Here is a 72,089-nt window from a genome sequence, read left to right as displayed (position 1 = left end):
GAGGAGCCCGTCGCCTATGCAATATTCCCCTGCTGGACATCGCGGTGAGAAGTCTACTCAGGAGGTTTGATAAATTAACTTACCTGTAGCTTATTAGCGTTTTTCTCCAACAGAGTATACTGTTATTGATGAGGTGGAGTCCTCACTTTCCGAGGATGAGGAACCAGACCCGGGCAGATGTTATTTTCCGGTAGAGAAGTTCCCTTGGCTCGTTAGAGTCGTGAAGATTCAAAATCATCCGGATGATGGGGAGAGGCCGTCTACGTCCAAGAAAGCCTTTGAGGTCAGTGAGGAGTTACTGAACTCAATGAAGGCCGAGTGGCTGAAACCAGAGAAAGCCCCGGTTCTTAGTCGGAGATTTAAGACCCTCTATACACTCTCTGAAGAAAAAGTAAAGTAATGGAAGGCACCTCCAAAGGTTGACGTGGCGGTAGCCAAGCTCTCCAGAAGAACACTTGTTCCGTCGGATGATGGCAACAGCCTAAAAGATCCTATGGATCGCCGTATGGAAACATCACTCAAGAGAACATATTCTTCTGCCTCGGCTCAGGCTGCGGTTTCCATAGCGGCAGCGGAGGTTAGCGTGGCACTTAGGAAGTGGTTAATGACCCTTCAAGAAGATGTCGAATCAGGAGTGAGGCGAGAAAATATTCTTTCCTCTTTCAGGTATATCAATATGGGGGTTGATTACCTGTGTGATGCTGCTCGCCAACAGGTACGCCTATCTGCTAGATCCATGTCTCTTGCCACTGCGAGCCGTAGAGCTCTGTGGCTTAGAGCTTGGAATGGAGATAATTATTCCAAAAACTTTTTAAGTAGTATAGAATATATACCTGGACGTCTCTTTGGATCCGAACTCGATAAGCTGATGCTAGATCTCTCAGATAAGAAAGGGAAATCATTGCCCCAGCAACAAAGATCCTTTCGGAGGCCCTTTCGTAGAGAGAGAACCCCCAAAGAATGCGCCAGTATCGATACTCCACCAGAGGAAGAGGAGCATACTCATCTAGAAGAGGCTCTAATAGACAACCCCCCAAGACCCCAACTAAAGCCCGATTTCTGACTATGCCAGCCTACCCGTGGGGGGTCGTCTAAGTTTTTTTGCAGACGCATGGGATTCCAAAGTCAAGGATCCCTGGGTCAAGAATTTGGTTCGGGAGGGTTACTCCCTTTCCATGGATCCCCTACCTCCGGAGAGATTTCTAATCTCCAAACCTCCCAGGGCTCCCAAAGACAGAATACTTCAGGTAGAGATCCAGACATTAATTTCAAAAGGGGCATTGGAGGAAGTGCCGTTCAAGGACCAGGGAAGAGGTGTGTATTCTCCTGTGTTCCTTGTACCAAAGCCGTCCGCAAAGTGGAGGCTTATCATAGACTTAAGATTTCTGAATCGCTTTATAATAAAGAAACATTTTCGAATGGACACCATTCGGTCTGTTCAATTTGTGTTACAAAAGAACGATTTTCTTGCGACCCTAGACTTGCAGGACGCTTATTTTCATGTCCCCATTTGGCAGCCTCACAGGAAGTACTTGAGGATCGCAGTGACCATAGAAGGGACTCTACGCCATCTCCAGTTCAGAGTGTTACCTTTCGGAATCAGCACCGCTCCGTATGTCTTCACCAAGGTAGTCTCTTCGATAGTGGCAGAGCTCAGACTACAGGGAATCCGGGTCATTCCCTACCTGGACGACTGGTTGATCATGGCAGAAAGCATCAACCTCCTACACACACAGGTTCGTACTGTCCTCCTTTTTCTTCAACAGCTGGGATGGATTGTCAACTTGGACAAATCGGACCTAATACCAGAAACCTCTAAGATCTTCCTCGGTTTTATAGTAGATTCCATTCAGATGCGCCTTTTTCTTTCACCACAAAGAAGACTCAGAATTTATCAAGCATGTCTGTTTCTGTCCAGACCCAGACAAGTCCCCATAAGGACAATCATGAGATTCCTGGGGCTCCTATCCTCCACGGCAGACGCAGTCCATTGGGCGTTAGGGCACATGCGCACATTACAGACAGAGATGCTTCAAGCCTGGGACAGGTCCCTATTATCACTGGACACCCGGATCACCCTCTCAACCAACAGCAGGAGATCGTTACTTTGGTGGAAGGACCTAAAGGATGGGAAGGAATTGGAGGAACCAGAGTGGATTTTCCTCACCACAGATGCCTCAGGGACCGGCTGGGGGGCACACTTAGAAGATCTCCAAGTTTCAGAGAGGTGGACACCAGAAGAGATACAGCTCCCCTCCAACACGAGGGAACTAAGGGCCATATCTCAGGCCCTTCGTCATTTTGCTCCTCTTCTTCTCGGGAAGGCAGTACGGGTCCGGACGGACAATATAGCATGTGTGTGGTATATCAACAAGCAGGGAGGCACCAGATCCCAATCCCTTCTGAGAGAAGTGGCAAGGATCTTCAACTGGGCAGAGGGGAGGATAACCAGGTTATCCGCGACCCACATCAAAGGGGACCTAAACATCCTAGCAGATCGCCTCAGCCGAGGACTTACCATTCCGGGAGAGTGGTCTCTGAACGAGATCCTCTTCAAGATGCTTGTGGAGAAGTGGGGTCTACCGCTGATAGACCTGATGGCAACTCGGGACAACGCCAAATTGAGCAGGTTCTGCTCCCTTTATGTCGCAGACAGCCCAGAGGTGATAGATGCCATGACAATACCATGGACTTTCAGACTGGCCTATGTGTTTCCGCCTGTTTCCATGATACCGCGAGTATTGATGAAGATCAGGCTGGACCAAGCTTCAGTCATAGCCATCATTCCGTTCTCGCCGAAGAGAGCTTGGTTTCCGGTGCTCATGGCAATGAGCAGAGGGAATTATTGGAGACTACCACTGTGGCTGAATCTCATCACTCAGAGATCACAGCCTTGCCAGAATCTGAAAGCGTTCAACCTCACAGCGTGGAGGTTAATGAGCCCATACTGACAGGAGAAGAGCTCTCACAAAGAGTACTTCAGACCTTGTCCCACTCAAGGAGCGCGGCCACAAACAGGTCTTACACAAGAATCCATAAAGTTTTCTCAGCTTGGGCAGCAGCCAGAGATGTGGATTCACGGTCACCCTCGACAGCACAGATCCTGGAGTTCCTGCAGGACGGGTTCGACAAGGGCTTAAGACCTAGTTCTCTTAGGGTCCAAATCGCGGCCCTATCCGTCCTGTTGAAAATAAAACTGACACAAATTCAAGAAATTAAAGATTTTTCCAGAGCCATAGATAGACTTAGACCTCCCATCATTAGACCTACTTCTCCTTGGGATCTGTCGACAGTTCTTAGGCAGCTAGGTGTACAACCGTTTGAACCTTTAGAGGAAGCTGAGTTAAAATTTTTAACGCTCAAAGTTGTCTTTTTACTTGCGGTCGTCACAGCAAAAAGAGTCGGGGATCTCCAGGCACTAGGTTCAAACGAACCATATATAACTTTGTTGCCAGATAAAGTTATTTTAAGATATCTTCCGGGATTCAGACCCAAATTTGCCTCCTTCAGTAACCTTAATCGACCCATTGTCATTCCGAACTTCGTTCCCACAGCTGAAGAGGCCTTGGAGAATTCGGCGTCCCTAGATGTGGTTCGATGTTTAAGGATATACCTTACAAGAACACAGACGTTCCGGAAGGACGAGAATTTGTTGGTTCTTTTTCAGGGTCGATTTAGGGGGAAAAGAGCATCAAAACCGTCCATATCAAGATGGATCTGCGATTGTATACGGACATGTTATACCTCAGCAGACCTACAGCTTCCGGATTTTCTAACGGCCCATTCCACGAGGGCCGTGTCTACTACATGGTCAGAGAGATGTGCAGTTCCCATAGAGGATATCTGCCTATCAGCCACATGGACCACGCCAGTAACCTTTATAAAGCATTATCGCTTACACTCCCTCCTGACCGACAGGACGGCTTTTGCCAGTTCAGTCCTTAATGCTGTGGCGTTTGAGGGCCCTCCCTATGGGGGTACTGCTCGCTAACTCCCCATCTATTGTGAGGCCAACAGGACGTAAGGGAAGTTAACATTAAGTATGTTAATATGTTTTCCCTGAGTCCTGTTGGCATCACAAATTCCCCCCCTAAGTAATAGTTATATTTTTTATTTTTTTCTCCTTGTTATATAACTGGAGGTATGGGGGCAGGAGGCCATCTTATAGCCGGGAGGGGGTGGAGCAAACATTTATTAAAATTTCCTCTCGTCCTGGGGGTCTCACAGGGGCGGAGACACCCCATCTATTGTGATGCCAACAGGACTCAGGGAAAACATATTAACATACTTAATGTTAACTTATTTCAATATAACGGCCGTTGTTTTAAAATAACAGCAAATATTTGCCATTATATGGCGGCCATCCACTCAATTTCAACATTGTGTGAACAGATCCTTTCTGTGTTTTTTTTTTCCCCAAACATATTTTTATTGTTTTCACATTTACAACAAAACAGCAGGTAAGCAAAGAAAAATGCAGTAGAATCACACTTGCATGCCAAATGAGTAATCCAGATAAAATCCAGAGTGTGAGACAAATATATGGGGTGCCTGCTGTATAAAATATTCCCCTAAAACATCCCCCCCTCACCAAAAACAACCCCCCCTTCCCGGCAGGAATAGGAACTCGCATCCACCTGTCAAATACATTACTTAGTCCTGGATTTTCAGGACTCCTAAGGAGCCCGCAATATCTGCCTTCAGATACCATGTGGTGTTCCGGAAGGGGAACATCACCCTCCCGAATCTCTGCCTGGTCTAGAAAAGTAATTACAAACGTCTTCCATTTTTTAAAAAATGATTTTGCTCTCAGTTCCCTTGCTGGTTCAGCGTCCAATAGGTCCAATTGCAAGTAGTGTTTCATTTGTGAAAGGATGTGTTCTACAGAGGGCATCTCTCCCGTAAGCCACCTTGCCAGTATACCACGTTTAGCTACCAAAATCCATAAATGTAAGAGATGTGTAATCTTAACATCAGGTGGGGGGATATGTAACAACATAAGGTGGGGAGTAAGCGGACAGGTGAAATGCAGTTTATTTTCCAACCAGGTCAACAATGTCGACCAAAATGTCTGGACTATAGGGCAGGAGTATAAACCATGTTCCAGATCCGTACCCACCTCTCCACATTTCGGGCATGCTATAATTCTATTGGGATGAGCCGGTGTTCTAGGGAATGTGAACCCAAACGTGGCATGGTGCATTATTCGAAATTGGGATTCCCTCCACTGTTCTGAAATAACAATTGATCGTATAATATTCCACCCCTTCAAGGCTTGAACCAATAAATCTTCCATAGGCCACTTCCCAATAGTTCAAGATAGTGGATGCCGGTCCTTTGGTAACTGCATCTCTAAGGGTCATATACAGAGCAGAGAGAGAGTGCATAGGAATAGAGGTAGTAACATACATAGTTATGGGATTAGAAGACAGTTCTGTACTTAAGTTGCGTAGGCGGGAGAGCAAGAAACTGTGAATTTGGTGAAAGGCCAGGAAGTGACCCGGACCCAGCCCAAACTTAGTCTGTAGCTCGGGGAAGGTAAGATACCGTTTCTCAGAGGTGCACACCAAGTCCTGTACTTTCAAAATACCTCTAATCCTCCAGTGGGTAAAAAGGGGGTTTTGCTGTCCCTGTGGGAACGCTGGGTGGTGCCAAAGATCTAAAAGGGCACTAACTTGCCAAGGGAGCCCCAGGAGTTTCCGCCCTATTTGCCATGCCTTAATAGAGTCACGAAATAACAAGCTAAGTTTGATGTCACGTGGCATGTACCCGTATTTTGTGTGCAGTAGGCTATTAAGGGACCAGGGATGCGCCAGGTGGGCCTCTAATGTATAGTTGGAGTAAGTACTAGATCCTCGTAGCCAGTCCAGCCCATGTCTCAGAAGGCAGGCAATATTGTATAAACGAGCATCGGGCAAGTTTAAACCTCCCCTCTCTTTAGGCAGCATGAGCTTCTTGTGAGCTATTCTTGGCCTCTTTGCAGACCAAATAAATTTACAGATAGCTGTTCTGATAAGATTTACATCAGCATGTTTTAATAGTAACGGAATGGTCTGGAGTGGATACAGAAGCTTGGCAAATCCTACCATTTTAACTAGGGCCACCCTGGCGAAAAATGAGAGAGGTAAGTGGGACCAGCGTAGGAGGTCAGAGCGTATTTTTTGTATTATGGGAGGGAAATTTAAGGAGTAAAGGGACCCCGAGTTGGTGCTGATCTTAATACCTAAATATGTAATAAAGTGCCTAGTGGATCGAACCTGTAAAGATAGTGGCGTCAGAGAGCCAGGGGCTGGACAACGGGAGAGGTCCAATAAATTGCTCTTGTCCACGTTGACCCTGAATCCAGACTGCTGCCCAAAGTCATGCAAATATTGAAAAACTTTTGCCAGGTCTCTACCAGCGTTGTTCAAAAAAAACAGAAGGTCATCGGCGAAAAGAGCAATGCGTACCTCATGTACCCGGACTTTGACACCCTCAATATCCACCGCTCTCTGTAGCCTAAGGGACAGGGGTTCGATAGCCAAATTAAAGAGGAGGGGCGAAAGGGGGCACCCCTGCCGCGTCCCCCTTTGCAGTGAGAAGGCGGCAGAGAGGAACCCTGGTTGTATGTATCTTAGCTACGGGAGATGTATACAAAGCTCCTATATAGTTCATGAAGGGCCCCGTGAAACCCATCTGGTCCAGCACCCGCAACATCCATCCCCAGCTCACGCTGTCGAAAGCTTTCTCGGCGTCAATAGAGAGTAGAGCTGGAGATGGATGCACATGGGGTCGGAGTGTTATCTCATCCAACACCGCCATCACTTTGCGTACGTTCATTACTGCAGAACGCCCTCTTACAAACCCAACCTGTGAGGGAGAAATAAGATCTGGGAGAATGCAAGCTAGTCTCTCTGCCATGATTTTGGATATCAATTTCAGGTCCAAGTTCATTAAAGAAATTGGCCAATAAGATGCTGGGGAGTGAGGGTCCTTGCCGGGTTTCAGTAATAACTTTATGTGAGCGGTGTTGGACAAGCTAGGGATAGGGGCACCGCCCAAGTAAGAAGAAAAGAGGGATAGCAGTGCTGGAGAGATGTCGTCACTTAAGATCTTATAAAAGTCGGCTGAAAACCCATCAGGGCCGGCGCCTTATGAGACTTCAGCGTAGATATAACTTGTTTAAGTTCCTCTAGTGTGACAGGTGAGTTGAGAATGGCTAGCTGTTCCTCCGACAACGCTGGTAGTGTATGGTCCTGGAGCCAATCCGGCACCACATTATTATCAGTCCAAGGCGGGACTGAATATAGAGTTTCATAGTATTTCATAAGTACAGAATTAATTATCCGAGGGTCTCTCTGTGGAAGGCCATTAGCATCAGTGAGTTGTGATATGTGGTGAGGAGTGTATGTTCCCTTTGCAAAACGAGCCAGTAATCTACCAGCCTTACTACCGTGGCGAAATAATAAGGCATCATAGTAAGATCTGTTCAGGTTCTCTTTTCGCTCTATCCACTGCTCATAATGTTGACGTGTGTCCTGCCACTTCTTTTTTGTGTCTACTGAGGGGGAAGTTAGAAAAGCTGTATAAGCATCTCGTAGTGTAGTACTCAGCTGCCATAGCTGTACTGAAACCTTTTTCTGCATAGCAGCTTTATATGCCATTATGCGGCCCCGAAGAACCGCTTTAGCAGTGTCCCCAAACAGTAGCGGTTGGGACACATGTCCCGCATTATCCGTGGAATATTCCAACCACCACGCCTTCAACAACGATTTAAAGCCATCATCTTTGGCTAAACCAATAGGAAATTTCCATAAAAAATCAGTACCTCTAGGTAACTGAGTATGGAAAGTACATACTAAAGGAGTGTGATCTGATATGACCATATCTTCTAAGGTGTGTGTGTTTAATCTAGGGAGAAGAGCAGCTGAAACTAACACATAATCAATGCGTGACCATGAACCGTGTACTGGTGAAAAATAAGAATATTCTCTCGCGTCTGGGTGTAAGTACCTCCATGTGTCCGTGAGGTGTTGGGACTGGCAGAGGGACCGAAGCGGTGTGACAGCAGCACAGGAGGTACGTGAACCAGTGCGGTCTTCCACAGGAGATATAACCTCGTTAAAGTCTCCCGCCACTAGTGTCAGTGGTAACTGAGCAGACGCCAGATGACGGGAGAGATTGGCATAAAACGACTTGTTAGGGCCATTAGGACCATAGACATTATAAATCAATATCTCCTCTGTAGGGAGGCGTATACGTAATGCACACCATCTACCAGCGTCATCGCAGGAAAAATGCAAGACCTCACCTTGAAACGCTCTATGGATCAGAACGATCACTCCCGCCTTGTTATTTACCGCAGATGATCCATAAACCTCCCCGACCCATAGCTTCCGCAACCTTTCAACCTCTGCCTTTTCAGGTGGCGGAGGACCTTCATCCTTTTGTGAGGGGAGCGAAGGCCTTTTATGTTCCAGGATACCCCACGTAACATAGTAATAATGAGATAAGCTTAATACCTAGACAGTGCCCATTCGAGTTCCCCCTTCCTGCAGGATCCCACCCAACCTCTTCCCCACCCTCCCAACCAAACCCCCCTCCCCCCCAACAGAAAGAAAAAACAAGCTCCCTTAAAAACATTCTCCTATCAAGGAAGCGCCGTTTCTGGACTCCACTTTTTTCCAGGCAGCAGGACTCTAACCAACTGCAAGTAATAACACCAGATAACACATAAACCTTCACCCCGGTCCCGGAGTAAGTATAACAGTAGTAAAGAGATTCGCTGCATTGGACAAGTCCCCGATCACAGCATGTTAAGACTGTAGTTAGTGTTAACCCCGAAAAGCTTGGCGGTGCAAGTAACAAACATTCACAAGGCAAACCCTTCAGCTGAGCAGGAGTAGTCCAACACGTGAGGCTGTCTTAGGCATGTGGAAGAGAAGAACGTCGGCGTCTCTGCTCTCTTGGCGGGCTGAACCAGTCTGATCCCTGCCGGCGAGGTGAAGTATTGTCTCCCCACGATGCGGGAGATTTCCTGGGGCTGCGAGCTCTCCTTGGCATAGCGGGGTCAATGTTAAGTTCTTGTGAAAGATGATCCTTAGCATCATCGGGAGAGTGGTAGATGGAAAACGAGCCATCCGAGTGGAATACACGCAAGGTAGCTGGATGGAGGAGGGCAAAACTGATCTTCTTTTGGTACAGCACAGAGCAAATAGGGGAAAACATCTTCCTCCTTCTTGTCGTTTCAGCGGAGTAATCTCCGAAGATCAGGAGCTTGTGATCTTTATAAAATAGGCCCCCTTTCAGACGGCGGAAAACTCGCATAATGTCAGTTTTATCCGCATAGTCAAGATAGCGCACAATCACCTGCCTTGGGCGCGCGCGGTGTTGCAGCGCAGCGTGAGATGTGTCGCCCGCTGCAGGTCTTAGGTCTGGACCCAGGCGGTGCGCCCGCTCTACTTTACATACTCGGTCGATGTTAAGCCATTCAGGGATCAGTACCTCGCAGAAGTGCTTTAGATCTTTTTGGAGAACCGTTTCCGGCACCCCTATAACCCGCAGGTTATTCCGCCGGGAGCGGTCTTCTAAATCTTGGATCTTATCCCATAACTTGCGGGTTTCTTGGGCGAACATACCCTGCGGAGAGGATAGAGTGTCCATCTGATCTTCCATATTTTGGATGCGTGTCTCTATCTCCTCTATCCGCTCCCCCTGCTGCTTCACTTCAGCTTGGAGTTGATGAAATTGGTGGGCTATGGTGGTTGCCAGGGTCTCTTGGAGGTCAGGGGCTAACCGAGTGGCTACCTCACCTGCCAGTTTTACATAGTCCACGTGTACTGAGGACGCTTCCCCCCTTCCATCTGATGATCTTTTTGTGGAGCGAGTGGGAGAAGCCGTTCTCTGACCTGCGTCATCTCGGCCCTCCGCCATGCCGGTCTCCTCACGCTGTGCAAGATTTTTCACTGAACCTCGGGTTTTCGGGCCAGGAGTCTGCAGAAACTGGTCCATGGTGATAGACTATACCCTTGGGCACTTAAGTCGGGTAAGTTGTGCTGTGGTGCGGGTGTTAGCAGCTAATTAGCAATGTCGGGACCCGGAGCTGCGGTCTGAGCCGTCCTCACTGCATGGCGCCGGAACCGGAAGTCCCTTTCTTTGTTTTTAATCCACTCCTGGTTTTGGTTGCAATATGAGGACCACAATACTGACTGAAATATACGTAGTGTGAACCCAGCCTTAGGCTATGTTCACACTACGTAAGTCTCCGGACGTAGCGCGTTCCGTGAATAAGCGGCCGGAGACTTACGTAGTTTGCTTACAATGGAAAGTATACGATGTACGGCTTCACAGTTCACACTACGTCCGAACTTACGCCCGGATCATACACGGCGCCGTAAAAAATGAACCAGACCATTGTTTGAGGACGAAAATGCCGTAACTTACGCCCGTAGCGTAACATGCGGTCCCGTACGTAGTGGTGATTGCTTCATTTTCCTAGCTTTTTGTGCCGATCCAAAAGGTTCTGTGGGGTGTCCGGGGCTAGGCGAAGATTTCCAAGTAAAAGACCGCTGTCAGATCGCTACGTAGGGCGCTCGGGAAGCGTAAGTAGATTTCGGGCGTAAGTTTGCGGACCGTACGTAGCCGGCCGCAACTTGCGTAAATTCCCGGACGGAGTTTAACACGTATATGTCCGGCCGCGAAAATATGCGGCCGGACATATACGTAGTGTGAACATAGCCTTAAACTGTATGGGATAAGGATTTCAAGATTTTTCTGGATCAGCTCTCTGCTGTGCACCATGCCTTGCAACCACTAGGCAAAGTCTACACAGAGTCTGTATGTTCTCCATGTACGGTCATCCCAAATACCCCAGTTTACTTCCTGACCAAAAAATAGACCGATAGATTAGTTCACTTCCTATTCAAAAGACGTTATCATTACATTTTTGTGCAAGTAGGAGAAATTAGACTGAGAACAGGGACTGATGTCTGGGATTGATTATGATGTATATGCGGTGCTGTAGGAGACATTACTGATATGTAAGAAGCGAAATCTCACCAGCTTATAGATTCCTATCAACTAACAGGTTTCACTATACAAAGAAAAAAAAACACCATGAAATTCTAAGAATTACATCTCTATTGATTAATGGAACAATTTTAAAACCTCCTCTTTTAGGGCGCTGTCCCACAGTGGCTGGGCCCCGTGCGTCATATGTGCAGTGAGGGGGCACCGCTTTCTGCATGCAAAATTTATCAATATATTTCCACATTAGGCTGGATTTACACTGCGTTTATCCAATTTTTAAATTGTTACTTCTAACATACACAAAAATATGGTCAACCAAGTTTTTTAAAAAAAAATAATGGAAGTCAGTGGAAAAACACATCTAAACTGATTGCACACAATTGCATCCGTTTTTTCATCCATTTCTTTTCTTAAAACGTATAGGTTAAACAGACTGCAAATAAATAAATAAATAAATAATGATCATGATCAAACAACGGTCATTATTAATTAAACAGGGGCAAATAAAGCCTGGGCCACATTGCTGCAAAACAATGAGCTTTAATAATGATCATTAAAGGGGAACTCCGGATAAGAAAAACTTGTTTTCTAGTAAAAGTGTTACAGGATTATGACTATCAAAATATCGATATTCCTATTAAATATTAATAATTAATATTCATAAATGAATATTAATATCCTAAGGCGAATATTAATATTTCCTATTAATAAATACAACACTGATAATCACTCTTGTGATTATGCATGTGGTATTATTAATATAACTCCTGTTTATGATTCAATTAAGGTGCAATATTGACCCTAAACATCTAATCAGACCATTAACAATCAATATTACAATACAGTACAGTCTCAGCAATGCTAGACTGTATTGTATTGAGACACACCTTAATCGTACCTAACGTTTCCCTTATTCCTATACAGCTACTACACTACTATACCTGTGCTTGTATAACAGATTGAGACAATACCGTGTTAATAATAATCCAATATTTATTATACACACTCAATCTACTCTATACAAATCACATACAGTATAATTAAAACAATAACAATAATAATAATCTACAACACCTAACTATATTCCCACCCACGTATCTAATACACACACACAATACTGTACCAACCCACCCAGACCTATGACCAGACTATCCCTAAAAGGGGGGAAGCAAGGGGTTAACAAAGGGATAAGGAATGAAGGGGTTCTGTGGTAGAGAGAGAGAGAGAGAGAGAGAGAGAGGCTGGGAAGCAGGGAGGATACTTAGACCACTTCTTGTGTAGGGATGATCCTGTGGAGCAGATGGTCTGTTGGTTTCAGTGGGGAAGATGGAACTCCCACTTGTTGGTCTTGATGGGCAAGATGGAACTGACCAGGGCTACCTCTGGTGGTCTATTTAAACTTCCTGGGGGGGTGGGGGGCGTACCCAAAGCTACGTGCCCGAGCATTGACGCAGAGAGATGATGTCACCATGCTCATGCACGTACAGGTATTTGTGCCCGTGCACAGTTGTGCCCAACGTTGTGGTGGGATACAGATGTCATACAGGAATACAGCTATCTAGGAGACAAAGGATCAAAGACCCCTGTCTTCCTGTATTACAGGGTGTAGTAACAAAGATCAATGATCCCAGAGAGAGATATGGTCCTATAGATAACTCTACAACAAAAGGGTCTGTGTGATTACAGTAAACATACCTGTGTTATTCAGGAGACGCCACTGTAATCAACAGTTGGCCTTATTGTCCCCCTCCCTAGCCCAGCAGACATATACATTCCTCTGGGAGGGGGCCTTTGAGTATCATTCTGGGCCCTCTCTCTCTTCAGGGATAAAAGATCATATATATATATATATATATATATATATATATATATATATATATATATGCGCACCACCTTATAAATATCTGGGGGATACACTTCCCCTGCTACATTCCCCCTGTTCGTCGCCTTAGTAACGCGACAATGCAAGTTGTGGGAAGTGTATCGTTGGGATGTATTTGCTTACTCAACTCCTCCTAATAACAGGCAACAGTTCAGGATGGAATGAAGTATAACTCTTATTCTTAGGTATCTAGACATCACCCAGTGCGACCATCACCTGTCCTGCCCTTCACCGTAACCGAGCATCTCCATCCACAGGATTCCCCGCTATTCTCTCTGGATCTTTCTTGCAACTGTCTTTAGACTGTCTTGGAACTGTCTTCGGACGATCTTGGAACCATTGTCGATGTGTCTGTCAGTTAGTGCCCATATTCAGGGGTTTGCCTATCCCAATTTTGTCTTGTACTGTGCAGACTCTGGAATGGCCTCAACCTTCTTGCTTTATTGGTAAATCCACATAGCACCTTCTCTGTTTCGAGGTACGACTGCTTCAGGATACCTTTTCTTTTGGTCTAGGCACGGCTTTCATCCGACACTCTTTCTTTATTCCTTGATTGAAGATATTGATGAGCAGGTTTTCCCATGGACAGATCTGCAGGTCTTTACAAGGCAGGACAGGATTTCTCGAGTAGGGGTAATGTCACAATACCTAAGTTGACTGCAGGAATTAACACCGTCTAATTCTAACAGACATTCAATCCATCCCTTACAAACTTTACCACGACAAGGGTTGAGTTAGCAAATATGTTAGGGAGGGGACCTGTCCCTAGGGGATCTAATCTACTCCCCATTCACACACAACAAAATCTCCCCTTCCCCCACCCCACATAATTAAACCAATGTAAAGAAAACAGTATTCACAAAGTTAGGGGGTTCCAGGACTGCATAGAGATTTTGTGCTGGAACCTTCCACATATGTACACAGTCCAAGATTTCAGGAATTCAACTGTGCTGGGTCCTGAATCTTCGGCGATTTGCCTCATGGAACTCTGTCTGGCTCTCCTGTATCTGGTTGGCAAGTCTTTTTACCCTCCGGTAAACCAGATACAGTCCAATGTACATGATAACAACCAGAACCAGAAGAACTATCACCGGATGGATAAGCAAATTAAAAAAGGATGTGGCTTTTGAGCTGTAGCCAAACAGACTTTCCCACCAGGAAACCTTCGCATCATTGTTCAGAATATTAGTAATTCTTATAATTTTGGCTCTGTCGTGCTCGAGCCGAATGGTAGCTTGGCTCTCCGTCTCTTGAAGATTTCTGAGTATCTCTTCTTCTTTGGTGAAATCTAACAAGAGACGCTTAAGCTCACTGCCAAAACCAAGGGGAATCCTCTGAAGTCTCACAGGAGTGTCAGGGCGAATGTCAAACCTCTTCTCCGGTGTGATTGGAGTTCTTCCCTGCTGCTCTGCGACATCTACACCTAAAACGGGATTAAGGGTACAATATGCTCCTGGGAGGAGTTCTCCTCTTTCGGTGCAGTTAATTCCGTAAACAGAAAAAGACATGTTGTGCCCTTGGTACCAACACCAATACCCCTGACCCATATATCTCAGACGGGAGGACGGTATGGGATTGGCCTTCATCTCGCAGGACCCCTCGGAGTCCCAACAGTGGTGTCTAAGCACCCGATCCTGACTACCTTGGCAGAGGATGGCATCCTCTTTCCTCCAACATCCCTCTGTGTCAAACAGATAAGGATGGCCTTTATAATAAGTTAAGATGTCCGAGGGGAGCTGTGGGTGAAGTACTGTCCAGTTATTCAATACAATCCCTAGGTTGATGGCACTGTACCCCTGTCTGAGATTACCTGATACAGGTGCCAAAGATGACGCAGTGCAACTGAGATTTTGGCATCCATGCCACTGAACCACCCACCAGTTAGTGTGGTTGTCTGCAAAGGGGGAGATCAGGGAACTTACCCTTTGCCGGAGGTTGAATGGGAAGTGGCCCCCGTATAGAGAGGACACAATATGTTTAAGGTTGTCTGAGAGTTCACTTTGGACCTGCGTACATGCCAGGGCGAGCTGAGCACTGTTTTGCTCTTCCATAATACCCACAACTAGCCGTCTAAACTTCTCTCGTAGAGACGAAGATAGAGAGGTAGTGGCATCAATGTGCGAATGCTGCAAACCCTCTAGGACGTGGTTTACATCAAGCTGGGTCCTAAATCCTTCCCCGGCATGTTGTGCAATGTCTCCAAGTTTACTTCTCAGGACTTCCATATCCATAGTGTTTAGGGCACCCACTCCCAATGCACTTCCTCCCAATCCCATGGTGATTAGATCTCTCCTCCCCCTGACCTTCCTGTGTCGAGGATCATCTTTTCTCACTTCTTGCCCCGTCTCTATCCAACCTTTCATCAAGTCAATTTGGTTCCTCACAAACTCCTCACATCTGTGATCCCAGTGATCAACTCTGAAGTCATCTACGGAAATTTGCCAGGTATACAGGACGAATTTAGTGCCCGTGATGATCTTCCATGGGGATGACAGTTGAGGAGCTATGGGATCTGCTAATTGATGGGTAGAAACTTTGCAAGAATCCGAGTGCGGTTTGACTGGTTGGAGACCTTCGACTTCATATGGGACTCTTACCACTGTCACACATACTTGACCTCTCCCACTGAACTGGTACCATCGGTCGCTATCTCCAGCCTCTAACGCTAGGTTCCCCACAGGTTTAGATTTGGACAGATAGACCCACTGTGTAAAGGACCAGCACCCTTCATCTACCGCCTCACAAAAAGGCCACCTAAACGGACCATCTATATTGATGTCAAAGTTAATGTCCCTGCCTCTGGGGTCTTTCCAATCAGTAGACACATATCTGTTCCGGAATTCCTCAGTCATAGGGGTACCATCCATCCATACATCCACAGTTGGGGTATCCACCCCGTTGCATACTAAATCCCACCTCCAGGGATTAGCATCTACCGTCACCATCTGTGTATCCGGTTCCCAGTGGGCATAGGTGATGAAATAGTATCCTGTCACCTCCGGTACACAGTCATCTCTCATGATCGTAATCATGAAAGACCGGATGGATGGAGATCCCTTTAACTGAGTATACCTCAGATCCTTGGCATCAGTCCGCACTTTTAAAACTGTTGCTCGATACAAGCCCTCCAGTTTTACCGGACCACTCTGATCATTCCACAAGGCCTGACCAGAGCTGCTGCAGTTTAACTTTAACATCAATACACTGGTACGTAAATAGTCCGTAGACACATGTCCCTGGACATACCTGGATTCCCTGGTAATTATCATCTGGGAATCCCTCAACATACAATAAGCTTTTAGGGTGCCTTTTACAGGTATGGGTCTATCAAAATATGTCCTTACTCTTAATCCATCTTGGCCACCCTTACTGGTGAAGGTAGCCTTGAGGATATACCAGCCGCTGTACTCGGCCCCAGTGACATCTTCAGGACTCAGCTCCCCTTGTTTTGTACACAACACCAAGGTGGTGTTGGCTTCCACTTGCTTGTAGGGATGCAAGTGTGGGTCCCTAGACACCCATCTTAAAGACTTGATGGGTGTTGGATCTGAGTCTTGAAAATGTCTGAATTCTTTGAGGCAAAGGGCATGTAAGTCATGTTGTATGGAAGACACATTCTCCACGGGTGTGTAATGTTGTGCGACTCCATCGGCAAAATCCTCTCTCTGGAACCCATATAAATACCACTGACCAGGGGTAAAGGTAAAGTTGCTGTAAGGCTCCAGGATTTTGCCCTCTAAGCATTCTACCATTAAGAGCCCTAATCCCTTAAGTGATGATCTGTCCATCCCATTGATAGGTTCCAGACCCTCTCCCGAGGAGGCTGAGCCTGCCATAATCATGCTTACCACTAGCGTGACAAACTGGAGATGTACCCTGTTCAGGGGGTCCCTATGTCTCTGGCTACTTGGTTTCCTGGTGTCCCTCCATCGAGTGATCTGTTGAAAAGTGTGTTTGTTATTGAAAAGTGTGTATGATAATCAGGTGTAATTTGACCTAGGGATCCACCTTCGACCTGCCAACCCCCCCTTCACCCAACTCTCTATGTGTACATTATTAAATTGGGGAAGCTCGGGTGGCCTTTGCTTGGTCGATGTGGATCCAGAATGTTTCCTGACATCGGCGGGATCTTTTCTTGGTTGTCATCGGCCTTTGTACCTTTAGCATTGTGTCACCCAAGACCTCAAGGACCTGATAAGGTCCCTCCCAGTTTGCGTCCCAGGGTCCAGATCGGCGGAAGACTTTCACCATTACCATTCCTCCTACAGGGGGCATTGGTGTCTCCCCCTGTAGATACGGTTTGTGCAACCGTATAGCTGCATGGGGTAGTAACTCTTTCAGGTTCTGTTGAACCTGTTGGAGGAACAGATCTCTTGCGATGGCATTCTTCAAGGGCTCAGATACTTTAGGTTCATTAGGTAAACACAGGGGCATTTTCCGTCCAGTCATCAGCTCAAACGGAGTGATACCAGTACTGGTTGCCTCTGTTGCGCGGATACCCATCAGCACCGCCGGAAGGGAAGTTACCCATGAGGAACCTCTTTCCAACAGTGCTTTAGAAAGCCGGGTTTTGAGGGTTCGATTCATGCGCTCCACTATGCCCGCAGACTGAGGATGGTAAGGTACATGAAACCTCTGCTTTATGTCCAGAAGTCCACAAAGCGCCTTCATGACCTTACCCGTAAAATGGGTCCCTCTGTCTGATTCTATCACTCTGGGGATACCCCATCGCGACAGAACCTGTTCCCAGAGAACCCGGGCAGTAGTGATGGCTGAATCATTCACTGTGGGAATGGCTTCTACCCATTTGGAGAAGACATCCACCACCACCAGCGCGTAACGGCAGTTACGACTTCCAACTGGTAATGGTCCGATATATTCAATCTGGATTGCAGACCACGGACCCTCTGCAGGAGGAACTCTCTGCAACACCGGCTTCAGGGCAGCAGCCCTTGGGTTAATTTGCGCACAGACCAGGCATTGCTGCGTGACTTCCTCTACAGTGTTAGACATCCCTGACCAGTATAATTTGTCCCTAAGCAGGGACAGGAGCTTATCCCGACCAAGGTGTCCAAACAGCTGGTGGTTAAGTCTCGTCAGCTCTACCTGCAGATGCTGAGGGACTACTGGTAGAGGAAGTGCCTGTGTACCGGTATCAAAACACAGTATCCCCTGTTTGAGTGACCAGGGATGCTGTGAAGCTGTGATGTGTGTCATTAGAAGAGGATCTTTGGCTTGTTCCTCCTCAAATGACACCGGGCCTTCCTTGAGATTGGTCCGTCTCACTGCAATCCGGTATGCTGAAATCTGTTCAGCGCCCGGCTCCCAAAAGTCCCCAGAAACTGCGGCTAACTTAGCCAATTCGTCTGCCTTGTTGTCTCCCACAGTCAAGGGCTGGTCATCTCTCTGGTATGCTGGGACTTTGATAATTGCTGCCTCTGCAGGATGTGCCATGCCCCACTCCCACAATTCTGTCAGGACCGATATGTGAGCCAGAGGTTTGTTCTGACTGTCCACAAATCCTCTTCTCTTCCATGTTTCCAGGTGCAGGGTGAGGGATCGGACTACATATGAACTGTCACTATATATAGTCCGATTTCCTGGAGGTTGAAGGAGGAGAGCTTCCTTAACCGCCTCTAGTTCAGCCCGTTGTGCAGACAGGTGACCTGGCAACCTAACAAGACTTTGGGTGCCGGTGGTCTCATCTAGCACAGCAAATCCTGTTACATAGGTGCCATCCAGACAGAATCGAGAGCCATCAACAAAGATGACCCTGTCTTCTGGATGGCTTACGGTCCGGAAAATCTGTGGAGCCGAGATCTGTGACGGCATTCCACAGTCATGTGCGGTCCCTGTCATGTTCAACAACTGGGACAGAACATACTTCGCCTTGTGGTCCACTTTCAGATTCCGCCCACTGAGGTCCATGATTCACCTACCGAATCTCTGTTGGGAGACTCCAGGTAGTGTATCACGAAGCAACAGAACCAAAGGTGAATGCGGAGTCTGTAAAGTGAGAGGGCGGAAGCCAACAATATGCTCGGTCGCTTTGACCGCATAGTGTATGGCAGCCAGTTGTTAAATATATGTGTCTATACAATGTAAGGCTATGTTCACACTATGTATGTGTGCGGCTGTATTTTTTATGCGGCTGGAAATGTGCGTCGGAAACTACGGCCGTGGGAAAAAATAGACACGCGGCTGAAAACATACGGTCATTTACTTATAAATCTGGTTCAACTAAAAATAACAAATAAAATCTTTAGAAAGTGATGCAAACACCTCTGGATGCATCTGGGAAAGCAGGGAAACAGTTTACATGAATCGCTATTACCGGGGTTTGCGATCCTCTGCAGTATGCCGATGTCTCTCATGGTTAATCTATTAAAATAATAAAACACATTTTCGTTGTAATAAAGTCCCTTTCGTTGTTCAATAATTAAATTTAAACGAATCCATCATTTTGCAATTAAATATACTGTTAAAATAAATATATATATAAATAAATGTATATTTATATATATATTTATTTTTTGACAGTATTTTTAATTCCACAATAATGGATTCGTTTAAATTAAATAATTGAACAACGAAACTGATTTTATTACAACGAAAATGTGTTTTATTAATTAAATATTAATTAGTACAGGAAGCTCCATTAAGCCGTTAATTCATATTCCCGGTAAATAGAGCATTCTGTACTAATCATCACTTTACTTTAATAAAAACATCAAATGTTTCTTCTAATTATGTTATCACAATAGCATTATTAGAAGAAACATTTAGAATTATATGTGCGCTCAGCTGATTGGCTGATCGGCTGAGCGCACATATAAAGAGCCGGTCCGCAGTACAGTCACTTCATTGTGCTGCGGACCAGCGAAGAGACAACATCGGGGTGAGTATAAAGCTCTCCCCACCCCCTCCCAGCAAGGAAGGGGGGTCACTTAACCCCTTCCTTGCTGGGATGGGTGCAGTCTGACATCAGTTTGGCCCCCAAGGGGTTAAGGGGGATGCAATACATCTTCCCTTAACCCCTTGGGGGCCAGACTGTAAGCAGCGATCTGTAAAGATGCTGCATACTGTAAGGAGCACAACACCGCTCACAATGATGGGTGTTGTGCTCCTGTTTGTGTGTTTTTTGTGTGTTTCTCCCTTTTTGTTTTTCAGATATCGGTATCCTGTGGATTACGTCCGATTCGGTGGACTACGTCGATGACCAGCGGTTGTTTGGTGTTTTTTTTTTAAATAAAATGGTCAATGAGGGGTATGGAGGTGTTTTTATTTGAATAAAAAAAAATTTCACTTGTGTGTTGTCTTTATTTCTTTACTTTATAGACTTAGTAGTGGAAGCCGTCTAATAGACGGAATCCATTACTAAGTCGGGGCCTAGTGTTAGCCGGTATAAAATGGCTAACACTAACCCCCCATTATTACCCCAGTACCCAATGCCACCAGGGTTACTGGGAAGAGCCGGGTGCCAGTGGTCCCGGAGCGTCAAAATTGGCGCTCCTGGACTGGGGCGGTAGCAGGCTGGTAAGATTTAGGCTGGGGAGGGCCTAAAACAATGGCTCTTCCCACCCTGGTGTTACCAGGCTGCTGTCACTTGGTTTTTAACCCAGCTGGTTATAAAATTATTTTTTTTAAAAATAAATAATTAAAAAAAAACGCATAGGGTCCCCCCTATTTTTATAACCAGCCGAGTTAAAAACCAAACGACAGCAGCCTGGTAACACCAGGGTGGGAAGAGCCATTGGTTTAGGCCCTCCCCAGCCTAAATCTTACCAGCCTGCTGCCGCCCAGTCCAGGTGCGCCAATTTTGACTGGCACCCGGCTCTTCCAAGTACCCCTGGTGGCATTGGGTACTGGGGTAATAATGGGGGGTTAGTGTTAGCCATTTTATACCGGCTAACACTAGGCCCCGACTTAGTAATGGATTCCGTCTATTAGACGGCTTCCACTACTAAGTCTATAAAGTAAAGAAATAAAGAAAACACACAAGTGAAAATTTTTTTTATTCAAATAAAAACACCCCCACACCCCTCATTGACCATTTTATTAAAAAAAAAAAACACCAAACAACCGCTGGTCATCGACGTAGTCCACCGAATCCGACGTAATCCACAGGATACCGATATCTGAAAAACAAAAAGGGAGAAACACACAAAAAACCCACAAACAGGAGCACAACACCCATCATTGTGAGCGGTGTTGTGCTCCTTACAGTATGCAGCATCTTTACAGATCGCTGCTTACAGTCTGGCCCCCAAGGGGTTAAGGGAGGATGCACTGCATCCCCCTTAACCCCTTGGGGGCCAGACTGATGTCAGACTGCACCCATCCCAGCAAGGAAGGGGTTAAGTGACCCCCCTTCCTTGCTGGGAGGGGTGCAGTGCTGGGGAGCGGGTGGGGAGAGCTGTATACTCACCCCGATGATGTCTCTTCGCTGGTCCGCAGCACAATGAAGTGACTGTACTGCGGACCCGCTAATTATACATGCGCTCAGCCGATCAGCCAATCAGCTGAGCGCACATATAATTCTAAATGTTTCTTCTAATAATGCTATTGTGATAACATAATTAGAAGAAACATTTGATGTTTTCATTAAAGTAAAGTGATGATTAGTACAGAATGCTCTATTGCCGGCAATATGAATTAACGGCTTAATGGAGCTTCCTGTACTAATTAATATTTAATTAATAAAACACATTTTCGTTGTAATAAAATCAGTTTCGTTGTTCAATAATTTAATTCTAACGAATCCATCATAGTGCAATTAAATATACTGTCAAAAAATAAATATATATATAAATATACATTTATTTATATATATATATTTATTTTAACAGTATATTTAATTGCACAATGATGGATTCGTTAGAATTAAATTATTGAACAACGAAAGGGACTTTATTACAAAGAAAATGTGTTTTATTAATTTAATATATTAACTATTAGAAGCATCGGCATTCGGCATCATTGCCGGCTATTTTTGAAGTACTCCGTACGGACCGCCTGTCAATCCACGGCCGTGAATTTGCACAGTTCCAGCCGCAAACAATGGTCTTGTTCATTTTTTACGGGTCCGTTTACGATCGGGCCGTAGGCTCATACATAGAGTGCACTGTGCAGCCGTATATCGTATACTTTCCAGCGTACGCATGAACCGGAAAAATCCGGCCGATGATTTACCGCCCGCAATACAGCCGCACAGATACATAGTTTGAACCTAGCCTATTACCATATCTGTATGGTTCTGCCACACTGGTAAGAAAATGGCATCTGTGCAAATCCACATTGTCTCCTGATCCTTCTGCTATCCCCCCTTAGGAGACAAATCTTACATGCCTCTGTCTCACATTGTGTGTGTTTGCTGAGATCAGGCGGATGATGCAGACAGGGGGCAGGGCGTGATGTCCCAGGAGGCTTGGCTGGATCCCCCAATCCCTGGAGTGATTTACCATCTTTGACCAGCCAGAAGCAGGTGCAGCACTAATTTTACTGATTGTGCAGAAGTGTGCAGTGAAATTAGGGCTGTGTTAACACATGTTGGTGTGTCATTGCAGTACTGCCGCATATTCACAAAAATGATGCAGTAACACAAGTAAATGATGCTAAACGGCAGAGAGGATTAGAGCTTTATTGTGGGGCTCAACTTCAAAGATAACAGATGCTTGATCAAAATGTGTGCGTGGAAATAAAAAAAAATTCAAAAAGTTCTTTACTTTATTCCAATATCAGCGTTACAGGTAGAGAATACAGTGTGCTGTGTGGTGTTACAGGTAGAGAATACAGTGTGCTGTGTGGTGTTACAGATAGAGAATACAGTGTGCTGTGCGGTGTTACAGGTAGAGAATACAGCGTGCTGTGTGGTGTCACAGGTAGAGAATACAGCGTGCTGTGTGGTGTTACAGGTAGAAAATACAGCGCTGTGTGGTGTTACAGGTAGAGAATACAGAGTGCTGTGTGGTGTTACAGGTACAGAATACAGCATGCTATGTGGGCTTACAGGTAGAGAATACAGTGTGCTGTGTGGTGTTACAGGTATAGAATACAGTGTGCTGTGTGGTGTTACAGGTAGAGAATACAGTGTGCTGTGTGGTGTTACAGGTAGAGAATACAGCATGCTGTGTGGTGTTACAGGTAGAGAATACAGCATGCTGTGTGGTGTTACAGGTAGAGAATACAGCGTGCTGTGTCGTGTTACAGGTAGAGAATACAGTGTGCTGTGTGGTGTTACAGGTAGAGAATACAGAGTGCTGTGTGGTGTTACAGGTAGAGAATACAGCGTGCTGTGTGGCGTTACAGGTTGAGAATACAGTGTGCTGTGTGGTGTTACAGGAAGAGAATACAGTGTGCTGTGTGGTGTTACAGGTAGAGAATACAGAGTGCTGTGTGGTGTTACAGGTAGAGAATACAGCGTGCTGTGTGGTGTTACAGGTAGAGAATACAGCGTGCTGTGTGGTGTTACAGGTAGAGAATACAGTGTGCTGTGTGGTATTACAGGTAGAGATACAGTGTGCTGTGTGGTGTTACAGGTAGAGAATACAGTGTGCTGTGTGGTGTTACAGGTAGAGAATACAGTGTGGTGTTACAGGTAGAGAATACAATGTGCTGTGTGGTGTTACAGATAGAGAATACAGCATGCTGTTACAGGTAGAGAATACAGCGAGCTGTGTGGTGTTACAGGTAGAGAATACAGTGTGCTGTGTGGTGTTACATGTAGAGAATACAGTGAGCTGTGTGGTGTTACAGGTAGAGAATACAGTGTGCTGTGTGGTGTTACAGGTAGAGAATACAGCGTGCTGTGTGGTGTTACAGGTAGAGAATACAGTGTGCTGTGTGGTGTTACAGGTAGAGAATACAGTGTGCTGTGTGGTGTTACAGGTAGAGAATACAGTGTACTGTGTGGTGTTACAGGTAGAGAATACAGTGTGCTGTGTGGTGTTACAGGTAGAGAATACAGCATGCTATGTGATGTTACAGGTAGAGAATACAGCGTGCTATGTGGTGTTACAGGTAGAGAATACAGTGTTCTGTGTGGTGTTAGGCCCCATTCACACGTCCGTGTCAGTTTTTACTGTCAGGAAATCCTGATCAGGAAGCCTCAAATGTCATCAGGAAAGTATCAGGATTTCCTGACAGTAATCCGTTTTTACATTGAGGAAACCATCAGGTAAATCCTTCAGGATTTCCTGATCAGAAGAAAAAAAATAGGACATGATGGGAGATGTAGTTCTGCAAACTGGATGGTCACAGCTTGCAGAACTACAACTCCCATCATGCCCGGCTGACAGGTCATGATGGGAGTTGTACTTCTGCAACCTGGATGGCCACAGGCTCCAGAAGTACAACTCCCATCATGACCTGTCAGCATTTTTCGGGCAGCGGCTAAGATTGGCGGTGGCATAACGGGGGTCCGGCCGCTGAGGTCCGGAGGCGGAATCGGGGGGGGGGGGAGGAAGTCGGGCAGCAGGCCCTGAGGTCCGGGGGTGGGGGGGCAGAGCGGGGGGTCCAGCAGCAGAGTGAATGGGAGGAGGGAGTCGGGCAGCAGGGCGCAGCAGGAGGCCGGTGGAGGCGGCTGGTGAGGTCTGGTGGAGAGGGCTACGGCGGTGGGGGTGCACAGACAATTCGGAACCCCGGACGCTTTCCTGATGTACATCAGGAAAGCGTCCGTGGTTCCGGCGCTCCCATAGACTTCTATGGGGGCGTCCATGCCGGATTTCCGGACGAAAATAGGACAGGATCTAAACAATACGGTACTATTTTCCGGAACGGACAACGGATTTTTCCGGAAGGGTGTCCATGACTAATTCAAGCCTATGGGTCCGGAAATCCAGACGGTTTTTCCGGACGTGTGAAGGGGGCCTTACAGGTAGTAACTGTGTGCTGTGTGTGCAGTGTCCCAGAACAGCCATTCTTATGCTCATGTTTTTATTATAACTAGTTCTGTTCTGGAAAGCTATGGTCCACTGCAAACTGCGTGTATTGTTTCACCCTTCTCAGTATTCAGGTCTGCTATTTCATTCATTTATTGCATGTGTATTCAGGTATCAGTGTCAAAAGGTATTATGTCGCCTCCTAGTGTTCAAGGATGGTACTCCTCATGTATATTCCTCTGTATATGCCTAATGGTGTGATGATGCAATGGCTGGATGTCACGTGACTGTGCCCTGCTTCCATGGTAACACCAATGGTCATCGAGCTTTTGGCTGGGGTTACCATGTGACTTCCTGTGCTACCTCGGTCTATTCCCTGCCACAGAGGGGGTAGGTCGTGAGTCTAGTCTTGTCCTCCACCATCAGGAGACAAGTTGTGCTTTTGTCCTCTCTCTCCCTGCTAAGGAGAGAGGCCTCTGTGTGCTCTGCTGCTCCAGTCCACTGGCTGTGTTCCTGTCTCGAGTCTCAAGATTCTCATCTGGGTGTCGATTCTTAAGTCATTCTTCAATTCCTCTCATCATCATCTCCTCAAATCATCAACAGCAAGTATTTCATTTAAGTCTCATTCCACCCAGCATCTCAGCTTCAGTTTCACTACTACTCCCATCATTCAGCACGCTACTCTCACAGCCTATTGCAGCATCACCCATTACTCTGCTTTATCCAAGATTGCCTTATTCCCCGTTGCATCCGGAGAGACTGTTACTACTAGTTACCACCGTTACAATAAATATACAACTACCGTTGTTTCTGAACCTTGGCATTGGTGTGTTCATTGGTGCCCTGACTAAGGACAACGAAGAATCGCACGCCCAGTATTCCCGCATGGTCAGGAGCCCGGTTTCCAGCTGTATCACCCTTGTGCCTACACCGTGACCACACTACATCCTACAGCTGCCCCGGTTCCTGCACCCTCACAACATCTGCACTGCGGAAGTGGCCCCCAGGGGCCAGGGTGTAGCATTTGGCGTCACGAACAGGATCACGTTTGCATTATGTGCCCCCAAGACTGTGCCGCAGCCCCAAAAAGACTTTGCCATATCACCATGGGGGTAATCGAGGCACTCAGGGCCCTGAACTGTACACAAGATGGCCGCCGTCTTCTTCAATTTCTAACTGCGCCATACCCCGGAGAGGAGGGGGTTAATTGCCATGCTGCCCAAGCGCGGGAATCGCCCGGCGCCATGGACTTTGCATTGACTGCTCCTGATTGGCTGCCAGCGCCAGATGACGTCACTGTTGCCAGGCAGACTGCTGGGCCGGAACTTCAGCCTCTGCGCTCCGCCTCCCCCCAGGTCCTCAAGACCACGCCGGTGCGTAGCAAGATGGCGTCCTGTGAGGAGTGTAACTACGCGGCTGCCGTACTGCCTCTACCGGAGCGTCCTACGCTTCTGTCCGAACTCGATCCAGCCTGTTTGCTAGCCCCGCTGCCCTCCGATAGTGACAGCAGCTGGGGATCTGTCCGGTCCGAAGACGGGGATCAAAGCCGGGCCTCCGCTCCACGCTCCCCTGATAGCGACAAGGAGACGTCTTCTGGACTCAGCGGTGCCTCCAGCCCTGAGCATTCTGTCTCCTCCCGCTACACCTTCTCCACCGGACCATCGCTTTCTACCGAGGACGACCGGATCCTGGACGGGTCTTCACCGGTGCCTCCAGACCCTGACCCCGGGGGTAAGAGTTTCTTTAAGGGCCCAATATCTCCGGGCCTATGGCGGCCTCCAGGGCGTGATTCTCCGCCCCTACCACAATGGGTATTCGGCCGGGAGCCCAAAGTAATGCAGCTAGTAGAGGATTTACAGCGGGCTCTCTCTCTCTCTCCGCCCGCCACTAAAGCTGCCCCCGCTATGGCTACTACTGTGCCTTCAGCCTCCACTATTGCCTGGCAGTCTACTGCAGCTACTACCGCCAGCGATGCTGCCTCCACCAAAGCCGGCCTAGTGCCGGAACCACCGCCATCAGTGGCCTATCCTGATTATGCCCCACTCTGGGGTCATCCATATACCCCCTACCTGGGGTCTAATGCCGCATCCGAGCGGCTCTTCATCCGCAAATTGGAAAGACCAAGGCCAGGTGCAGTTCCTTTGGAGAGGAGAAGGGGGACTATCACAAAATTTGACAAGCAGCGGGGCTATGGTCTGGTGATGGACTCATACACCGGACTGCTGGTGCTGGTCAACAGGCGTGCAGTGATGCGAGATTACCAGCCAGCCTACCTTAACAACCTTACTCCTGGAGAGGTCATTGAGTACACCCTGATAGGGTCCCCAAAAGGTCCCTGGGCTGCAGCAGTCACCCGGCCTAAGAATCCGATACAACGGCCTTTCCTACCAACTCCATCAGAGAACTGGGAAGAAGACTGGCAGGATTTCAAGCCTCTGGGCTCTATCACTGCTGCTTCCAAGGCCCCAGGTTCAGCCACTACCACTGCTCACTCCACTGCTCCTGCTGCTGTGGCTAAAGCCGCCTGCTCGACCACCTCAGTGACATACCACGTGGCTCCCATCATTTCCCCCATCACCACAGTGACCCCTAGCGTTGTGGTCACCACCGCGGCAGATGATGCTCCTGCTCCGGCTTCCTCCCGGTATCACCCCTGGGAGAAGAAGAGGGGTGCCACTTGGGGTCCTCCAGGACACCTCTATTAAGTGTTCTCCCCGAAGGCTGAGTTCTATGACTGTTTTTTTTCGTGTGCTGTTAAACTGTTTTGTTATGCAACGTTCAAGGTTTGTGCCTGGTCCTCCTGACCAAGTTCCCTTATTATCATCCAGCTATGTGCTGATGGACACTCATTGACCAAACTGTTCTTCAGTGCCTGTCCCAGAGCCTTTACATGGACGATGTTCTATATTGCCTAAAGAGACTCTACCACACAGAGACACTTATCCATTCCTTCCTAAAGCATTTTCCAGATTATGTGATTGTCAGAGGTTTATTATTGTACTTCAGCATTGCACTTCAGTAGTCAAAAGTCTATTTTCTTGTCAGAGTCATATATATATATATTTTCCTACCTCTGAGTGAGCAGAAAAGTCATTTAGATAGTCTCAGAGTAAAGTGTGTCTTTTGAAGAAGTATTTTTTTTTTCACAGTGTATATTTTCATGTCAGAGACAGTTTCCTCCTCCTCTGAGTAAAGAAGTCAGTCTACATATTTATATCTATAGCCTCAGAGAAAGTGTATTTTCTAAAAAGTGTATTTTTCAGAAGAATCTTCTATTTTCTCCATGCATAATCTCATTGTGTATTATTATCATATCTATAGCTGGAAAGATTTAGTTGAGCCAGTTCGTATGCAGATTTTCTTCAGATTTTCATTCAGATTTCTCTCAAGTATCTCCCTCGCAGTATTTGTTGTCTTTTGTATTTCCCTTCCTTTTGTTTCCAGTATTTGTTCACCTCTGTCTTGTCCCAACACAGTAGTTATCACACATAGTCATACCTAACATTCACACTGGTCCATACATATTGCACCTTGGATACCTTTTCGTGTGTTTGGCCTATTGAATAATTGTGTTGTATGATTGACCGGTATGTAAGGGGCCCCCATGTATGTTTGCTTTTATTATTTTGTTCTTTTCTCTTTCAGGTGTCCAAGTCACTTCACACAGACACGCCATGGTAGTACACAGGTCTTCACAGTTTTCTTTCCAGTAGGGTAACTCATTTCCATTGGAAACCTACTGTCAAACTGACTGGAATATTGAGGGTCGCCCGCCAGCAGTTAAGTTGTCCTGACTTCCATGTCAGATGGTCCACGCACTAACTACCTGTAACCAGAGTACTTTAGGCAACCCTAGGTGAAGTCCTGCCACTAGGGTTTTTCTTTCTCTCTCTCTCTTGTCACCTGTGCCTTGAGCGTGGGAAACACACATCTACATATTCACTCACACTAACATTCTTTCCTCTTGTCCTGTTGTCCTGGTCCTCTATGTTCATTCGACCACATCTACCTCAGCTTGTGGTTCGCCGAGGTTGGCTCATTTCTAGTCGGGAGGTATGCAGTGTCCCAGAACAGCCATTCTTATGCTCATGTTTTTATTATAACTAGTTCTGTTCTGGAAAGCTATGGTCCACTGCAAACTGCGTGTATTGTTTCACCCTTCTCAGTATTCAGGTCTGCTATTTCATTCATTTATTGCATGTGTATTCAGGTATCAGTGTCAAAAGGTATTATGTCGCCTCCTAGTGTTCAAGGATGGTACTCCTCATGTATATTCCTCTGTATATACCTAATGGTGTGATGATGCAATGGCTGGATGTCACGTGACTGTGCCCTGCTTCCATGGTAACACGAATGGTCATCGAGCTTTTGGCTGGGGTTACCATGTGACTTCCTGTGCTACCTCGGTCTATTCCCTGCCACAGAGGGGGTAGGTCGTGAGTCTAGTCTTGTCCTCCACTATCAGGAGACAAGTTGTGCTTTTGTCCTCTCTCTCCCTGCTAAGGAGAGAGGCCTCTGTGTGCTCTGCTGCTCCAGTCCACTGGCTGTGTTCCTGTCTCGAGTCTCAAGATTCTCATCTGGGTGTCGATTCTTCAGTCATTCTTCAATTCCTTTCATCATCATCTCCTCAAATCATCAACAGCAAGTATTTCATTCAAGTCTCATTCCACCCAGCATCTCAGCTTCAGTTTCACTACTACTCCCATCATTCAGCACGCTACTCTCACAGCCTATTGCAGCATCACCCATTACTCTGCTTTATCCAAGATTGCCTTATTCCCGGTTGCATCCGGAGAGACTGTTACTACTAGTTACCACCGTTACAATAAATATACAACTACCGTTGTTTCTGAACCTTGGCATTGGTGTGTTCATTGGTGCCCTGACTAAGGACAACGAAGAATCGCACGCCCAGTATTCCCGCATGGTCAGGAGCCCGGTTTCCAGCTGTATCACCCTCATGCCTACACCGTGACCACACTACATCCTACAGCTGCCCCGGTTCCTGCACCCTCACAACATCTGCACTGCGGAAGTGGCCCCAGGGGCCAGGGCGTAGCATGTGGTGTTACAGGTAGAGAATACAGCGTGCTGTGTGGTGTTACAGGTAAAGAATACAGTGTGCTGTGTGGTGTTACAGGTAGAGAATACAGCGTGCTGTGTGGTGTTACAGGTAGAGAATACAGTGTGCTGTGTGATGTTACAGGTAGAGAATACAGCATGCTGTGTGGTGTTACAGGTATAGAATACAGTGCTGTGTGGTGTTACAGGTAGAGAATACAGAGTGCTGTGTGGTGTTACAGGTAGAGAATACAGTGTGCTGTGTGGTGTTACAGGTAGAGAATACAGCGTGCTGTGTGGTGTTACAGGTAGAGAATACAGCTTGCTGTGTGGTGTTACAGGTAGAGAATACAGCGTGGTGTGTGGTCTTACAGGTAGAGAATATAGTTTGCTGTGTGGTTTTACAGGTAGACAATACAGCGTGCTGTGTGGTGTTACAGGTAGAGAATACAGCGTGCTGTGTGGTGTTACAGGTAGAGAATACAGCGTGCTGTGTGGTGTTACAGGTAGAGAATACAGTGTGCTGTGTGGTGTTACAGGTACAGAATACAGCGTGCTGTGTGGTCTTACAGGTAGAGAATACAGTGTGCTGTGTGGTGTTACAGGTACAGAATACAGCGTGCTGTGTGGTGTTACAGGTAGAGAATACAGTGTGCTGTGTGGTGTTACAGGTAGAGAATACAGCAAGCTGTGTGGATGGGACCACAATGAAATCATAAATTACTGCAAATAATTCAGTAACACAATGAAACTGCAATGTGTGAACACAGCCTAGATGTTCTGCAACAGCTTTGGGCGGGGAATAGGCAGGGTGGAGGACTGTGATCAACAGCTAAGGGAAAGCATTGTATTCTGGAACCTGTAGTACTGTGTACAACTGATAAACCAGGAAGTGCAGAAACACAAAACAGAACAAAACCCCCTCAAAACAAATGGATTTTTGGTAGTTTCAAAACTGGAATGGATAGGTAAGTAATTCTATATGCTTCTGCAGAAGTTTTTTTTTTAACCTCTACCTGGAGTTCCCCTTTAATAACGATCATTGTGGGATCTTAGCCTAAGGGTGAAAATGCTGACCAACATACCATGTGTGAGGCTGGCCTGGGTTTTAGATTTGTTAGCTAAAATAGAACAAACTCAATAAGAATCATGTCATCAGGGCCATGCCATAACTGGTATGTACCATAAATATCTAGACACAGGAACATTTTTATATTTAAAAAAAAATCAAGAGAAAATATATGTAAAGATGTGTGATTTTCTTTTAAAATGAATTGCCATAAGTCAAAGCAAGGAAATATTGCATGGGATAAAATTCTGTACATTTATGGGAGGTGAGGTGGAGATACATGTGACATGAGTGCTACTGACTCCCCTTGCTCCTTCTCTACCTCTTATTCATTGTCAATGCAAGGGAAATCAGAAGACCTTAATAAGGCCAGTGGAGAAAGGAAACCTGAACTGAAGAAGTTGGATGCAGCCCTAGGGAGTCCTGGAAAACACTGATACAACCTATGGCCGGAATCACTAGGGGCCCTGCAAAAAACTGACAAGTTCACACAACGGAGCGTGCGGCTCCAGCCGCACGCTCCATTGTATGCAGCGGGGAATTCAGATGCGGGTACCCTTACAGTAAGATTGTCATTTGTTTCCCATATCAACAAACCCTTTATTCTAGACACTGATGGAGACCTCTGCATCTGAGGAGACAGGCATCTATCTGTTGGCATTAAAAACTATCGTGTCTGTAGGGGAATTGGATTGTGACTTTGGTATTGATGAGTATTCCATGCTCAACTGTGTGTAATTTATGTAATTTACAAATTATTTTATTATTCAGCAATGAAGTTAGAAAACCCGGACTGCTACTCAAATTATGCCCATCGTATAAGCTGCATCTGGAACAAAGGATCACACCCTGGAAATGGACCATTCCATTTGTAAGTATTGAGCAATTCTGATTTACTGCAGTATCCACATTTATCCAAAAAATCACATTGGTTTTGGTGAGTGCTCTACTCCCCTAATACTAAACACCAACTCTCAGTTTTGCTCTTGGGCCCTAAATCTCAATGAGAATAAGTTTATTTTGGGATTGATGAAAACATCCAAAGACACCACGGACTGACATCAGCCATACATAAGCTCTTTTGTTAAAAAAGTATACTGTGCTGTATATGTATGTGCACTTTATGCTTTTCTATGGTATAACGCACTCTGCCACAATAACAAATAAACTTAAACCCTAACATAAAATATACTACAAAACAACAAAAATTATTTATGAGTTAAAACTGAAAAAAAAAAACAGTTTTCCGACCATTGTGGATTTCATTTTTACATTGTTCACTTTGCTGTAAAACTTACGTTTTCTTTTTTCTTTGGGTCACTATGATTACAGTGATACCCAATACTCAGTTTTTTTGCAGGACCATTTATACTTTTGTAGTAATACCTTTTATTCTACCACAAAATATATGGTGAAACTGAAATATTATTACTTAGTGGTGAAAGTACCAAAAGTTATTTTTTTCTTTTTGGTGAGGGATTCGTTTTTACGTAGTGCACTTCGAGGTAAAAGTGATCAATGCTATATATAGCAATTATATAGCACTGATCAGAGAGATCTGCGTGAAACAGACCCTAGTAGCAGATCACTGAGTGGCCAGCATGGAGGCTTTCAGCAAGCCTATAGCTGCCATGGAAAGCAATCACCACAGTCACCCTGTGCTAATCGATCAGAGACAAGTGTCATTCCATCACTGAAACCCTTATATGCCGCAATGAATAATAATTGTGCCATTTAAAGGTTATGTTCACACACAGTATTATGGCTAGTATTTCTGTCAGTATTTTCATCAGTATTTGTAGCCAAAATCGTGTGGAACTATGATGGAAAGATTTGCACAGCTTCTGTGTTTTCAACCCACTACTCGTTTTGGTTGAAAAAATACTGACCAAAAGACTGACAGAAATACTATGTGTGAACATAATCAAAGGGTTAATGGCGGACATTAACATGATTGCTGATATCGGTCATTAAAGGTTAGTATTGGCTGCTAATAGCAGCCTGTACTCTTCATCACTGTAGTGAGCTATAGTATAATAGTAAAAGCATGTGTACATATACAGCACCTGTCTATAAAGCTCAGACAGCTTTGCTGAACATGTACATTATGTGTCACCAAGGGGTTAACAGATCACTACATTCTGACTTATAATTTTTACTAATTGCATTCTGGCTGAGCAGCCAGTCCATCAGCTGGGTCGCGACATGTCAGCTCCATAGATCTCGGAGATCGGTGGGGGTCCTGAGGCTGGTCTCGCCACTCACCATGGGCACGGGGAGGGGTGAGAACCTACTCCTGATCAAATTTCCCCCTGCCCATGCCGGCCGCAGGGTTTTAAAATCACCAGACTTCTGCTGATATGACACCTAACCTTGGGCTGTTATGGCACTTTTTATGGAAGAAAGCAGCCATGTTTTTTTAATCCAGTATAATGCTATGCTCACACAACGTATCTTTTGTATTAATCACGGCTGTTGTTACACATTACAACAACGGGCGTGATTAATACAAAAATGGGATCTCGGCTTCAGTGTATAAACATAAGGGGAGATTTATCAAACATGGTGTAAAGTGAAACTGGCGCAGTTGCCCCTAGCAACCAATCAGATTCCACCTTTCATTTTCCAAAGAGTCTGTGAGGAATGAAAGGTGGAATCTGATTGGTTGGTAGGGGCAACTGAGCCAGTTTCATTTTACATCATGTTTGATAAATCTCCCCCATAGTATACTCTCCAGCCAGGATCGTTAGCGTCCGCAGTAAAAAATGACATGTCAGTTTTGTGCGGCTGCTATTCATATGGTGAATTGGGATGCGGAACGGCCGATGTTATACAATAGTGTGAACCCGGCCTAACACTTATAGTGGTATTAATAGTGCCAAATTAAAGCTTTAAAAAACATCAAGTTTCTATACATTTTCCAATGTTATTGAGCATAGATGGCCATGAGAATTGTACTTTTTTCCTAGTCAGTAAGTTTCAAAGACAAGGCAAAACAACATGGACACAAAGATGTAATCCTGTTTGGGATATCGTAATGTGAAAAAAAAAAACATACAAAACAAGCACAATTGTCATTGAGCACAGAGTCAGTATCCACCGGTACCAGTTTTACGGCCATCTTTTTGGACAGCCGTCGTCCTGATGACAAAAGACGTCTGTTTTTTGATAATGACGGCCCAAATATTAATTGTATTTGGTGCTAACTGACAGCCCTCCATATAAACGGCCGGCATATTGACGTTGTTTGAACATGGCCTAAAAGTTTTTGAATTCTTATTCTTACTTATTTCTTATCCCTCCCCCTCTTCCCAAATTGTTCTCTAACTTTATTGCAGGACTTTGATAGATACCTATGATGATGAAACCTTTGGCTGTAATCTTGTATCCAGCACAAATGATGACAACTACCAATGTAACATAACCGGCTTGGATTTCACTGAAATAGATGAATATAAAATAATGGTGGAAGACTTTGCAACTATCGAACGATTCAAGCCACACTGTAACAGTAAGTCATAAACCTATAGTGGTAGCAGTGCTGAATTTGATATAAAGGCTATGTTCACACATACAGTAAAATAAAAGCTAAATAAGGCTGATGAGTAAAAATAAAAATAAAATAAAAACAGCCGGAATTTACGAAACCATGTTCTTTATTTGGACAGCCATAATCAATTACTGGCATTATTTTCCTGTTGACTTCAAAGGAGCCCATTAATATATTAAAAATACATTTTTTTAGCTTTATTACATGGTGTGTGAATAAAGCCTTTGACACACCATAGCAGACTTGGCTATAGTTGCAAGAAAACCTAAGCGAATCTAGGCAGTCCGTAACCTTCTGCAATTTGCATGGACCCATTTATTGAAATTGCTGTAATTACAAGACGTACTAAGGCCTGCCAGTATTTTCTTCAGCACAGATCACGGCCCCATCATGGACTCGTAACAACTAGGCATGTGTGTAATCCATGCAACATTGTGTAGATTTGTCAAACCCCTACATGTTATGGGACTGTTATCTGTGCCGCAAAAAATGAACAGATCCTAGTATGGACCGGAACTGAATAGATCAATATTCATCTATAAATAGATCCGTGCATTGAGGATAACTACGGATGCACATGCACATAAAGTTATGCGTACATAAATTTATATTTCATAAATTTGTTTGTAATTGCGGATCTGAAATTACGGATACATTTACGGAACATGTAAATAAAGCCTAAGGCTATGTTCACACTATGTAAGAGACCGGCCGTTCCGTGACCCGTCCGGGTCACTAAACGGCTGGTCTCTACAAAGATCATCTACAAAGGTCTCTACAAAGATGATCTTTATGGCCGTAGTGTTCTGATGCGGGCGCATCAGCGCACGCCCGCATCAGAACTCCCCGTAGGACACAATGAAGCAAGCGTCTGGAGCCGCTAACTTCATTGTGTGAACTGACAGGGTTTCCTACGGCCGCAATTCACTGAATTGCGGCCGCAGAAAACTGACATGTCAGTTCTTTGCGGCGCCGCACGGGATCCTGGCCGGAGCGTATACGATGTGTGTACGCTCCGGCCGGGATCCCATAGAACAATAGGTATTGTTCCACACCGTGCAAAGTACGGCCGTTGTTGCTGATGGCAACAACGGCCGTACTTTTACGTAGTGTTAACATAGCCTATGCCTAGTTTTACACAGGTCCCATCTGAAGCAGACTGCAAAGATAACTACAGATTCCGCCCTAGGGATTCCTGGAAAACACGGATATAGCCTATGACTCCATAGGGCGGCATCCAACTTTGTCAGCCACCGGTATTCAAATGCTGAGCTAGCGGACTCGAGTCACGCTCATCTCTAGTGGCTGCATATCATCCCAGCCTGATAGTGTTTACCGACACTGACACATGGAAGTGTGTGATAGCAGAGGTGACAACCTTTAAAAGCCAAAATGGCTGCCATAATAATAGCTAAAGGTCTTTATCCTGAAGTGGCAGAAAAGGAAGATTCAAGGACTTCTACAGTATAATAAAAACATGTATTTTTAAGCCTTGTGTTTTATAGTCATTTTTTATTTCTATTTTTTTTGTTAAGTCAAGCTGGATCCACCTTCTGATCTTTCCTATAACTGCACTGACACTGTATGTAATGTAACATGGGGAGGAAATAGTGAGTTTGGAGGAAATACCAGGATACAATATGAATTACAGCTCAAGAAAGAAGCATCTGGACAGGTAGGTAACACACTCTTTTGCCATATGTTTGCTCAGTAAAGTACGCTGACAATAAACCACATACATGCTATTAGGTTTACCTTGGCAATACAAATTGAAATGTTAGACAGAGCCCCCCGCCTGTCATTAGAATAGGTAAGCCATGTCCTCTGTTCTCCACTGCAGTAAACGGTAATTGTATGGAACAGTATATGAATATGGAGCCCTACTGGAGATATGGAAACAGCTAGGTGCTCTCACTGGGCTATTTATGTTCCTCACATATTGAATTTAATTGACTGACAGTGAGCATACATGACTAGCTATTGGTGAGTTCTCCAATAATAAGACACAACACCAGCATGGATTGCATCGGCCACAGCAGTTTTTTTTATTAACAAGATATAATAAAATTACAAACATTTTAACCTGACATCAACCCTATGAGGTCCCCCCAATAACAGCAACAACTCTTACAGACATGAAGGAGGTCCTTGAAGCCCCAAACCAGGCAGTCTGCAACCTAAACACTCCCGACTCACACACGGGTTCTACCTCCAACTGAATCGCACTTGGCTCAGAGGCCTCTATCCCTGTGTGCCCTCAAAGTCACCTGATGACTCCCGGGCTGAAGACCCCCACCAGCCAGACCTGGTTACCAATAAAGACCGCCATGTCCTCATAAGGTAGGGAGTCCGGAACTAGTCGTTGGTTCCCCCTCTTCCATCTCCAGTGCCAATGTACCACTCCAACTTCAAGGACCCCCCACATCCCACACCAATAACTGCTGTGACAAATTCGAACTCCAGACTAATCCCCATCCGCCAGCTGCTGAGACCACTGCACCCCATGCTTTAACCAAAAACAACCTCACAAGTTTAACCAGGGAGGGTGGGTGGGAGTTTTGCTCCTCTAATGCTGACAGAAAACTTGCCTATACCTTTAGGCCGGCCCTTCCAATGGCCGCTGAGGGGTGGGGCCTATGCGGTGATGACGGTGCGGAGGGGTTAAAGTTACGATGTGGGTGGGGCTAAGTGCCGTTGCACCCGCAAAGCCCCGCCCAGGTAGCACAATCCGCAGATGATAAAAGCACCATGATGCATTATATAAAATAAGGTATGAAAACTGCAAACTTTACCCTTTCCACCTGTGTACAGAAGTCATAATGCAAAAAGGGGGTGACATTCTTTGTGGGCTAAGGGTCCGTTCACACTGAGTAAAACTGGCGGAATTTCAAGTGGAGACTGTGCCGCGCACACCGCTTGAAATTCAGTCTGTCACATTGATACAATGCGATGCCTCGCTTGCCTCCGCTCTTCGCCGACATGTCAATTCTTTGGGCTAAGGCACTTGAGGCTTTGCATTGAATCAATGTGGTAGGCTGAATTTCAAGCGGCGTCCGCTACTTTTACTCAGTGTGAACGGGCCCTTACAGTTGGAATAAATGCAAAAACCTTGTGGAAAAAGTGTCAAAACCACCTTTGAAATCATGTGGTTTTATAACTTTTAAATCAGATTTAAAAATAAAATCCCCCATCAATAAACACATGTCCCCTTTTTAGTGTGGTTCTGCAAGGAAGCTCCTATTGAAATCAATGGAAACTCACTTGAGGTGAGTTTTTTAGAGCAATTTTGCCCATGTGTATATAAATGTTACAGGAGTTTTATTAGCATTGGCATCTTATTCACAAAAAGGGCGTTCCCTTTGTATAATAATCAGACACAAAAAAAGAGAGGTGATTCGTACGTATCTGCAAGCATGCTGGGTGACTGCTTGGATGACAGGATAGCTCTCCACAGCCACCAACTTGGCTGACAAAATTTACAAACACTCATTTTGCTTTTTGTAGGAATAGCAGCTCTGAAGCAAAAACTTCTGCTTTTCCAAATACTGAGTAGACAATGAGATGAGGAAAATTCCTGACTATGTTTTACTATTTGTATGAGTTGCACTTTATAAGCACAGGAATGTACATTAGGCCATGTTCACACAACGTAAGGTTTGTATTAATCACGGCCGTTGTTCCCGATTTGCAACAACGGCCGTGATTTATACGAATCGTACGTTGCACTGCAGTCAATGGGATTAAGGCTGTATTGTGTACACATAGTATACGTTCGGGCCGGGATCCCTAGTGGATCATTGAATAGCGGCCGCACAAGCCTGACAGGTCACAGAATGGAGAGTGCAGCTCCAGCCGCACTCTCCATTGTGTTCAATGGTTAATTGGGATGCGGCTGCACACGGATGCGCCCGCATCCCAATTCAACAGAAATAAAGATCATCCGGGATGATCTTCACTGACACCGGCCATTCTGTGACATGGCTGGGTCACAGAACAGCCGGAGTCTAACATAGCCTTATACTGTGAGCTCTACTTGTGGGCCTCCCATAATGCTAGATGGCAGGAAAGTGAGCATACATCTCACCTAAGGGGGTACTAGTGTGATGGGTTGGAGGATTGGGGTCTGCTCCTGCGTCTATGATGAGGAGATCAGGTTTTTCATTGATTTAGTGACAACAGATACCATTCATCCATTTATCTTATTACAGGAAATGATAAAAAACACAGTCCATGACAAATACATGGAGTTTATGCTATCAGAGTTAGATGAAGGTGCCAACTACGTCCGGCTTCGCTGTAGAACAGAAAACCAACATGACTACAGAAGCCGCTGGAGCGAGTGGAGTGCAGAGCTTAAGATTGCTGGTATTTTATTATCTCCATTACATTGTTATGGGGTTGTTAGAGAATAGATAGCGTATGCTTTTTTTAGTAAGAGCGCCACCCTTATCCATAGGATGTGTCCAGTATTACAGCTCAGCATCTCAATGTCAATGAGCTGAAATGAGCAGTCACAGCCTATGGATAAGAGTAGCACGCCTTTCCCATTTGCGGCTGGGGGTTGTGGAATATTCCTGGCAAAATCGGGACTGTTGGCAAGTATGATAAGGGATATGGCAGCTTAAAGTGACTGTACCACCAGGCCCAGGCTGAAGCACTGGAGGCAGGCCGACCCACCCTTAGTGGGAAGAAACTCCAGCCCCTTCATGACATGACTCCATTAGAATCAATGGAACCCTATCATAGAGGGGCTAGGGTTTTCTTCCACTAAGGGTGGGTCGGCCTGCCTCCAGTGCTTCAGCCTGGGCCTGGTGGTACAGTCACTTTAAATGGAATTTTTTTTTTAACAGGGAGAGGGGAATAGCTGCTGTTACACACATGTGGCTGCTGCTTATCTCCTATGGGAACAAAGGATCATACAGGATGAAATCACTTCTTTATCTCAATCTCTTGGGGGGGGGGGAGAGTCAGGAGACCCCCATACACATTAATTGGGGCCAGGTCATTGATTTGGGGTCTGAACACTAAGACCCCAATCAATAAAAACATTGGACATGTATGACATTTGAAAAGTTTTCTGGGCTGACAGGTAAACCTTAAATAATTAGGCAGCCCCACATTATTTATCCAGACCACCAAGTCTCACTAAGCCCCATAACCTTAAAGGGGTTCTCCATTTTCTATACATTACTCTGAATAAATTCTTCAAATTTGTGGACAATTTATAATATACCAAGACTAAACATTCAGCCTGATTATAAATTGTGGAAACTTTTAGTTTTTTTTTTTTTGTAAAGTGTAATAGCAAGATTATTTAGGGAAACTGGCAAGTTAGGTATTTCTTCATAGGAGTTGAAAACGTTTTTAAAGGCAAAAATACATAGTTGTATACTGTTGTTGTTACTTCCTATACAGTGGTCTCTCAACTTACAATTACCTCAAGATACAATTTTTTTTTTTTTAACATACAATGTTCCTTTAGACCAATGAAAGTGGCCATTTTACTGGTAAAATCACAGTATTAGTGAAGTGGATAGTGACTGGCTGTCTAGTATCCCCTCCCTTTAGTACAGTGTGATACTACATGTCCTGTGCTGTTCTTTACCTGCGCCAGGATGAGCTGCTCCTTTGGATACCAGGTGAGGGCGGCTTTATTTTATTTTTCTGAGACCCCGTGATCTGTACAGGACCCTGAACACGCTCCCGTCTTCTACAAAGAAAGTAGCTCTTTCTGACTGTTGTATATAAGGACTTGCTTAATCCATATTAGTTAGTTGCTTATTTTCCTTTAAATTTTCATTTTTTCTTAATTTGGGATGACATTCCGGGGGGTTCAGAACCAATTACCAATTTTCCATAGAGTTTTGGTCTTAACATACAATGGTTTCAACATACAATGGTCGTCCCAGAACCAATTCATATTGTATGTTGAGGGACCACTGTATTATAATTTCTGTATTGTCCTATATTGATGATACATGTATTTTATTTGTTTTCCTTAATTTTTTTTTAGTAATGAAAGAAGGACAAAAAGAAGACATCATTCATATCATCACTATAATAACCCTACTGACACTGACACTTATTCTGCTGTTTCTGGCTTTAAGCTTCAACCTATCTTCAAGGTATGTAAAATGGATAAGGGTATGAGTAAGGATATGGGTACAATAGATAGCTTCCCCCAAAATGATCTGATCACTGTGAATCCAGCTCTAGCTGTTTTGCCTGGGGATTTTGTAGCTTGCCATACAGCGCCCCAACGCAGGGGTCATTTAGTATTACATGCTGGCCATTCAAATTTTGTTGGAAGCAACTAACAATCTAATGTATAAAGGGATCACCTGACATTCCTGATGGTAGAAGCAAACAAAAATGTTTTAACCCCTTAATGACCAGGCCAATTTTAATCTTTGCACCTTCATTTTCCCTTCCTGGGTTTGACAAACCCATAGTGCCTTCATTTTTTCATCTACAGACCATTTTTTTTGGTGACACTAGTTGTACTTGTAAGGACACTCTTCATTTTTCCCCTCCCTCTAGCTGTGCTGCCCTGCTTTGTGGTGAGTCTGTCCATAAGATGGCCAACATGGAGGAGCATGTGACCATGCCCATAGACATATACAAGCTCAGTGGTAGACACTGGGGGGGCGGGGCATGGTCACATGCTCCTCCATGTCGGCCATCTTATGGACAGACTGAGCAAAGAGTAGGACAGCACAGCCTGGAGGAGGGGAGTCTGGTGTTAGCTCTATGAGGTACAAAGGGAGCTGCTGTCAGTTGCTTTCACACTTACTAATACAGTAAACTGAGCTATTTTACTATAAAGCGAATAACCCCTCTACAATTAAAATGATACCCAATTTATATAACCTTTATTTTATTTTACTAATTTTTAGCGTATGTTCACACTGAGCAAATGGGTGGAATCCCGCCTGCTTCAGGGTGCAGACAGCATCTCTATGGGAGGTCTTGCGTGCCTCAGCTCTACTCTGCTCTCCACTCTTAAAAAGAAAAAATAAATGTGTTTAAAATTTTCTATTCTTACCCTTATAATGCTTTTATTTCTTGGTCTATGGGGCTATTTTAGGGATCATTATTGCGCCATAATTGTACTTTTTACCATTACTACACGTGCGTATACTTTTTGATCACTTTTTATGTGATCAAAAAGTATACGCACGTGTTATGAGACTAAAAATCAGCAGTTTTGCACTTTGAAGGTCTTTTGCGCTTATGTCGTTTACAGCATGAGGTCAGGAATGTGATAATTTAAGAGTTCGACTGATTCTAAGGGTACTATTACACCAACAGATCTGACGACAGATTATCTGCCAAAGATTTGAAGCCAAACCCAGGAATGGATTTGAAAAGAGGAGAAATCCAGTCTTTTCTTTATGACCTGTTCTCTGTTTATAGTCTGTTCCTGGGTTTGGCTTCAAATCTTTGGCAGATAATCTGTCATCAGGTCTGTTGGTGTAATAGTACCCTTAAACTTTTGTAGTGCCCCTAGGAGACTTCTATGAGTCATACCATGATTGCTTCTAGAGATCAATGCAGTACATATAGACTGCATTGATCCATGTTCTTGGCACTTGATTGCTACAGGCTGCTTGTAGAAATCGCCGAACTATAGCAGCAACTAAGGCCTGGTGGGGGCCAGCCGCTATAAGAGATTAAAACAAAAGTAATATTCATTCACAGCTCTTTTTACATTATAAATGTTTTCTTTTGCATTTCAGAATAAATGTCACATTTTTGAAGAAAATTCCAACAGCAGCTAATTTTTTTCATCCTTTATATCACATACATGATGGAAATTTCCAGGTAACATGCACAACTGTGATGCTGTGTGCATGCTAAGACATATAAGCTAAAGCAGTCTACTGTATGTTCTCTAGATACAGCAAAAATGTATATGTATGCATGTATACATAGCAGCTTGAGAGTAGCCACTGAGAAGGGTGGGGAGTAGTGTTGAGCGAACTTGCTGAATCCATAATCCTAGTAGCCTGAACAATTGGCACAAATTGGAATGCCAAACCTGAATGTTCGGGAAGTTAGCTCAGTACTTGTAGGAAGCATTTGTGCCATTTTGCCTACTAGGAGTATGGATCTATAGCTGTAATCACAGACGATTAATCACTTAGATGCCTCAAGGCCCTATTCCACGGAATGAATGTCGTTCGTATTCTGCCGATATCGGCCGCTACGAATGATAATCGTCCCATGGAATAGAGTGCAACGATCAGTCAACATCGTTCATGTCGGCTGATCGTTGCAGTCGCTTGTTTTTCAACATGTTGAAAAACAAGCGACTGATACAGCAATTATCTGCTGCCGTCGCTCCGTTGAATAGGAGCATCGGCAGCAGATGCTGCTGTATCCTATGGGCTGCCCGGACGATCCCCGATCCTCCGAGCGGCCCGCCCCCCGCAGCTCCCCGCCGCCCCTCCCGCACTCACCCTCAGCGGGGAACGAGGAGCAAACGAGCGCTGAGAGCGCTCGTTTGCTCTTCTTAACGACCGGTGGAATAGGGGCATCAGACTCTGCAGTTAGTAGGGACTGTGGCATCTTATGGGTTAAACAGGAGGTCATCTTTCACCTAAATAGCCCTCTTGCTAAATGATTGCTGAATGCTGAGTGCTTTAAATGGCCTACCATCTTAGTTCTCTCACTACACCCTCAATAACATTTTTGAGTCCTGTAAAGAGAAGGGGATACATTTAGGAAAATGACCAAACATAGTCACTATTAGGCCTGCTGAGAACACATCAGAAACTTGGATAAGTCAGATTGGTGGGGGACCAAGACCCAGAATCCTGGCACTCTAGCAAACAGGTGATCTAACTGAGCTTTTTTTTTATTACCTTTATTGGGGATTGGTCATCAATAAATTTAGCCTAGAAAACCCCTTTAAATAGATCCATAATCCATAATAGATCGTTGCGTCGTTTGTCTTTCAAACATGTTGAAGGACAAAAGACTGATACAGCAACGATCTGCTGCCGTTGCTCCGTGGAATAGGAGCGTCGGCAGCAGACGCTGCTGTATCCTATGGGCAGCCTGGATGATCCGCACCTCCCCGCGCCCCCCCCCCCCCCCAGACTCACCCGCTTGCTGCTGCCACGTGGAATAGCTGCAGCGAGCGGGGAACCAGGAGCAAACGATAAATAGCGCTCCTTTGCTCCTGTCAGTCGGCCCATGGAATAGGGCCTTAAAGTGTGGGGCTACATGGGGGGTATACTCTTTTGGGACTGTTTGACCAAAGATCATGACATTGCACTGTGTGGATAGTCCCAAAAGAGGCAGCAATTGCGACCCAGCAGCTGCATGGATTCCATCTTCAATGGACATCTTATAACAGTCCCTGCCACAGTGTGACCCCATTTACTTACGTTAGGTACAGTGCAGCGCCCTGCACACAATACACACAACAATGTTTGTACGCAAATCTCTGTTGTGGCCAAAACCATGTTGCATAGTGGTTTATACAGGTCTTCTGAACTCAAATGATAGATGAGAATGTGAAAAAAGTATTTCTTCCCCTCCTTCAGGACTGGACGAAATATCCAAATAAATGTAAGGAAGATAGGAATGGAGGGAGAAAACATGGCTTCCCGCAGGACACCGACCTATACAACACCACTGTATTGTACTTCCAGAAAGAAGCCGTAACCCCTGTGAAACTCGAATCTCCTCTCTCGAAGGAGGACATCTCCATGAGCCATGACACCCACAAATCCATGTCTGCCACTGATCCACTGGTGGAGAAGGAAACATCTCTAAATGGAATTTATCCCACGTTCTTTGGCAGTTTTCCTGGTTTTACCAATGACATCATGAATGATAAGGACGTTGTTTGCAGTTTGGATTGTTCAACAGATTATTTTTCCTATGAGGGAAACTACATGGCAAATTCAAAAGAAATCACAGAATAACTCAGATCTCACTCATCTTTTATCTTCAACTTTAAAGACTATGTGACCAGCACTAATCAGATCCAATGGGCAAAATTTCTTAGTATTGGAACTACTTTGGAGCAATAGAGACCTTGATTTAGGCCTTATTAGATTGGAAATACTATGTAATAAACTGATGTAACCATTCATACAGTGTACTATAGCCCAGAGCATGTTATGAAGCAATGACCAATAAATGCTACATTTACAATACATACATTAAGGCTGCGTTCACACGTACCGGATCCACAGCCCTGCCCAGTTAACTCTATGGGCAGACAAACGCACATCCCGCTGTGAGTTTGTCAGCAGCCTGCCCCGTTAACCCCCCGGCCGCTGGAACGTATAATTCTGCTCCTCGCTCCGGCTTGCTTCGGTGCTCCTGGTGTCTTCACATCCCGCTCAGCCAATCAGTGAGCTGCTGCGGGGCAGCGCACTAATTGGCCGAGCGGGAAGTGCCGAGAATCCCCGAACCAAGCCGGAGCGGGGAGCAGGTGAAGTATAGGCTCCGGCGGCGGGGGGTTAACGGGGCGGGCTGCTGACAAACTCGCAGCGGGATGTGCAGTTTACTGGGCAGGGCTGCGGATCCGATACGTGTGGACGTACCCTAAAGAGGTTTTCCAAGATTATTAACCTAGTCTAAAAAACATCCGACTGTATTGCCAAGACAAATCTCTCCATATACTTTTTCAACCTCTGTCAGCTTCTACTGTCATGATACAGCTTTATTTACATCTTAAACTGTTTGTTTACATTCTGTTCTGCTTGTTTCCTTACACAGCACACCTAGTGGCCAGAGGCGGAAATGGAGTGTATACTTGTTACAGGCAAACTGCAGTTTCTGTTGTCTGAGTGCGATACTGTGTTTGTTACTGCGCCTCTGTGTGTGTTACAGTGCGCGTGTATGTGTGATTGTGTCACTGTGTCTTTGTGTCTTACAGAAATCATGTCTGGACAGTTTCTGACATGGACAGAGGTGGCAGCAGAGAGCACTGTGTCAGACTGGAAAGAATACACCACTTGTTGCAGGACATACAGCAGCTGATATGTACTGGAAGACTTGAAATTTTTTATAGAAGTAAATGTCAAATGTCTGGCACCAGTTGATTTGAAAGAAAAAAAAGATCCTCTGCTTCCTTTTACACAACCTTCAAGTAAAACGATAAAGATCCCCATACACCGTCAATAACGATCTTGCAGCCGTTAGTTATATCTACTGTCCACCGCCCATTCTCCCCATACACAGTGACCAAAGATCATTATATTGCACTGTGGATTGTCCCAAAAGAGGCACCCATTAAATCCAGTGGCATGGAATCCATCTTCAATGGATGTTTTATAACAGTCCCTGCCACCGTGTGGCTATGTTGTGGCCAATGCCATGTTGCATAGTGATCTATACAGCTTTTCTGAACTCAGGTTCACCTAGACAGGTGAGAATGTGAGAATCCCATAAAGTGGGGGAGATTTATCAAACATGGTGTAAAGTGAATCTGGCTCAGTCGCCCCTAGCAACCAATCAGATTCCACTTCTCATTCCTCACAGACTCTTTGGAAAATGAAAGGTGGAATCTGATTGGTTGCTAGGGGCAACTGAGCCAGATTTACTTTACACCATGTTTGAGAAATCTCCCCCAAGTTCTTCTCCTCCTTCAGGACTGGACGAAATATCAAAATAAATGTAAGGAAGATAGAAATAGAGGGAGAAAACATGGCTTCTTTCTGTCATTTGATACTACAAAATGAGGTGGATACTTGGCAGTTGGCTCTGAGATGCAGTGCATGCTGGGAAATGTATGTTTTCTATATCTTCCATATAGACTGGCTTTTAATAAAACTTGTAACTCGGGAATGGTGGCAGCTAGAAAGGCGGGAGATAGCTCAAAGGTTTGGGAGCATTTAATTTTTTACCTCTTGGGATTAATACCCCTTTAATCTTTATTCACTTTAATGGAGCTGAGATGCAAAACCTGACCCAAATTGAAGTCAAGAGTAGTGCTGTTTCTGGAAGAAAGTGGCCATGTTTTTCTAACACTGGATAACCCCTAGCTGCACCAGGACATTATTGAACGTCCTGGTGCCACTAGGGGAGTTCAGAGGGGGGCTGCAATCCCGGGTGCTATATGTGGCTATTAGCGGGCACGATCTGATTAAGTATTTAGATGCAGCTGTCAAAGCTGACAACTGCATCTAAATACTTGCTGTCAGCCTTCCCTGGTGGTCTAGTGGGGGATCGCCCCCCCCCCCCCCACCCGACGCGATCGCGGAGGGGCGATCCCCGCATCTGCTTCAGGACGGGGTCTGCACCGGCGCTGATCCCAGCTCGGCACTCTATTGCTTTCAGCTGCAGCAGCCAAAAGCAATAGAACATAGATCTCATTGATCTATGCAGTATAACTATACTTCATAGATCTCAATGAGAGATCAGAGCAGTCATACTAAAAGTCCCCCAGGGGGAATAACCCTAACCCCAGGGGGACTTCTAGTATGTGTGTAAAAAAAAAAAGTTTATTTATTAATACAAAATCCCCTCCTCTAATGAAAGTCAAAATCACCCCCTTTCCCCTTTTTATAAATAAAAATAAATAAACAAAATGTTTGGTATCGCCACATGTGTTATCGCCTGAACAATTAAATTATCATATTCCCGATCTCGCACGGTAAATGACGTAAGCGTAAAAAAATTCCAAAGGTAAAAACTCCCCAAACAAAAAAAATTGTGTTGTTTTTTTTTTCCTTCAATTTTTCAATTTCACCACACAATTTTTTTCTGGTTTCACAGCATATTTTAGGCAAAACTTACATCTGCCATTGCAAGGTACAATTAGTGGCGCAAAAAATAAGGGCTCATCTGGGTCTGTAGGTGGAAAAATGCAAGTGCTATGGACTTTTATACACAAGGAGGAAAAAACTAAGTGCAAACATAAAAACTGGCTGTCTCCCCTAAGGGTTAATCCCTACCCCTGGAAAACCTGGGAATGTCCCCAAAACAGAATGGAACAACATAATATATACATTCAAAATCCTCCCCATTGTGGCTTTGATCTGTGTGGAATTGCCCTGCTAATAATGGAACTGTAATCTGCAATGGCGTATTACGAGAAGGCCATGGCTATACACTACATACAATTCACCATGCTGGAATTTTTTGTAAATTGAATATTTTTAAGGTGATATAAAATTCATTAGGTATGACTGCAACTGTGAATTAGCTCATTTCACTAGGGATCAATGGGGTTAACATCCCGGCAGCTTGATCATATGACAAGATGTTTCTAGAAACCACAGAACATGTTTCCATTACATCGCTATCATCCTTACACTGATGAGCACAGATAGCTCACCAGAAAATTTCACCCAGGTATAGAGAAACTCCAACCCCTCTTCCCACGGCAGCAATTTTTGGTAGCGGCACGTTTATTTCTTTCATTTCCAGAAAATGTTTCCTTTATTTTATTGAAAAATAATTATTAAAATAAATGTATTAAAAATAACGTATTATACAACAAACAAAAAGGGATATAATAAAAAACAAACTTATTTTCGGGGAGAATCCCTTATATGGTGTTGGAGGTAAAAATGACATGTATATATGCATGGAGAAGTCCAGCGAAATCAAAAACTATAGTGCAGGCAGGGGGTGAGGGGAACATAATAAAGAATGTATACTTACCAGTCCCCATGCCCCCACAGCTCAGCATCACCATTGTCTGACTAATTGTTGTGCATTGCCATAAAACGTAAAGATTTTTTCCTCTACTGAGTTGTGTGAGGGCTTGTTTTTTTTTTTGCAGGATGAGCTGTTTATTGCTATGATTTGGGGTAGATGGGAATTTTTCATTGCTTTAAAGGGGAACTATCAGCAGGTTAGACGAATCTAACCTGCCGATATGTCCCTACTGCACAGGAGACGCCGAGGTGGAAGGAATGTCTCTTACCTTCCCTTCCTCCTCTGTGCTGTTCTGGTGCTCCATGGTGTGGTGAGACTGTTAGGAGCACTGCCCACCCCCATAGCACCGATCCCCCAGCCAGGCCGCCCCTTTGTAATGATAATGAATGAAGTGGGCCGACCGCTGGCAGGCTGGATTGGTGCTAGAGGGGCGGACAGTGCTCCTAAAAGTCTCACCAGACCGTGAAACATACACCTAACTGCACCAGAACAGCGCTGAGGAGGAAGATAAGAGACATACCTTCCTCCTCTGCGTCTCCTGTGCAGTAGGGACATATCAGCAGGTTAGATTTGTCTAACCTGCTGATAGTTCCCCTTTAAATGACAAGGTACATTACTATGTAATTAAGTTATTAATGCATATAATGCACTTACCCCTAGAAGAAAGGGAAAATGCCTGGAGAGAGGTCCTCCTCGTCTCCAGCTCCTTCCATCTCATGACATCCATCTCAGTACGGCTATGTTCACACAACGTCAAAATGAGAGAAAAGGTTTCCGCTTTTTCTATTTAAAATGACGTCCGTTATTCCTGCGATTTAACTGACTGTGTTGCTCACCTTTGGCTGTTGCGGTATGAGCCCGACACCACCTGAAACTTTAGCTGAACCAACTTATTGCCCGCTGCCCGTCTGGGGGTCCAAAAATTCGGTGAGAAGATCCAAGAAAGTTTCATTCATCTGAGGTACGATGCGTGGAGTCCCTGGAAGCCTGGCGCATGAGGGAACATAGTCTGAAGACCTGGCTTAGTAAGAGCACGGCTCAATATACTCAGAGCATAATAAGAGGGACGGGCTTAGGAGCCACCCCTTCACTATTTTTTTTCGTATAGCTGGCCGAATACCCCTTAAAGTCTTGTTTATTAGAAAGTAAGGTGAAAAAAAAAAATTCGAAGTTTTTTTTTTTCTTTACTTATACTTTAGTACCTCTAAGAACTAACCACTTGATTGCTTGCATAACACACTGTAACTAACTGTTTATATAACTCATAAGGGGAGATTTATCAAACATGGTATAAAGTGAAACTGGCTCAGTTGCCCCTGGCAACCAATCAGATTCCACCTTTCATTTTCAAAAGAGTCTGTGAGGAATGAATGGTGGAATCTGATTGGTTGCTAGGGGCAACTGAGCCAGTTTCCCTTTACACCATGTTTGATAAATCTCCCCCATAGTCTATATTAGACAGAAGTGCCCTTAAAGGACAAGCTCTCCAGTGCTTCACCTCTGTTTGCAGCCATTGCCAGTCAGCTTGCACAGCTGAACAAATGTAAAGTCTATTGTTCCCTTAGGGCCGGTTCACGGGCCGCGGAATCCCGCCGTGCCCAGTGTCCTGCTGTTAAGTGAATGGAGCTGCCGATGCTCTCCGCTCTCCGAGAGGTTTACTTCAATGGAACTGAGTTTCAAAACCCCACCCAAACTAGAGACAACAGTAGGGGGAAAGTGGCCATGTTTTTGTAGCGCTGGATAACCCCTTTAAAGATCAGGTGATGTGTTGTTGATGTCCAAGGAACTGTCCAGAGCAGGAGAAGTTTTCTATGGGGATTTGCTGGACAGTTCCTAACATGGACAGAGGTGGCAGCAGAGAGCACTGTGTTAGACTGGAAAGAATACACCACTTCCTGCAAGACATACAGCAGCTGATAAGTACTGGAACACTTGAGATTTGTAAACAGAAGTAATTAACAAATCTGCATTATGTAACTCTCTAATTTTTAGAGTCTCTTATATCTTGCAGTAAGGAGTACCTAAAAAGAAGTGTTAAGTCTAGGTCCCAAGGCAATCAGCCCTGTGCTCCTCTCTATGCTGATGCACAAGACGTAATATCACAGTGATACATTTCCACTTATCTCTGATTCATCTACCACACAGGTTTTCACTCATGTACTCTTTAATGGAGTACAGGTTATGGAGTTCTATGAAATACCGCCCTTCAGACATTTATTGTATCATTCAGGGAACAGTAGTTTTACCGCTCCAGAAAATGCTTCTCAGAATCTGAACCATCAGATGTCTGTAATAAAATGATTACAGGTTAGGTTTCTAGATATGGCCTTGGTATAAAACACGATGAAACGGATTAAGGATGTAAGTGACTTATTTTAACCTGTTAAGGACCACAAACCATAAATGTATGACACAAGGTACTAGGTTCTAAACACACCACTGTAAATGTCTGGCATGGATGTAAATACAGCATGCAGCCAAAAACATTAAGGTGTTAAAGGGAATGTGTATGTGTCACCTAGATTTTCTTTTACTGATTAGAATCAGATACTAAAATTTGTTCCTTTATTCTAATCTTTTTCTATTTTCTGACGTAATTTATTTAATTTCACTTTTTGTACATTGTTATGGGGGCTGCCATATTGCCTGGGCTGTTTTTAACAGCATTAAGGGACATGCTTTACAGGAAGCCTCATGGACATGGACGACAATAGACAGACTGTCTCCTTGAGATGAATACAAAACATTACTGAGTGTACTCTGTGACCTTTGAAGAGGTCATTCCGCAGGGAGCAGCTATTGTGTCCTTTATCTACTGGTGTCAGATGTAGCTGCAATGCTGTACACAGGGGCGTAGCTAGGATTCACGGGACCCCATAGCAAAAACATTTAAGGGGCCCCCCTCCCCTACACACAAGACGAAGCACTATATATATATATACATACATATGTATATATATATATATGCTCTGTGATGTTCCTGGCTGCAGCCACAAGAGTGACTGGCAGAGCAGAGAGCCAATGGCTGCTTGCTATGACAGTCCACTGTTTTTACCTATAAGGGCCCATTAGGAGCCCTTATGGTTAAATACATAGGTGCAGGAGCATACTACCTTCTGCTTAACCCCTTATATACTGCAGCGTGTAAGTGACCTAAAGTTTAGAAGACAAAAAGATATATGCTTTACTGCTCATGCAGTGATAACCCCTAACCTCTGCACGGAGCTCAACACATTTTCCTTTCCTACTTCACAGCTGGAGAACAGAGGTCAGAGGTTAATAGAGCAGTTAAGCAGATATCTGTCTTCTGCTTTTAAACCCTTTTTTGTGTTGCAGCATGTAAGTAAACATTGGGTCACTTACACACTGCAGTACATAAGGGGTTAAGCAGAAGGACACACGCTCTTACCTTCTCCCCCCGGGCCCCCCCTCCTGCATGGTCCCCATAGCAACTGCCTACCCTGCCTCTATGGTAGCTACGCCACTGGCTGTACAGATCACTTTACAGCAGCTTCCTCTTATCACCACAGACACAACAAGAAGTCTACGCTTACTTTTAGCCCCAGTGGTGAGAATGAAAACTGCAAGATCTCAGAATTATTATTTTATATTATCAATAAAAAAAATAGAAAATTTGTAAAAATGTCATCAAAAACTTCACACCTACCGGATCCGCAGCGGCTCTCACTTCTGCGGATTCGCAGCGAGATCAGCTGCGGATTCGCAGCGAGATCAGCTGCGGATCCAGTATCAATTCACCCCTATGATAGCACATACTCGCAGCGGGATTTACATCCCGCTGTGAATATGTGCTTTAACCCCCCGCTGTCCGCAGCCCCGCCGCCTCCACCATCCCCGGCCGCATCCAGCAGCCCGCATCCCCCATCCCCGGCCTCATCCCCCCATCCCCAGCCGCACCCTCCCATCCCCAGCCGCTTCCTGCAGCCCGCCGCCGAGAGCATACAGTACCTGTTCGGCGGCGCGGCTGCAGTGAGGCTGCCGACTCCGGTCCCGCTCAGATCAGGGCCGGGGATGCGGGCAGCGGCCGGGGATGGAGGGATGCGGCCTGGTATGAGGGGATGCACCAGGGATAGGCTGATGCTGTTGGGGATGGGGGATGCGACGGCGGGGCTGCGGACAGCGGGGGGTTAAAGAACATATTCACAGCGGGATGTCAATCCCGCTGCAAGTATGTGCTATCATAGGGGTGAATGGTAGCGGTTCTCGCTACGAATCCGCAGAAGTGAGACCGGCTGCTGATCCGGTAGGTGTGAAGGCACCCTAAATATAAAAACATTGTTTAAACAATACGTCACTTTCTGTTGACACATTCCCTTTTAAGTTAGTGTACCACTAATACATCGCATCACGCTTTTCGTCGTTACACCGACGAAACATGTCAGGGAAGGCAGGAAATTTTAACTTACCTGTGATCTACTGTAGGGTTTGGGACTTCCGGGAGCTATTTATAGAGCGTATACCAATCGCTCTTGGACTAACGGCTTTAGCATAGCCAGTCCACATTCTGCTACCCACACGAGGTCTCTGCTAGTACTGTGTATCTCATGCATCCGCCACACTATGCCTGTATGGGTTGGTGACACATAGCTGATGGTCCTCGTGTCCTAGCAAATACCCTCCACACTAGAAGCTCAAGCCGAGATCAATTGGGGCTACTAGAGCTTACGAAGTAACAACTTTGATAGTGGCATTAGTCGTTTCTAGTCGTTTAAAGGGGTTATTCAGCGGTACAAAAGCATGGCCACTTTCCCCCTACTGTTGTCTCCAGTTTGGGTGGGGTTTTGAAACTCTGTTCCATTGAAGTAAATGGAGCTTAATTGCAAACCGCACCTGAACTGGAGACAACAGTAGGGGGAAAAGTGGCCATGTTTTTGTAGCGCTGGATAACCCCTTTAAGTTTCACTAATTCACTGGGTGTAATTTAAGTACATTTTTAGCAATCTAAATAAAAGTTACATTTTAGCCACTGGGGAACAGGGTATTTCCACTGATATCTCAACCGATCAATACCTCCCAGAAAGGCATAGGGTCATTGTACTACCTAGTACATTGCTTCTTAGTTTTTTTACATGAACAGATCCATGCAGTTCCCGCGCACAGAGACGGTTTATTAGCAAGCTCCCTCCTGGCATGAAGCACTGGGGGCAGGCCCGCCGGCTCCCAGTGTGACGAAACCCCCTCCCCTCAGTGACGCGGCTCCATTAGAATCAATGAAGCCTCGCCATAGAGGGGAAAGGAGATCGCCACACTGGAGGCCGACGAGCAGGCCCGCCTTCAGTGCTTCGTATCTGGCCGGTGCTCAGGAATAGACCATCGACATGCACGGGAAGCCAGTGGTAGTTCAAAAAAGGACTGGCTCTGGCGCCAGTCTATTCATGTAAAAAACAAAAATAAACAGTAAACAAGTTGTACATTCACTTTAAGCTGAGAGTCTACTGAGACTTTTCATTTCACACAATAACAAACTTGGGCCATAGTAGTGTGATGTCCCACTGTTGAGTGCCGTATGCACCTGTTTTAAAGTTCTCACTCCAGGTTAAGTGGTGGGTGATGAAGGTATTTTTATAGTTTTGCCACTAGATGTCAGTATTCTTTATATACCTCTGTTCTTGTTTGCACAGCTGAAGTTAGGTTAGGGATACTGTTGCTGTTGTATCATGTGTTCAGTGCTAGCCTATATGAGGTGCTTTCTCTTCTTCGACCTATCCCTGCTCTCCACACACACAGCCCTGTAGAACGGGGTTAGTTAGCTCCATGTGGGAGGAAGTCAGTCTAGTCTGAGACCCCAAAGTGTAAAGATGCAGCTAGAGACGAGTTTGTTTACTACTTAAACTACATATACTGTGCAGTGGTAAACACTAAAAAGTGAGAAGAGTCTGGGAACATCCTCACCCACGCCGTGAACAAGTCTAAAAGGTGTAGGACAGTATCCTAAAACATAAGAGGAATTAGCCTGAATAGGACAAAGCTACCAAGGAAGGTCTACGTATCCTATCTCGCAGTGCAGGTAACTAGGACACCCCCGGGAGCTTAGCTTCGCCCAGATAACCATGGCTGGGGCTTGTATCACCCTATTAGGAAGGGTCACTTGACACTGTAGGGCACAAGGTGGTCAGACACGGTCTATACACAGGTACAAGTAACTTCTTACTCTACAAGTATTCTCTCAAATTCCGGCAGAGGACATTGCTACATTGGGTTAGGATTCCCTCAACAAACTCTTATCCTCTACTCTCAACTCTTCAAGTACCCCTACACCTACCTCTCTTCTCTCCTACTTCTTCAAGCCCCTCCTCAGGCACAACTGAGCCAAGCACTAAAGTCTGTGTAAAGATTTATCTATTTTACAAAAGTGCATTGTACTACTAAAAGACTGCACAGTAAAGCTGTTCTATTTTTCATATGCTTGGGACTCTGTCATCCTTTTTACTCACCAGCACCCATACACATAAACCCCACACCTAGGGTTATTTTTCCCCTTTCTGTGAGTGGCGGTACCAATAGTCCAGGTGGGTCAATTGCCACTCAGGACTACCGTGACAAGAACCCAAGGGACCCATCACAACCCGGCAGGTCACCGTTCATTTGGGGATTACGGCCAGCCACAACACAAAGCAGGTACCAACATAACACCTGTGTGCTGGACTAGCACTGGCGTCACAACCCTTACATCTTTGGCTGAGCTGTCACAACCACCAGTATTATCATCACCTGGTGGAGTACACTACAGTAGCTGGAATGAGACTTCCTACTGCAAATACACAAACACTTTTGCAAGTTGCACAAAAGATGTAAGTCTCTGCCCTTGGGGCACTCGTAGTGTGGGGTGCACATAGTGATTTGTGCAAAATAAGGTAGCCAGACACCAGTGATATCATATCAACAGGAACAGATCTTTACTGCTGCAAGCTTGGTACTTCCCTATAGGATTCAAATACATGGGGGAGATTTATCAAGCTGAGCTGTGATTGATTATTATAGGCAAAAAAGAACATGAAGTCAATATAAACCAACTACACAATAAGCATGAAATATGAGACTCCAAAGCAAAGAAAAAGTTTGAAGCAAGTATGGAAGTAACTTATGCATTTGAGATCAATGAGTGCCATCTAGTGGAACAAAGTCAAACTGCAGTTATAAAAGTAAATGCAGTGACTACAGGTCTTCATAGATGTCAAGTATAATTCGGAAATGCATATAAGCAGGTACTTAAGGGGTACACCAGTATCAGAAATTTTAATTTTTATTTATCACCCTAAGACATGTAACATATTAATATAGTGGTATCATTAATAGTACTGGCATTGTTCTGCCTAAAAAGGAAAATAAAAGGACTACAAAATGTGTATTGTCTTCAGCTGGAATTTGTTGGTATCAGAACTGGGTTACACAGGTAAGCTATGCTATATATTTTAATCCATCCTCCCTTCAATACACTGCAGTTGTGCAGAAAAGCCCCCAAAGTATATTTCCTCCTCCATGCTTCAAGGTTGGGACTGTGTCCTTGGGGTTGTACTCATCCTTTTTCCTCCAAACACGGAGAGTGGAGTTGATAATAAATTTTAATCCTTGACAGCATAGTGTGTTACTAATGGTAATGTATTATACTGTGGTCCCAGCTCTCTTCAGGTCCTCCCATGAAGTTCTGAGCAGATTCCGGACCTTTTTTAGAATCATCCTAAGACGAGATCTTGCATGGAGCCCCAGACTGAGAAGGATTGCTAGATTTGTGTTTCCTTCATTTTCTGATAACTGCACCAACATTTGTTGTGACCAAGCCACTTGCCTATGCAGTAGCGGTCTTTGGCACCAAGCACCCCAAGCAAGCGCTTGGGTCCCCCAACATCCAGGGGGGCCCCCACGCCCCGCTCTTCTCTTGTGCTCAAGACCGCTAGACAGGGCCGCTGCCCCGCTCGCTGCTGTGATCTGAACTGTAACTATGAGCATTCGTAATCAGCGTTCACAGTTACATGCAGCAGCAGCACTGACAGGGCGGGAGCCATTGGCTCCCTTTCTGTCAGTCACTCTTGTGGCAGCAGGAAGTGTTTTCCCTGCGGTCTGGCTGCTCTGTCCTTGTGGTGTCGGTGCTCCAGTGACATCACTGGAGCATCAGCGCCAGGACAAGGGGAGCGCGGCCACAAGAGTGGAGAGAAGAGGAGACGCCCAGACCCAGGTGAGTATAAGTGTTTGTTTTATTGTGTTATATACTATATGGGAGGGAAAGCACACAGGGGCCTGTGTAACTGAAGGAGCGCACAGCGGGGGTCTGTATAAATGGGGGGAGCACAAAGTGGGGCTATATAATGGGGAAGACACAGGGAGGCTATATATAACTGGGGGAGCACACAGGGGAGCTATAGACTACTGGGGCTTCACAGAGGGGTCTATATACTACTTGGGTCAGCACACAGGGGGTCTATATACTACTTGGGGCAGCAGAATGGGGTCTATATACAACTGGAGGAGCACACAGGAGGTCTATATCCAAGTGGTGGAGCACACAGGGGGGCTATATACTACTCGGGGAGCACACAGAGGTCTATATACTACTGGTGGGGCATACAGGGGGTCTATATACTACTGGGGGAACACACAGGGGTCTATATACTACTGGTGGGGCACACAGGGGGTCTATATAGTGCTGAGGCAGCACACAGGGGGTCTATATATAACTGGGGGTGCACACAGGGGTCTATATACTACTGGTGGGGCACACAGGGGGTCTATATACTACTGGGGGCAGCACACAGGGGGTCTATATAGAACGGGGAGCACACAGGGGGTCTATATATAACTGGGGGAGCACACAGGGGGTCTATATATAACTGGGGAAGCACACAAGGGGTCTATATACTGCTGGAGGTGCACACAGTGGTCTATATACTACTGGGGGAGCACACAGGGATCTATATAATACTGGTGGAGCACACAGGGGGTCTATATACTACTGGGGGAACCACACAGGGGGTTTATATACTACTGGAGGAGCACACAGGGGTCTATATCCAAGTGGGGGAGCACACAGGAGGTCTAGATCCAAGTGGGGGAGCACACAGGGGGGGCTATATACCACTAAGGCAGCACACAGGGGGTTTATATACAACTGGGACAGCACACAGGGGGTATATGCAACTGGGGGCAGCACATAGGGTATATACGACTGGGGGCAGCACACAGGGGGTTTATATACAACTGGGACAGCACACAGGGGTCTATATACTTTTGGGGGAGCACACAGGGGGGCTATATATAACTAGGGGAACACACAGGCGTCTATACACTACTGGGGGAAGCACACAAGGGGTATATACTACTGAGGGGAAGCACACAAGGGGTATATACTACTGGCGGCTGCGCACAAGGGGTATATACTACTGGGGGCAGCACACAGCGGTCTATTGTTGGTGAGTGCGTGTCGAGGGGGGGCCCCAGACATAACTTCGCTTGGGGCCCCAGAAATGCCAAGACCGCCCCTGTGCCTATTGTCCCGTAGCCTATCCCCAGTGTCGGACTGGGGTGCCTAGGGCCCACCAGTGGAATTGATTCTGCAACCCCCCCCCCCCCCAACATACACACACACAGTTAGGCTGGGTTCACACTACATATATTTCAGTCAGTATTGTGGTCCTCATATTGCAACCAAAACCAGGAGTGGATTGAAAACACAGAAAGGATCTGTTCACACAGTGTTGAAATTGAGTGGATGGCCGCCATTTAATAGCAAATATTTGCTGTTATTTTAAAACAACAGCTGTTATATTGAAATAATGGCAGTTATTTACTGTTATATGGCGGCCATCCACTCAATTTCAACATTGTGTGGACAGAGCCTTTCTGTGTTTTTAATCCACTCCTGGTTTTGGTTGTAAAATGAGGACCACAATACTGACTTAAATATACGTAGTGTGAACCCAGCCTCACTATGCACGATAATATTACCTAAACATTTTTCGATCTCATGCACATAAACATCAATTGGACTTGATCCTTGGATAGTTCAGTGGAATTGTAGTTGGCTGAAGGAGAGATATCCAATGGTTGTTGTTAAAGGGATTGCTCAGCCAGGGGCTTTGCCTGCGCAGGGGGTTAGTAGAAAATAGAGCTAAAGGAGAAAGTATTGTATTGCCCCCCAAAAGTTATACAAATCACCAATATAGACTTATTATGGGAAATGCTTATAAAGTGCTTTTTTCCCTGCACTTACTACTGCATCAAGGCTTCACTTTCTGGATAAAGTGGTGATGTCACTTCCTGGATAAAATGGTGATGTCACTTCCTGGATAACATGGTGATGTCAATACCAAATACGTTCATTTTTTATTTATTTATTTATTCATTTATTTTTATTTATAAAATGGGAAAAGGGGGGTGATTTAAACTTTTATTGGGGGAGGTTTTTTTTTTTTTTTTTTTACACACATACTAGAAGTCCCCCTGGGGTTAGGGTTATTCCCCCTGAGCTAAGGGTTATTCCCCCTGGGGTTATTCCCCCTGGGGTGAGGGTTATTCCCCCTGGGGGACTTCTAGTATAACTACTCTGATCTCTCATTGAGATCTATGCAGTATAGATATACTGCATAGATCAATGAGATCGTTGCTCTATTGCTCTCAGCTGCTGCAGCAGAGAGCAATAGATTACCGAGCCGGGATCAGCGCCATTACGGCACAGACACGTCATCCCATCGCTGGACCACCAGGTACCGGGAAAACAGGCACTTAGATGCAGCTGTCAACTTTGACAGCTGCATCTAAATGCCTAATTAGCGGGCACGGCGATCGGACCTTGCCCGCTAATTGCCGCGGTCCCGGGCTGCAGATAGCACCTAGTATCATGGTGGTTCAGAGAGGGGTCGCCGCTCGGCCCCACTCTGAACTACCTTAATGACACCAGGGCGTACATTTATGCCCTTGGTCATAAAGGGGTTAAAGGGGAAGTCCCATGAAATAAAATAAAGGCAGGGAGGTGCGGGAACATAATAAACAAAGTATACTTAACTATTTGTTGACAGCTGCCAGCCTCCTGCAACTACTCCTTACACGGCTGAGCATCCAATTGATTAGCGGGGCTGTAACACTGCAACTGGGGAGGCCGGGTATCTGACGTACCCAGATTCCAGCCGAAAATTACAGCTGGAGACCCCAACAGAACGCTAAAATGAGCCAGTGTAAACATACAGCTAAGCACTATGCTCATTTATTTCAGCTTGTCAGTGCTCAGCGATGCTTGTAGAGCATGACCACAAGTGATCACTGTACACTCCGAAGGATCCAACAGAAATCAGGGTGAAAGTGATACCTACTAAATACTGTAACACAGCACAATGCAGGCGATTCAGTAATATGACATCTTGTGGTCATCTTCAATAATACAGGATACGAGTATTAGTTCATAGTATTCTGCGTATGTTTACTACAGATCTATCCTGTGTTGACTTCGCATAACACTCATGTAAAAAATGTGAAAAAGAAAGAAAAAAAAGCCCTGAGTGGTGCAGGCTGTACCAACCACAAGCGTTTTCCTCTACTTCCTGTGTTTTGTCACACATTGCAGCATGGCCCTGTAAACAACAAGCAGTTCACACGCCAGACATATACTTTATAACAGCTGCCTGTGAATATAGGAACTTGACATTTATAGAGCGTTGAAGTATTCAGCTATGAATTATGCATTTTAGGTATTCAAAGTTTGCCCAAAAATAAAAAATTTTTAAAGGGGCACTCTGGCGAAAATCTTCATCTTTCAAATCATCTGGTTTCAGAAAGTTATATAGATTTCTAATTCCCTTTAACTTTAATTAACTTTATTTTAAAATATTTTGTCTTCATGTACTTATCAGGTGCTGTATGTCCTGCAGAAAACAGCATTTTTTTCCCAGTCTGACACAGTGCTCTCTGCTGCCACCTCTGTCCATGTCAGGAACTGTCCAGAGAAGAAGCAAATCCCCAAAGAAAAGCTCTCTTGCTCTGGACAGTTCCTGACACGGACAGAGGTGGCAGCAGAGAGCACCGTGTCAGACTGTAAACAATACACCACTTTCTACAGGACATACAGCAGCTGACTTAAGATTTTAAAATAGAAGTAAATTACAAATCTGTTTAACTTTCTGAAACCAGTTGATTTGAAAGAAAAAGATTTTTGCTGGTCTGCCCCTTTAAGAAATCGCTTAGGCATAATCAGATCTGATCCATAGGAGTCTGACAGCTAAAAACCTGCACAGTTATGGAGCTTAAAGATCCAGGAAACACAAACTCTAGTTGGAGCTATTCGATGATTTGTGCTTATCAGTATGTAACTACAAATATTATAATTAGAGATGAGCGCAACTCCAGCATGCTTGACTCTGATTGCCCGCCATTAGAATACCAGTGGCTGAAGAAGTTGGATGTAGCCTAAGGGAGTCCTGGAAAACATAGAGACAGCCATAGATTATGTTCACACTTCATATTTTTATTGACAAGAACGGCCGTTGTTAGCAAATAAAACCACATACATTTTTGTCATAAAATAATGAGCGGCATTAAAATCAAGGCAAAAGCGGCCATTGGTCACAAAGTGTAACCACAATGTTCGGAAACAGCGGCCACAAATAACTGACGGTGTGGCTCTCATGTCGGCCGTAGTGTTCCTGGAAATCAATTGCTAATTGGCCGGCAGATTTGAATAGCATTTAAATAATGTCCCTGCGGCCGATATGGCAGTATGGGTCACAGGAACATGTAAAACAGTGGCCGTTGATTGACACTGCAAACAATAGGCGTGTCAAACAATGTCCGCTGTTTTACGCAGTAGTACACGCATAGGATACCTGCTTCGTCCATTACTTCAGGAGCCAATCACAGCACAGCAGGACACATCACATACTCCTCTCTGCAATGCCATGACATAATGCTGGTAAAAGCGCACTGAAGAGGCTAGCATTGTGCTGAGCTGATGATTTATACAGTACACTACTAAAGATGGCACAGGGGGAAAGGATTACTGTAATCTGTCTTGCTGAGGCTGTTACTAGAGTTGGATTTCCCCTAACAACCTGCAGCGGTCAGCAAATTACAGAGGAGGGAGACACCTAGTGGCCAATCACATAGACATTAACATGTAGGTAAGTTGTTTGAAACAACCATGTCCATTAACTTTAGGGGTGGGCCCCCCAGAGTCAGTTTTTCTATTGGGCCCTAAACTCCACAGTCTGTCAATGTGCTTTTAGTATTTTGAACCATTCACATCTATCTTATAAAATATCCCCTTAGGTAGACACACTTATCTTTAGGTCCATACAGCACGGCTGCCCATGACTTCAGCTTTTACGAGTCTCTTGGCCCTCCCTTTCATTATTTCCTCTTTTCTGTTCCTGAGAAAAAAAAGGATGCCACAAAACAAATTAGTAACAAAATATAAAACCGCAAACTACAATGGAGCCAGATAAACAGATAAGAAAAATATCATTATTTTATGAAGTTAAAGTTATTCTTACCAAGAAAAGAGGAGAAAACAGACTACACCCAAAACGGTCCTGTGCAAGGCTCGGCCATTGGGAGTCCCAGAAGTTATTACCAATACATGTACAGTGTGTGGTTGTACGCTCCATAGTAAATGTAAAAGTCAATCTGGCAGGATCTGGAGACACCTGGGGACACTGCGGATATGGCAGAACCAGTGTGTAACCACTTCTGCCTTCCTTCCTGCTGTCTACATAGAGTGAATACAAGGCCGGTATACTTCTACATGCACAAAAAAGTCCATATGTCCATATCCTTTCTGTCCCCGCCCTCTTCATCATTAGGAATGCCACTGGAACATTTTCTCCGGGCTGAACATTGCACAGGTGTCTTAACGATCCAGCCCATGTGCCAGGCTGACACAGGTGAGGAATAGGAGGCAAGCTGCCTGGAGCATTCCTAATGATGAAGAGGGTGGGGAGGAGGGATGGAGAGGTTGTGCAAAGTTAGGGCACATATACTCCCGTTTGGCTTCAAGTTTAAAATTCATTTTTTATGACAATAACTGCATCACCTGCCGAACGGACCGCAGGACAGATCTTGGATTAAAAGCAGCTATCTGATGGTACAAGTGGTTTGGGGGGGTCAGATTGTGGGTACAGAGTCACTTTAGTACGTCATGGCACAAACTCACCCAAAACAGGTAACTTCTTTTCTGGGAGAGTTCATGGCTTGGCCTTTTTAATCCACAGTCTTGTAAAACATCTTAAAGGAGTCTAACATTGACTTGAAGAGAAAGTTACTTCAAGAGGTGACACGGGAGAGGGAGAGCTGCTTTACATATCATTTTTCTTGATTCCTCCATGTACACTTGGCAGTGTCTGCATGAATTCTCAAGGAAGAAGGGCGACTAAGCTATTGCCAGACTTTACTGGTGGTGGCTTATGTCTCTAAGAACAAAGCGATCAGGTGATTGAAATCCTACATGCCCTGATCCTGCCCCAACATCTGCCATCATGGGAGAGCTGAGTGACCCCTATACACATTAAAGGAGAAGTCCCACCAAATTCAATAAATAGAGGAAGGTGGGGGAGTGCGGGAAAATGATAAACAATGTAAACTCACCTGTGCCTCTGTAGTGCCACTCCCGAGTCCGGTTGACGGACATCAGATGTCATTTTCTGCTGGAAACCAGGTATGTCACGTACCCAGCTCCTCCAGCTGCAGTGTTACAGCCTGGCTGAGTGATTGCCTCCTTAGCTAGTCAGTGACTAGGGCGATGTCCCACCCTAGTTACTTATTGGCTGAACAGGCAATCACTCAGCCAGGCTGTAACACTGCAGCTGGAGGAGCTGGGTATGCGACGTTGCAGCTGGAAGAGCTGCGGGACACCAGTGACTTTCAGCTAGACCAGAGAGCAGTGCTACAGGGCACGAGCATGGGTAAGTATACTTTGTTTATTATTTCCCTGCACCCCCCCCCCCCCCCCAGCCTTCCTGTTATTTTTGGATTTCGTGGGACTTTTCCTTTAAATAGTCAGCAAACTCTTATCTAATGTATATGTCCAGCTTTAGGAGTGATAGAACTGTTCTGTGGCACTACTGAAAATGCACAGTATACTTTTGTTCATGTACTTACACATTTTATAAAAATCAATAAACTTTATTTAAACATAAATGGACACTGTCAGATATGTCCTTAAGATACATCACCTTCCAAAATGTGTGTGAGGGTGGGTTTCTGTCTTGTTCATCGGCCACACTGTGTAGCTATTGGACATTGGAATAATCTGGACTTACACCTGCCCCCTCCCATCTCACAAGGTGTTTGCGATTGTTATTGCGATCGTTAATGCTGCGTTTAGACGGAACGATTATCGTTTGAATTTGCATGATAACGATCGAATTCGAACGATAATCGTACGTGTAAACGCAGCGAACGATCAAACGAGGAGGGAGAAATCGTTCATTTTGATCTTACAACATGTTCTTAAATTGTCATTTGTCGTTTGCAAAAAATTTGCTGATCGTTCCGAATCCTTCACCGATTTAACCTATGTGCGAGATAGGCTTAAGCATCGCAAAACGATCGCAACATGATTTTTCCGTACGATATATCGTTCCGTCTAAACGCTGATTGTTAAAAAAAAATTGTTACTTCGATCTCAGGAAAACAATGGGTAATGTGCTATTCCTGTATACATTGAGTTCCACAGATCTCATCTCTTCCATCCCCATCAGAAAGTTCAAGGCATCTACCCATATGGCCCTGGATGGGGGAACAGACGATTTCCATAATCTAGGGACAGTTTGTCTTGTGGCAACTAAGAAAAAAAAACAGAAGCCCCTTTCTGACTTCCAATATTAACCCTGGCATGACAAAAAGTAGAGCCATTTCAGGAGTGAACACGATTGTGAGGTGACAGATGTATAGAGAGTCTGAACATCCCTCCACAAAGGTGCAATAAGGGGCACTTTTTGTTTTTTTAATCTAAGGGTCAGTAGGGAAACATCACATGCACTAGCAGTAGTGTTTTTCTTTGCTTACAATGTGTCTTTCGGGTCCATGTTGTTTTTTAGGAATTGTACAACTGTGTAAGGGTATGTTCACACTGAGTAAAAATTCCGCAGTAGAGCTTCTGCTGCAGAATCCTGCCTGCCTCAGTGTGTCAATGGGATACCTCACACGCCTCCACTCTCCGCTCAAACACCGCTTAAGCGGAAAGCAGAGGCAGTCGAGACATCCCACACTGAAGCAGGCGCGATTCCGCAGAATTTCGCCTGTTTTACTCAGTGTGTACATACCCTAGGGCAGAGTTTACACATATAAGTAGTGTCATGCTGCCAAACCGCATGCCTCTTACATCACATGGTTTAGTGACACTGTTGATGGTCATGTGTTTTTTCTTTGGAAGTTTGTGTGGACTGAGCTTTAATGTGAATATATTGTATATAGTGCGACGAAAAATCCATAAAAGCAGTGTCTGAAGAAAAAAAATGCAAAAACATAAAAAAAAAACCTTAGGTTAGTGTCACACTGCATTTTTCCTAATTTTATTTCTACAGCCAGATGTAGCCAGTCCCTAGTGTATTATTATACTCATATTATTGCCATTTTTTTTTAAATGCAGCATGCTTTAAGTAATCTGTTTTGTGGCCATTTTTCCCCCTTAGTCTTCTTTTTAGAGAAAAAAAAACCATTAGCCCCTTAAGGATGATGGTATTATTATTATTATTATTATTATTATTATTATTATTATTATTATTATTATTTAATGTTTTATTGTTTTATTCTTCCACCTTGGCTTTCTTCCCATATACTTGTTGGTATAAAAAAAAACACAAAAAGATTCTTTTTTATCCTCCGTGATGCAGATTTTATTTAATTTTTTTTTTTTGCTCCAAAAATGGTGTGTATTAGCACCTGCGTTTTGAGTGGTGTTGTTCTTCCATTTACAGTTTTCTCATTACTAGTCATGTGATTCTTTGGTCATGTGAGTCAAGGATTTCTATAGAAGAATGTGAGGTGAAAAGAAAAAAGTGAGCATAAAAAACAAACTTTACAAAAGCGGTTTTAAAACCTAGTGAGGTCTATGGGTTTAAAAACATACAGTGGGTGCAACGCGTTTGAAAATAAATTTAATTATATCAGTCCATATAACACCAAAAAATAACACTTTTTAGCTTGTGTTTTGGTCTTTTTTGTTTGTGTTTTGTTTTTTTCCAACCCAAATGAGGAGTGGGTTGAAAGTAAAAATCTTGCAAATTTTTGTAAATTTTTTTATTATAATTTTTCTTTGTCGGTTGCACTCCAGATTTTGGCTAAAAATACTGTGTGAACATAGCCTATACCTGTATGGAGTTACTGTAAGGCAGGCATGTCCAAACTTTTTTCGAAGAGTGCCAAATTTGATGAAGTGAACATGTGCGAGGGCCGACCATTTTACATGCTACATGCTATATGCTTTATAACACAGGCAGATAATAGCAAGCTGGATACCTGGGGGGCCGTAAAAGTTCGGAACGCGGGCCGCAAATGGCCCTCCGGCCGGACTTTGGACATGCCTGCTGTAAGGGCTTCTGTTTCGTACTGTGGTCTATAGTTTTTATTGGTGCCATTTTAGGCTAGAGTTTTCCAGCAGAGTTTGTTTTCTTTCTTAAAAAAAGCAGATGAGAACTATTTATTATGGGGGGGGGGCTTATTTTTTTTAAAAAAAAGTTGAAACTTTTTTTATTATTATTTTTTTTTTTTGCCAAATTTTAGGGGACCTCACTATATGACCTCTTTTATTTTACTTATTATTAATTGTTAGTTCCAGGATATGCTATCAGTGTGATAAGGGGTTAAAATACCAATGCATTTTCATTGCAGCTGCGAGGGAATGGAATGAAGGGGCGACTGGATGCCAGAAGAGAGTGGCATTTGACTTGTTATCGATGTCCCAATTATGATGCAATTAATCATGAGAACAGAGGCACAGCGCCCCCCAGCAGCAGACCCCTGTTTGTGGATAGGTCGTAAGTTATAACAGAAGGTGAGGGTCCCAGCACTCCAAAAATTCTTCAAAGGTAAACATACTTTATTGAATATTAAAAATAAAATTAAAAATGGTCATGCTGCTACAAATGACCTTTGCATTTTGTACGCATGTGCGCGAAAGGCGTAGGTAGTTTGTGGCAGCATGAGCTTTTTTATGTTTATTTTTTATAGCAATCAAGTATTTACCTTTAAAGAATTTTTGGGGTGCTGGGACCATCACCTTTCTTTACTGGCTATTGTTGGACTCGTGCACTCTCTTCTGTCTGGATTTCGTATAACCTCGGCGCAACCCCTTTCAGCTAATTATATAAATTTCCACCTTCCGTTCAGGATAGTAGGAAAGCTGGGTGACAACCCTAGTAAGAGCGTAAAAAAATTTGTGTTTTGCAAACCTGTGGCTTTCCAGCTGGTGCAAAACTACAACTCCCAGCATGCACTGACAAAGTAGGGATACACCATAACTTTGACTACACCTGTGCCTCCTTAGCTGTGGAAAAACTACAACTCCCAGCATGCACTGACAGAGCAAGGATATGCCAACAGTGTTCTGCAACCAATGGCTCATCAATTGGTGGAAAACTACAACTCCCAGCATTCACTGACAGAGTAGGGATACGCCAAGTGTTCTGCAACCAATGGCTCCTTAATTGGTGGAAAACTACAACTCCCAGCATGCCCTGACAAAGTAGGGATACACCATAACTTTGACCACACCTGTGCCTCCTTAGTTGTTGAAAAACTACAACTCCCAGCATGCCCTGACAAAGTAGGGATACACCATAACTTTGACCACACCTGTGCCTCCTTAGTTGTTGAAAAACTACAACTCCCAGCATGCACTGACAGAGCAGGGATATGCCAACAGTGTTCTCCAACCTGTGGCTCCTCAGTGGGAAACTACAACTCCCAGCATGCCCTACCAGCCTTCAATTGTGTGGTAATGCAGAAAGTTGTAGTTTTGCAACGGCTGAGGAGCTACAGGTTGTCACCCAGCCCTTCCAGAAGCAGCAAGAGGACACCTCAAGGACTTGAAGGCGCAAACGCTTATTTATTATTTATTTATTTTTAGGAAGAACCCCATTTTAAGGACACAGTCCATTGTGTGCAGCAGGGAGGAGCCATGACATCTCCTATCCCAGCAGCAGGTAGGAGTGTGAGACGTAAACATCGCTCCAGCCCCAGCAGCCCTGACTGCAAAATGGAGGAAACAAACAAGGAAACGAAGACGCTTTTTCTGTGAATGAGGAGGAGGAGGAGGCGGGGAAAGGCGTGGCCACCTCGGAGCTTAATAAGCGTCCACGTCATCCAATCATCGGCGGGCATAGATCAGCGCCGGCCAATCCGCGGCCACCTCTTAGCCAGAGGCACCTCCCCTTCACCACCACGAACATTGTTGTGGAGTGACGTCAGCTCCAGACGATGCGGGCGGCCATTACTGTTGGCTGCTGTGTGATTCTTAAAGCCATCTGAGGAGAGGGGGAGAAGGCCATGGCCAGGACCACTAGCCAAGTGGTGAGATGCCCGTCTTGTCTTGGGGGAGGCTTTGGGTGGGCACCGGCGCGGGTGAGGGGCCTGGGGGAGGCGGCAGCTGAGGGGAGAGGTGTGCGCAGTGGCGGCGGCGGCGGCAGGCCTCTCCCTCCATAGCTGTGAGGATGGGCATCTGCCCCTGTGCCCTGAGCCTGGCAGCTGCCCACACATGGGGAGAGGGTGCTGCCAGCTGGCCGGCTGTCACTGCCTGTATACACATATATACTCACCGCTGCCTATATATACACACACCTCCAGTGCTGCCTGTATATATATATCCACCTCCAGTGCTGCCTGTATACGTATATATATACCTCCAGTGCTGCCTGTATATATATATATATATATATATATATACACCTCCAGTGCTGCCTGTATATATATATCCACCTCCAGTGCTGCCTGTATATATATATCCACCTCCAGTGCTGCCTGTATACGTATATATATATATCCACCTCCAGTGCTGCCTGTATATGTGTGTGTGTGTGTGTATATATATATATATATATATATATATATATACCTCCAGTGCTGCCTGTGTGTATGTGTGTGTATATACATATCTATATATATATATATATATATATATATATATACACACCGCCAGTGCTGCCTGTATACATATATAAACCTCCAGTGCTGCCTGTGTTAAAACTACAATTCCCATCATGCCTTGACAGCCTAAGCTTTAGCTGTCCAGTCATGATGGAAATTGTAGTTTTGCAACAGCTAGAGGTGTGTGAGGTTCCCTTCCACCCCCCCCCCCCCCCTCCCACTCTAAGGGGTGAGGACCACCTTCGCACCCATATACATAAATGAAGAGGTGTCTCTATTTAATCTTTCTCTGAAAGTGGTAACCAGAGATTGGGCTTTATGTGACTCCCCCAAGTAGTTGACATCTTGGAGTTGTAAACCATGGGATGCAGGATGTATACAGGGGACCTCAGGGTGTAGCTGTAAGTGCACAGAAGTGCAATACTACCGCTGTTACAATGCTGGGAGTTGTAGTTTTGATGAACCACAGGTTGTAGGCAAGGGATTTATGGTAATGCTGGGACTAGTAGTTGGGCAGGAGCTTCAGGCCAGTCTAGTGTAGCAGAGTAGTCCTGAGGCATGCTGGGTCTTGTAGTTTGGTAACAGCTGGAGAGCCACAGATTGGAGACCATTGATATACAGCATGATAATACTGGGACAGGTGCTGCTTTCTAGTATTATCCTTGTGCCAGTTCTGTGTCTGTGAAAAGACTGTTATTTGCTGTGAAAATCCTCCCTTAGCTCCTGTCCCAGAAGAGTTGTCATGTGAACTGGAAAGCACCTATTCTTTAGTAAAGCTGCTTAGGTGTTCACCTGGACAGGACCTTATGTTGTCACTTATCAGAGAATTCCCATATCCACATTCACTTTATTTCCCATCTCTTAGGCTGCCCTTACACAGAGAGATTTATCTGACAGATTTTTTTAAGCCAAAGCCAGGAATGGATTGAAAAAGAGGAGAAATCTCAGTCTTTCCTTTATGACCTGTTCTCTGTTTATAGTCTGTTCTTGGCTGGATTTTGAGACCTTTTTGTTTGCACACTCATTTGAGCGAAGTGTGCATGTGTAAGTGGATCAGGAGAGATTGCTGCCGTCCAAATGAGCGTCGTCAACAGAATTGACAAAAGTTCATGGAGAGGTGACCGTCTGATCCCCCTCTCTTATCCAAATCTTATAAGGTGCCAGAAGTTGTCTTATTATTTATCAGATCCCCCTGAGAGCAGATCTTGGGGGCTGAGACCATGCACTGTATATCCCTTACCGGTAGTCCTGACAGCTCTATGTTACTAAACATGTGCAAGGTATGACACAGTGAGAGCGCATGTCATCTTCTTTTCATTTAACTTTATTTATAAAAGTGTAAACTGTAAGTCCCCCCAGTAAGTTTATACAGCTTCTTATTTGCCTTACTCCCAGGCTCGTAAACAACGTCCTAGTTCCCTTTCTATTAAGTGAAAATGGGAAGTGAGTGAGAATGGTAAACAAGCCGTATTGCTGAATGGTGTGTGCCGAGCCCGGCTGTGGTTTATACAAGTCATTCACAAGTGCATTGTCATTCACAGCCAAGGCTGCATTCATTGGATACTAGGAGAAAAGCGATCTGCTAATCTGTGCGCTGCTATTGGCATCTGCCAAGTTCCCTCCTAGTTTCTCTCCCGCATTTATGGCAGGCGTTGTATTGGATAATTATGGGAACATGTAACTACTTGCGGATAGATACAAGGTTCTGGAATGTGGAGGTGACATTTGCTTGACTTTGGTAGATCAGTTTTCTGCATTATTTCTTTCTTATATATTCGAATAATGGAGTAAAAATAAAATTTTCTGCTGTATAAACTTTCTCCTTGACTCCCTATTTTCATAACAGCATACACTTGGAAATGGACCAAATGTCGCTTGTCATTTGAGGAAAAAAGTTGAAAGTTTTGAGGGCATGTGATGGCACAGTCTCTTCCTACATATATGGAATGAGTCTCACTGTATAGGACGGCATTGTTTTAGTACAGGGTTTTTTGCCACTGCCATTTGCTTAGGGTAGCTTTGCACGTACTGTATCGCTGCGTATTTATCACTGCGTTTTTGGTGCAATTTTTACTTGTGAGTTTTGATTTTCACATGAAAATCATGTGAAAATCAAAACTCGCATGTAAAAATCGCACCAAAAACGCAGCGTTAAATACGCAGCAATACGGTACGTGTGAAGGCACCCTTAAAGTGTACCTGTAGTTTGGGAAAACTTTTAAAATGTCAGAGACGTGTGAAAATTTTTGATCAGTCCACGTCTGAGTGTTCAGACCCGTATTGATCGGGGGAACAAGCATTAGAGGACCATGTTACAAAGCACACTCTCCCCACTCTTTATAAGGGCCAGTTCACACGGAGCAAAAGCGGCGGATCCTGCCTGCCTCAGTGTGTCAATGGGAGGGCTCACACGCCTCCACTTCTGTCGCTGTCCACTCAGAGAATTGACAGGTCAGTTCTTTGAATGGAGAGCAACGGAAGCGGAGGTGCGCACGCCCTCCCATAGACACTGTGGGACACTAAGGGTGGTATTACACGGAACGATTATCGTTCGAAAAATCGTTCGGATTTGAACGATAATTTCGTGTAATAGCAGGCAACGATTAAACGACCAACGAGAAATCGTTGATCGTTTATTAGGATCCGGACCTATTTTTATCGTTTGATCGTTTGCTCATCGTTCGCACATCGTTCGGTGGAATAAGAATTCACAGCTGAAACGTACGCAATAGCGACGATTAAACGACCGCAAGAACGATCATAAATAACGATCATCGTTTCGTGTACTTGGGCGAATGATTTCGGGTCGTTTGCCTTAGCGGTCGTTTAAGATCGTTAATCGTTAGTTGTCGGAAAATTGCTTTGTGTAATAGTACCCTTAGGCATGCAGGATTACCGCCATATTTGCGCTGTGTGAACTCACTCTAAGAAAAAAAAAAAGTTGGGCTCCATAGACCTACATTAGCCCCACCTTTTTTTTTCTTTTTTTTTTTTCTTTCTAACACAGAGCCGGAGTACACTGCAGCTCTATCTCGTGACCGATACAGGTCTGAAAACTCAGACCCGAACCGATCAAAACTTTTGACGTTTCTCTAATGCTGCATTTACATGGAGCGATAATTTGCCCAATCAATCGTTTAACGATTATGAAGCAACGATTTGGTTTTTAGACAAATAAATCGTTAGAAAATTTGTGAGAAAAATTGCTGTTGCGATCGTTTTAAGATCGCTTAAGCCTACCTCACACATGAGGTAAATCGGTGAAAGACTGTTTACACGAAGCAATTTGCAAATTTTTAGCGAACGACCAATGACTATTTAATAACATGTTGAAAGATCAAAATGATCGATTTCTCGCTTGTCACTTGACCGTTCGCTGGTTTTACACAAACCGATTATCGCTCAAATGCCATCGTTATCACGAAAATTAGAATGATAGTAGTTTTGTGTAAACGCAGCATATGACATGATACTTTAAATCTGTAGATTGTATTTTTGCATATATTAAAATCATTACTTCGTGAGCGTAATACAGTGTTTTTAGTAAATTTTGTGTGTCCTGGTTTGACCCTGGTGTCCCAATCTAAGAGTATAGGCTGTGACACTCCGTTCAGCAACCTCAGACAAACTAGCAAAGGAGTTTTCTGGGCAGATTCCAAAGCTTTTGTAAGTTTTGACGTTCATGTCTTGTAAGAGATCGAAAAACTGATGGCAAGTTAAAATCTCACTGAGAGATCTGGTGTGATTTCCCTTCTAAACTTAGTGTCACACACTCGTATTACAGTGGTATATTATGGCAACAACACAAGAACAAATCGCCCCAACCAAACGCCAATTGCTGACTTGCTGAGTGGGCCGCCCATATAGCACACACGAGTGTCATGTCAGGTTAGATGGAGACCTGTCTTGTGGATTGGTCTGGTTTGACTT

General features: G+C 44.8%; 2 protein-coding genes across 2 annotated transcripts in view; both read left to right on the top strand.

Annotated features, from left to right (window-relative positions):
* The first annotated feature begins 31,671 nt into the window (after positions 1-31,671).
* LOC138801824 (erythropoietin receptor-like) lies at positions 31,672-44,396 on the top strand. Its single transcript, XM_069984922.1, has 7 exons — positions 31,672-31,769; positions 34,237-34,409; positions 35,984-36,123; positions 38,657-38,813; positions 40,462-40,573; positions 42,188-42,272; positions 44,003-44,396. Exons 1-7 carry the CDS (start codon positions 31,672-31,674, stop codon positions 44,384-44,386), a joined length of 1,149 nt encoding a protein of 382 aa, XP_069841023.1. The 3' UTR covers positions 44,387-44,396.
* A 23,057-nt stretch (positions 44,397-67,453) lies between these two features.
* The window catches only part of PDPK1 (3-phosphoinositide dependent protein kinase 1), a 41,007-nt gene continuing 36,371 nt past the window's right edge, over positions 67,454-72,089 (top strand). The window contains exon 1 of the mRNA XM_069983900.1: positions 67,454-67,586. Coding sequence (XP_069840001.1) covers positions 67,563-67,586 — 24 coding nt within the window. The 5' untranslated portion in view covers positions 67,454-67,562. The remainder of the gene's footprint in view (positions 67,587-72,089) is intronic.

This window comes from Dendropsophus ebraccatus, chromosome 9, assembly GCF_027789765.1.
Source record: "Dendropsophus ebraccatus isolate aDenEbr1 chromosome 9, aDenEbr1.pat, whole genome shotgun sequence".
Lineage (NCBI taxonomy): Eukaryota > Metazoa > Chordata > Amphibia > Anura > Hylidae > Dendropsophus > Dendropsophus ebraccatus.
This window is presented reverse-complemented; position numbering and strand designations above follow the sequence as displayed.

Bases quoted from the DNA above. Each gene is read 5' to 3' on its own strand.
- LOC138801824 (XM_069984922.1), top strand. From the start codon at position 31,672: ATGAAGTTAGAAAACCCGGACTGCTACTCAAATTATGCCCATCGTATA. The intron at 36,124-38,656 runs GTAGGTAACACA...ATCTTATTACAG, and splicing joins AGAAAGAAGCATCTGGACAG to GAAATGATAAAAAACACAGT. The intron at 40,574-42,187 runs GTATGTAAAATG...TTTGCATTTCAG, and splicing joins AGCTTCAACCTATCTTCAAG to AATAAATGTCACATTTTTGA.